At 39.0% G+C, this 66,057-nt stretch overlaps 4 protein-coding genes across 10 annotated transcripts; 3 read left to right on the forward strand and 1 right to left on the reverse strand.

Annotated features, from left to right (window-relative positions):
- Positions 1–349: 349 nt before the first annotated feature.
- Positions 350–6,905, reverse strand: RMI1 (RecQ mediated genome instability 1). Of its 3 annotated transcripts, none has more exons than XM_014252270.2 (2): positions 6,405–6,905; positions 350–3,388 (listed from the first exon to the last, which is right to left on the reverse strand). In XM_014252270.2, the coding sequence occupies exon 2, from the start codon at positions 3,358–3,360 to the stop codon at positions 1,477–1,479; it is 1,884 nt and encodes a 627-aa protein (XP_014107745.2). In that variant the 5' UTR covers positions 3,361–3,388; positions 6,405–6,905; the 3' UTR covers positions 350–1,476. The 3 variants fall into 3 exon arrangements, with proteins under 3 accessions (XP_014107745.2, XP_087910202.1, XP_005522688.2); XM_088054076.1 differs by lacking the exon at positions 6,405–6,905 and adding an exon at positions 5,845–5,974; XM_005522631.3 differs by lacking the exon at positions 6,405–6,905 and adding an exon at positions 5,751–5,881.
- On the forward strand, positions 5,903–27,088 carry HNRNPK (heterogeneous nuclear ribonucleoprotein K). 5 transcript variants are annotated; one of them, XM_088054078.1, is made up of 16 exons: positions 5,903–6,027; positions 8,452–8,530; positions 8,636–8,714; positions 9,590–9,700; positions 11,064–11,120; positions 12,626–12,669; positions 13,552–13,624; positions 14,114–14,227; positions 15,187–15,315; positions 15,783–16,084; positions 16,442–16,496; positions 20,250–20,300; positions 24,335–24,356; positions 24,434–24,516; positions 24,967–25,136; positions 25,893–27,088. In XM_088054078.1, exons 3-16 carry the CDS (start codon positions 8,667–8,669, stop codon positions 25,924–25,926), a joined length of 1,293 nt encoding a protein of 430 aa, XP_087910204.1. In that variant the 5' UTR covers positions 5,903–6,027; positions 8,452–8,530; positions 8,636–8,666; the 3' UTR covers positions 25,927–27,088. The 5 variants fall into 5 exon arrangements, with proteins under 5 accessions (XP_087910204.1, XP_005522689.1, XP_005522690.1 ...); XM_005522632.3 differs by lacking the exon at positions 5,903–6,027 and adding an exon at positions 6,194–6,296 and having other exon boundaries at positions 8,636–8,715; positions 9,603–9,700; XM_005522633.3 differs by lacking the exon at positions 5,903–6,027 and adding an exon at positions 6,194–6,296 and having other exon boundaries at positions 8,636–8,715; positions 9,603–9,700; positions 25,954–27,088.
- Positions 27,089–27,879: 791 nt separating this feature from the next.
- QNG1 (Q-nucleotide N-glycosylase 1) lies at positions 27,880–35,142 on the forward strand. Its single transcript, XM_005522634.3, has 4 exons — positions 27,880–28,300; positions 29,295–29,554; positions 33,027–33,222; positions 34,446–35,142. The coding sequence occupies exons 1-4, from the start codon at positions 27,964–27,966 to the stop codon at positions 34,676–34,678; spliced, it is 1,026 nt and encodes a 341-aa protein (XP_005522691.1). The 5' UTR covers positions 27,880–27,963; the 3' UTR covers positions 34,679–35,142.
- Positions 35,143–35,974: 832 nt separating this feature from the next.
- On the forward strand, positions 35,975–64,512 carry KIF27 (kinesin family member 27). The gene is made up of 18 exons (XM_005522745.3): positions 35,975–36,094; positions 37,485–37,879; positions 39,596–39,796; positions 41,156–42,093; positions 48,959–49,102; positions 52,024–52,230; positions 52,763–52,929; positions 53,308–53,441; positions 53,987–54,142; positions 55,195–55,400; positions 56,321–56,518; positions 56,876–56,986; positions 58,050–58,226; positions 58,862–59,077; positions 60,155–60,361; positions 62,589–62,787; positions 63,235–63,399; positions 63,992–64,512. Coding segments are annotated over exons 2-18 (3,738 nt in total). The 5' UTR covers positions 35,975–36,094; positions 37,485–37,569; the 3' UTR covers positions 63,994–64,512.
- The last annotated feature ends 1,545 nt before the right edge of the window (positions 64,513–66,057 follow it).

Consider the following 66,057-nt stretch of genomic DNA (forward strand, 5'->3'; position numbering starts at 1 on the left):
TAAAAACAAAGCCTAAACCCCCTCACACCTCAAGCATAAAAACCCTCAAGATGTCCCAAACACCACCTTCCTCCACTTTCACCTTACTTGGCAAATTACCTCTAGTTTTCCTTGGAGTCTTCAAGCATGGTTCTTAATTTGGGATTGAGCAGTAATATATACTGACCATCTGTCACAGCAAATCTCAATGGCCCAACAGACATTGGTTCAGAGAAAGAAAAGTCTTTGAAAAAACATACTGACACATCAATTAAAAAAAAATCCCTCTCCTAGCCACCAATTTTACATTCTTTGCAAACACTACCAACACTGGGCAAACTGCTCCTGTCACTGGTTCCTCTGCCAGAATATTAATTCTTCTAAATTCACTGGGAAACAACCCAACTCAAACCAATCAACCAAAGTAAAAAACAAACAAAAAACCCCAAAACCAAGCAAAAACCCAAAGCAAACCAAAAAACAAAACCAAAAACTAAGCAAAGGGGAAAGGATGGGAAGAAAAAAAAAGAACAAAAAGCTTAATCAAACTCTATATACTCAACAAAATATATGTTTTTCTTTCAAAGTGACTAAACAGCATCCACCAAAATTTAAATGAAAACTTTATTATTTTAGAAGCAGAAATTTAAAAAAAGTCAATCAAAATTAAGACCAACATTAAACATACTATACAACATATACACAGCAGAAGTATTTGACTACTCTGCAGAAAGGTTAGTCAAGTAACCATAAGAGTTCATGAATGAGTTTGCCTTTAGTTTCAAAGCTATTAGTAATTATTAACATTAGCATGACAAAAAAAAAATAAAATCCCGATATGTTACAATTTTATTCTAATAAAAACTTAAAAACACTTGGCTTTCTTTTAAATTATTTTTAAAAATAAAGAAGCTTTTTAATTTTCTTTTGTATAGGATTGGATTTTCTTTCCCTCACATTTTGTATAGGATTGGATTTTCTTTCCCTGAGTATTTAGAAGTCAATCTTTCATTTCTCTATACTTTAGGTTCTTGCACAGTGAATATAGATTTGAGTCTCCAGATTGGCATAGTCAGAAGAGACTGTATTTGAACAATAATTTGTTATTTAAATTTATTCAACTGATTTTCTCCAAGAAAAAACTCAGAGTCTCCTGTACCTTTCTTTTAAAAATCAGGTAAGTACCTGAAAAAGTAAAGTAACAAGATGGTTTGTTCATTGTTACACATTTCCTGACAAATTCTGCTACTCAGGATTACCAGTCTAGAACACACAGGATTTTGCAGAATGAAAAAATCAAAACACAAATATTTGAAATCTTATTGCAATACTATTACCATTAGAAACAAAACGCTCAGCTTTGCTCCAACAAGTAATTTCCTTGTCACACTTTTACATTATAATTCCTGATAAGACACATCACTTAACTTTCAAGAGTTCTTCAAGGGAAATCTGACTTAAACATTCCCTAATATACAGTCTGCAAGTTTGCACACGTTATTTATTCAAACGTTTCTTCAATTGTTCTAGATGCCTAGCATCAGCTTCCTGGAGAATTAATACAGTAGCTTTAGACTGAAATGGATTAAACTCAATAGTCATCAAACAACAGAGATCTATCAGCTGTTTTTGACATTTCTCTAAACCATCCTTAAGTTTTAGACGTAAAGCTGGATCCTTTTTCAGCTTATTCATTTCAGGCACTGAAAAGCCAATCAAACTTGTTAGAATATCATCAGCAAAATCTACTTCAAGATAAGCGGAGCCATCAGAAATTTTTGCCTTTATACCCCAGGACCCATTGCTTTTTGTAAGGCTTCCAGTGAGAGTGACAATAAAACATTTAACTTTCAGAACTGTAACAGTTTCTGGTTTTTTTGCAAGGAGAACGGAAATATATGTGAAAGGTGGAGAATCTAAATCTAAATGTGCCTCTACTTCCTTGCAAGGAAAAATCTGTAAATCATGATCCTGCTGATCTCCTTCTGGATCCATTTTTAGGGAAAACATAGGATCATCATTTAATACCCTGCTGTCAGAAGTGTGTTGGTGTTTGTATCTGCTCTCATCTAGGTCTGTATAATTCTGCCCTTCCTTAGGAGGATTTTCCAAAGAAAAATCAGATGAACTGCAGGTCTGACGTAAGCCCTTGTGCTGCAAAAAGTTACTTATGCTATTTCCATCTTCATCAAGTATCATTCTTCTCACATTCTTTTCCTTGCTGATAGCTTCCCTGGGCTTATCTCTTCCATTCACATGGTCTTCTTCACCAGTGCCATTTAAAGACGAAGGGCAGGAACTTCTAGATGTATGTGGAAGTCTGTCAGTAATTAAACCTATGTTTCTGTTCATGTCTACTGGTGGCACTTCTTCCATCTCTCTTTGCATTTCTTCTTCCAGAAGAAAGTCATCTTCTAAAGGAAAATCATTTAAAAAGGCATCAGCATATTCTACAGGAGGCAAAACTTGTTCATCTGAGTGAGGCAAAGGACTTCCAGGTTTTTGTAGCAAAACATTTCCATTGTGCGCAGACAGTGAATCTGAGGCTGTATTAAAATTGTTGCTTCTACTACAGTATCCACTTTCTAAAGATGTTCTGTTGTTTAAAGTAAATTCATTATTTTCATCAAGGCTGGCTAAAAGCTCTTCATCTGAAGGGCCAAGAGTTTGTTCTAATTCATCCACGGGCCTTGCAAAAATCTGTTCATGTCCAGCTTGTCCAACAGAATTAGGGTTTTCAGCTTCTCCAATTAATCTAGCAAGGACCCTTTCCTGACAGTAATCCTCAAGAAGAGCGTCAACTTCACCCCCCAACAGTTTCACATTTTCTGGCTTAAGCAGAAGAACACCAAGACGATATGCAATAGTGCCCTGTACTGTGATTTTTGTTCCAGGAGGAAGATTACTGCACAGAACGGGCACCGGTTGATACTCCATGCCCTGAATTTGATGTATGCCATCAGTTAGTTGCAGCATCAGCATTCGAGTAGGCTTTGCTTCCCAGGGCTTCTGGAATGCCTGAGAACTGCCTGTTACTTCTTCATTTACAGTGCTTTTCCCTCTTAGCTTCTGCAACTGAGAATATGCTGGCTGGCTAACATCCACCAGTGAATCAATCTGTATGGAGTAGCAGCCTGATAACTCTCCCTTGGGAGTATCTAAGATGCAGTTAGGCAAAACTGGATATTCCAAGTCTCTCAGATCGGTAAGAAGCCATTGTTCAAATACCTGCTTATTAATCTGATCTTGACTTAAATTACTACCACTGTTTTCTTCCTGGATCCAATTAATACATGCTGCCAGCCATGTTAAAGGAACTTTAATGTGCCATGTGGATGAAAGCCAGGTTTCCACTCTTGCTACAATGCTAGATGTAGACATTTTCTTTCACGGTAAGAGACTGAATTCCCTAAAATTGAATTCAAAAAGACATACTTAATTTTTTGACAAAAACTGAAATTATTACACATTTCATTCTCATTTTACATAAAAAAATTAAAAATACTTCTACAGACAATAAAATTACAGGCATTTCTAACATTTAACGTTTCAATTGGCATAAAAGGTATGTGCAAAATGAAAGTATGGAGACTTACACAAGCAACCATGCTTTTTTTCTGTTGATTTAATTAGAAAATTATAACTGAAACCCTTTTCATATCAATTGTAAGTGAATGGACAAAAAAAACCCCCAAACCAAAACGGAAGTAGGTTTTAAAATATATTTCCTCTTTTTTTATGGTTTTCTTTCTGTTAACAGACAGTTTACTTTGAAATTGACCTGAGATGGTACTCTCCCACTTTATCAGCACTGTTAGGAACAGAAGTAAGAGGATCTATAGAACCAAGCTGCGGTCTAGCAACACTTACATCAGAGGGGTGACTTTCTGTCTGTGACTGAAAGCTTTGTACCTGACAACAGGAACCTGGCTTGAATCAATGTTATCTAGACACCCAGGGCAGAACTTGGCTGCAATAGCACCAAATCTTGGCAAGTTATCATTTCAAGTATATCAGTGGGTAATAAACTCTAACTTCTTGTTAGTTTAGGAAGTAGCTCTGCACAGAGTAGAACAGAAGTATTTCAGTTGGAAGGGACTTCGAATGATCATCTAGTTCAACCACCTGACCAATTCAGGGCTGACCAAAAGTAAAAGCACATTACAAAGGATATTGTCCAGATACATCTTAAACACTAACAAGTTTAGGGCATCAACAACATCTACAGGAAGCCTTTTTCAGTATTTGATCATTCTCTTAGAATTAGAATCACTCAGGTTGGAAAAGACTTCCAAGATGCAACTTTTGACTTAACACCAACCAGCATGTCAACTAGATCATGGCACCAAGTACCATGTCCAATCACTTCTTGAACAATTCCAGGGATGGTGGCTCCATTATCTCCCTGGGCAAACTGTTCACTGCTTAAACATCCTTTCCATGAAAAAATTCTGATGTCCAACCTGAACCTCCCTTGGAAAACCTTGATGTCAGACTCAGAGACTGACCCCCACCTTGCAACAATTTCCTTTCAAGGAGATTTGGAGAGCAATAATATGCCCCCTGAGCCTCCTGTACTTCTGCCCTGCTCCCTCAACCACACCTAACACCACTAACTCTCTACGCCTTTCACCAGCTTTGTTGTCCTTCGTAAAGAAATTATTCCTTATTGTCAAGTCTGATCCTCCCTTGATACAGCTTTGAACCATTCCCACATACTCTGTTGCTGGATGTCAGGAAAAGGCCAGCATTCCCTCTCCAGGTCCTCACTAAGGAAGCTGTACCGAGCAATGAGGTCACCCCTGAGCCTCCTTCTCTCCAAACCAGACAAACCCAGAGCCCTCAGCCGCTCCTCACAGGATGTGCCTTCCAGCCCTTCCACCAGCTCTGTTGTCCTCCTCTGGACCATTCAGGGCCCTTCCCATCCTTCTCAGGCTGTGGGGCCCAGCACTGCACACAGGACTCAGGGTGAGGCCGCAGCAGGGCTGAATCCAGCAGGATGATCCCAGCCACAGCTGGTGATGCTGTGTCTGATGCGGCCCGGGATGGGGTTTGCCCTCCTGGCTGCCCGGGCACACACTGCTGATTCACCCTGAGCTGCTGCAGACCAGCACCCCCAGATCCCTTTCTGCAGGGCTGCTCTACACACACTCCTCTCCCAGCCGATACTTGTGCCCAGCTTTACTGCATCCCAGGGGCAGAATCTGTATTTGTTCTCATTAAAGTTTCATGCCACTGATAGTTACCCAGTGCTCCAGTCTATTCGGATCCCCCTGGAAGGCTCTTGTGTCTTGAAAGACTCAGCAGCCCCTCCCAATCTGGTATCGCTAGCACACCGGCTAAGATTGCATTTAACTCCTGTATCCATGTCACTACTACATTGAAAAGATATTAAGATGCCTGACTGTGTATGGATCACGTTCAATCCCTTAGAAAGGGCGACCGAGGGGTTCAGTCTCACTACAGAACACAAAGAAAACGAAACCTACAGTAAGAATGTTTAAGAAACACCAGGTGTAGATTTCACTGTGTTTCTTGGGGCTTTTTTGCCATTAAAGCCTTCAGAGCGAACAAAAGAGCCTCCAAGCTCTCCCCAAAAGATCCACCGCTTGGAAGATACCGCGTAGTTACTTAAGCCAGTAAAGCGTCAGCTTTAAACACGGAGGTGAAAGGGATGAGGGAGGGAAGCAGACGCGGGGGGACGAGGAAGATCTGAATGAGGACAGGCCGCATCTCGCAGCCCCCTGGAGGGGCCGAAAGCTCCAACTCACCAGGCTGGCGAGGGGTCCTAGCGGAGCGGCCCCGGCCCTGAGAAACGGGGCAGCGCCCGAGCCCACGCTCCCCAAAACCGCCGCGCGCACCCACCAGCCAATGGGAGGCGCCCGTCGAACCATCGCGAGAGCCTCGCCATAGCCGGCGCCGGGCTGCACGCACAAGGCGGGGTTTTAGTGGCCGCCATTTTCTCGCCTCTCGGCTGCAGCTGCTCCCGCTTTCCTGGGCCGCCTCCTCGCTGCCCGCGCCGTTCCCCGCGCGGCTCCCGCAGCCCAGGTAGGGAAGGCTGGCCGGCCACGGCACGGGCCTAACGGCGCCAACCTTTCCCCGGGCCCGTCTCGTCCCTTCCCTCACGGAGGGCGGTGCAGATCGCGGCGCCGCCTCATTTCCTGATGGGCAGCGGCCTCACCCAACGAGGCGGCGGCGGCGCCGCGCGGGGGGCGGTGGCGGGGCCAATCGCGGGTGGCGCTGGTGGATGTGCGCGTTAGAGGCCGGGGCTGATCCCCTTTCTCTACCGTACACGGCGGGGCCGGCGGTGGGCGCAGGTACGCGCAGCCCGCGGCGGCGTGCAGCCGGGGCCGGCGAGTAGGGGAAGGGGGCGGGAGAAGGACACAGGCCAGTCCAGGCCTGGGCCGGTAGAACCGCCGCTGTACCTCGCTCGGCGGCGCTGCGTGACACAGCGGTGCGAGAGGGCCTGTGTCGTGGGGCCTCAACCGCCGAGGGCTGCTGTGGGCACCAGGGTTCCGTGGGGTTCCGAGGGTTGGCGGTAGAACAGGGAAATCTCTGCGTGGAGGACACCGGTGTGCCGCCGCCTTGGCTATTGCTGAGGGCCTTTAGATGGCCACTGGCCCCATTGCCCCGCGGGGACAGTGCGAGTTCCGCAGCGTCAGCGGCTGCGCTCTAAGGGCGGGGGCGCGGTAGCTGCCTTCCCGCGCCCGCCCGTGGTAACTGCTTAGGGCGAGCTTCTGTTGAGGATTATGGCGGGCGCAGAGAGGGCGCTCCGGGCCGCGGCCTGCGCGGAAGCAGATGCAGAGACCGATCGGGAGGCGGACACTCTGTATCGCAGCCGCGCTGCTTTCGGGGGCGGGCGGATTGCCCGTGGCTCTAGGGCTGACCTGCTCCGCCCGCTGCACTGGGCTTCGAGCCGCCGGGCACCTCCTTTGTGTCCGCCCGGGCAGAGCCGGGTAACGCTTCCCACGGCCGCGTGGTGGTGGCGGCCCTTCCGCTCCCGGCTCCGCCTCGCAGCGGGCGGGCGGGCGCCATTTCAGAGGGCGCCATTTCTTTTGCTCCGCAGGGGTTCCGCAGCGCCGCCGCTTTCGCCCCTGTCCCCGCCGCGCTGGGCGGGCGTCTGGAGACGCAAGGAGGGAGGGGGAAAGAGGCAGGCGAGAAGTGCCTCTGTGCCCTGGAGGCGCTCTGGCGTTCCTTAGCTGTGGTCGCTGGTCCCACCTCTCTTGTCCGCTGTGACCCTTCGGTGTTCATAAGGAACCTGGCTTCACTAGTAGTGTGAATGTCCTCGATTTACCTAGCTGAGCGAGGTTACTGAACACGTGGCGTATGGGGAGCTTTGGCTAGGGGAGACTAAGCCCTGAATTTTAACTGATAATAGTTCGCTCCTCGCTGCCTGAAAATTCTTGGGATAGTAGGAAATAGATTAATCGGTATCTGAAAGGGCTATTACACTTTGTCGGTGTCTTCCTTACTGCCCATCCGCGTAACAGCGCAGTTTTGGCAATGCCTACCTGAGATCCCGCTATTGCTAAACTTGTGCATGCCCGTTAGCCCACTTCAAGTGCCTGGAAATACCGGCATGTGTTGGGAAGGCAGAGCCCGTTATTAGTCCTCCAAGCAGGGCAGCAATTACATAGCTGTCTGAGAGTACGTTTAATGAGTTTGAATCAGCTTCTTTACCACCCCCATTCCCCTTCCCCCGATTATGGCTACAGGAATGAGTGCCTGCTGTTTGTTGAGGCAGTGGAAGTTAATGCAATGCAAGGGGAAATACGTGATTGTTTGGTTGAATTTGTAAATCACATTTTTAATGATACTAAGTTGAAAATTTGTTTATTATATCTACACTTCTCCCTAATGTGACTTAGTAGCTGAAAGCAAGTCACAATTTATTTCAGAAAATTATACTGAATTACAGTTGCTTTTGGGGGTGTATGCGTGCAGTGGGTTGTGTGTAACTACAGAGGGTGGTATTTTTTAAAAGGTTATTTTAGTGTAATTTGAAGTTGTAATTTTTATTTTACTCAATTTTTTTTATTTTTGCATCAATTATAATTGAGAGGAATGCATGCTCAAATGTGTGTTAGTACATGGGTAGAGAATTTGTAGTACAAGTGTTGACAATTACCTTAACAGGACTATTTATTAAGTGTAGGTAGTGTTGACCTAGATAGCAAGACCAGATTCTGGTGTAGTGGCCTTTAGAAAGTGACACCAAGGCACATATCATGAGATTATGTGGTTACTTAAAACTAGAGTGTATCCAAAACCTGTAATTCAGACATTAGGTTTATGTAAGTCTATAGATTTGGCCTTTATCTTCTCTTAGTGATGTGTTTGGCTTGCCTATGCTTTTTCTTTTATAAAGAGAAAATTTGCAGCAATTGCTTAGGTCAAACTGTTTTCTGGCTGTAGCAAGAAGCAGGCTTACAATGTGGGGAGACTCACAACTGATATATGCTGTTTTCATAGGCTCTTGAAGCAATAGGCTGTTGGATTTTGATCCCGCCCAGAATACTTGAGTTTTGGTCAGCAAGGATATATAATAGCGGTAAGTTCTAGCAGCAGGCATATGTTTTTGTTACTTTTTTCACTTTAGCATAAGGTACAATTTGTCTTTTGACAAAAAAAATGTACCTTCCTTGTTTTTCAACAGGTTTTGCTTGTCCACATAAGAAGAAAAGGCAATGGAGACTGAACAACAGGAGGAGACCTTTACCAACACAGAGACAAATGGTAAATTTTTTAAAGGACTATTCCATTTTAGAAAGACCTTCTTAAAAACTTTAGGATTTCAAAGAATTTTGTAATCATTTAACTTTACTGTATGTTTGCATGAGCAATATTTTTGAGTTCTGCATTAGATATGTTCAGTTTTGATTACTGTGTCATTGCACATACTTTTAAAGCATAAACATAATCTTTCTGTTGGCATGTTTCAGACTTGAGAACTGAAAATTATGACCAAATATTGAAAAATATTTCATAGCTGTATGGAAAATGTGAATATGTATGTATGGTATAGGACACATCTGTTAATTGCATTTTGTTCATTGCAGTTGTTACATGCAAGAGTATGAATATGTGAAATACTGCTGAAGAGCTTAATAGAAAATTTCTTGGGAATAGTTACCACGGAAATTTGGGCATTTGCTGTTGTTGATTCATGCTAGTTTTTCCCAAACAGCATCTAAAGTGTAACTTTACTATTATTTCACCAGTATTTCAGTGTTGGACAAACTATATTTGAGCTTTATGCCAGAAATGTTTTCCCCAGTTGTAAATTATAAATAGATACTAAGTGGGTGGTGCTGCACTCCTTTAGATTAAGTGTCATTAATTTCTTTTTTGAAATTATTATTGCTTGTGTGCAACATTCTCCTTTAAGCCATAGTTCACAGATTTTTAAATGCGTTTTCAGTTGCTAATCAGTCAGAAGGCTGTTGAAGTGAAGATATGTTTCTGTGCTGTGGATGTTCAGAATAGATGTCTGTAATTAGTTTTGTGCTAATAGGAAAGAATGTATTAGTAGTACGAGCATAAATTTGGCACATGTTCCACTTTATTATGACTTAGAAAGTTAAATAAATGTTTATGTTTCCCCCCTATGGACCTCTCTACAGGCAAACGTCCTGCAGAAGATATGGAGGAAGAGCAGGCCTTCAAAAGATCTCGGAACACTGATGAGATGGTTGAATTGCGCATCTTGCTTCAGAGCAAAGTATGCCCTTTTTTTTTTTAAGTGTTTTTTTGTATTGCATAGCTCAAGATGGTGGTGATAAAGTGCATGTTGGGTTATAAGTGCAGAGTGATTATGTGCTTTTTTTAAAATGAGATAACAGAGTAATTTTCAGTATGTAGGAATAGTAGTTGTAGATGTATTGCAATGAAATTGTCCTCGGGGTTCTCTTAAAAGGCTAAGTCCCTAAGGATCAATACAGGGTTTATTAAAAAGATATACTTGCTAAGAAGTAGAGCAATAAAGATTCTAAGATACTTTTACATTTGAGTGGAAGGTAGCTATATTAATTGAGGGGAATGACTGTATGTGAGTCTTTGGAAAAGAAGGTATTTTGAGGATTATAAATTTGTTATTTTAGATTAAATATGTGAGATGAGAATTTAGGATTTTAGTAACTCTCCCAAATAGATCTACTAAGCTTGTTCAACTATATCAACAGGAAGAAGTGTGGGAGTAGTGCTTCAGGGATTGCAGTGGTTTTGTTGACAGGTGTAAATAGTTGAAGTTGTGGTATATGAATTACCTCTGGTGTTTCCAGTTGCTGCAGTTGGTTTCTGAAGTATCTCAGTCTTCTGTGCTGGTGGGAAATAATGTTGCCTTAACTCTGTGTGGCATTTCTGACCAATAGCCAAGTTACATGGAGTACCATGAAACATTCTGCATGCTGTTAGCATAATGTACATGTGTAATAAATTCAATACTTTTCATAGAATCCTTCAAAGAACCTGGTAAAAATGAAATTTTGCAATTACTATTTTTTACTGTTTGCCAGTTTATTCCTGTTGACGCTGGTGGCTTGAATAGTTAGTGGCTGTTAGCATTAATTGCAGCCTTTTTCAGTTTATCTTGCTCTGAGAAATTAGTTGCTTTACAGATGTACAAAGCAGTATTACCACTTGAAATTATCAAATGTTTGGAGCACGAAAGTGGAATTTATACACATACCCTGTAAGGACAAAAAAAGCTGATCAGAGAATTCAGAGAATTGAGGAAATAATTGACCTACATTACATTCATTTAGTTATTTTTTTTAACAGACCTAGTCTATGAGAAGTTCAACATGGGCAAAATTGCCTAGAAACTTCTCTTTAGAATTGAAATACTAGTGGCAAAGCTGAGTTGTCTTTCTCTCTCTGTGTGTTCATGGTTTTAAGAGCTTTTGGTAATTTTTTTTATGTGGACAAACGTCCAGTTGGTTTCAGTTTGGTTTGAACCCTTCCAAAGTAGTGCCTGTCCCCACCTCTTGGGCCAGCAAAAATAGATCTACTGTTTATAGTCTTGAGTTCAAAAACTTAGGCTGTGTTGTGTTGTCATAATGTAACTTCTGAAAACTATTTTCCAGAATGCAGGAGCAGTGATTGGAAAAGGTGGCAAAAATATTAAAGCACTTCGTACAGACGTGAGTATATATGAGTTTGAACTAATTTACCACCACTTCTTTCAGAGCACTACATCGAAAACTTGATTGCGTGCATTTCTAGGAATTGGAGCAATTCAACTCTATAGACATCCAAGTTACGAGCCATTTGTATTGATTGTCAGAGTAGATAACAGTTCTTCAATTTCTATTTCGATTAAAACCCAGCTTGACACATGGGAGGAGAGGTTTATGTTAAATCTCTTCACTTTTTAATAGGATTCTGCTAAATTACACACTTGAAGTGAGTTACCATCCTAATTAAAAATATTGACAAAGCTTAAACCCCTTAATAGTACCATTCCCCATATGTGTGCATCAATTATAGTACTGCTGAAACCCTTGCAGGTGGCTGGCTTAACCCAGTGATAGAGGAATTCTTTAACTTCCTTTAAAAAAGCAAAACAAAATCATCCATCTGTTCCTTAACAGCTTGCACATGAAGCACAATAGCATTAATATTAAGGTTTCTTGCTTTAAATATGAGTATAAAACTCTAAAGGAACATTCTGTTCTGTTATTTGGAAGCATTTTTAAATCATCATGACTAAATGCCTGTTCACATTTTACAGGGGGTTGACTTTGGTGATTAGACACATGCTCAGCATTAATGTTGTATATTTATAAAACTTGGCAACGCTTCTTGAATTCCATTTGTTTACACTCCTGTACTTAACATCAGCTACAATTTCAACGATTTTTCCGATCAAGACTCTGATCAGCACAAGATTTGGCAATATATCATGACAAATCAGTTCCGACTAAGTTCATAATCTACCGCAACTGGAGTTGAGATTTTAGTTGAATGGTCAGGAATCATACATATGCTCACTAACTTTGGCAGCTAGTTGTTCCTCTTTTTTAGGGTTTTTTTAGTCGGGTTTTTTTTTGTTTGGTTTTTTTGGTTTTTTGTTTGGTTTTTTTGAATAAATCCGTATGTCACCTAAGTCCAGATAATTTAAATTCGTCTGGAACATGAACTCTCCCTATATGCCCAAGATTCTAGTATGATAGGTCTCGACAGGTGTTGCGTCTACCCTCATGAGCCAGCCTGCTACTGAAACATCATTTATTAAAAGTAAAAAGTAGTTTAGTCAGATCAAGTGACTCATTTTTAAAGTCCATACTGTTAGGCCACAGTCGGTGTAGCAATCAGTTATTGTGTTAGTCTTCAGAACAACTTAAGCTTGTTTCATTAATTGAGAGTAATGAGTATAGTTTGTATTAAATTAAAATTTATTGCTTTTCCCCCTTTTCCCTCTCCTTGTTTTTTTGGCCATATATCTCCGTTGCCCATGTACTGGATCGACTTGCCCCTGCGTTGCCCACCATGACGTTGGCCCATCCGCCCCTGAACGCCCATGTGAAAACCCTGGTTGGCTATGCCCAAAAATGTGCTCGTTGCCAAACGGGTACCATACTTGACAACTTCCGATTGAATACCCATGCCCAATGCCAACATCCACGAACGCCAATGACCAATGCAGTACAATGCCAGTGTTTCAGTCCCAGACAGCAGTGGCCCCGAGCGGTATGTCCCAACAGTTTATGCCTCACTGCCTGAATAGAAAGAGAGAAATGTATTTTATTACCTGCCTTTGATATAATTAAATAGTATCCCCTTATAGACGGTGTATTGTTTTTTTTCAAGTTTTCTGTCTTATTTTCCCCATTAAGTCTTTTTGTCACTGAACTTTTACGTGAGTTGCCCACCCAAACAATCCACTAATTTTATTTCAATGGAAGGAGCACAGCTTCAAGTGTTGCATATTTGCTGCATTGTAAATCAAATTGGTTCGAAATAGTCTTCGCTCTGTCTTTGTGGCCCACCTTGCTCCCCTCAACATTGCCTGTTCATAATTATTTCTTATGAAATGCTAATTCCGGTTCGCTTTCCTTCACTTCTCATTTGTTTTGTCTTTTTTTGTCTTGCATTTGTATTTGTTTTCTTGGAGAGCCCATTAGTAGTCTGAGTTCCATAACCTTATTCCAGATACAACGTTCACCACTTGCATATCCTCACTTTTAATATGAGAAGGTGTGCCAGTTCTACAAATGTAATAGTGAGGGTATCCTAATTAGTGGTGGCGGGGAACATGAATATTCACTTCTACTTTTCAGTTCTGCGTCAATTTCTTGCCCACTTAATTTGAGCCCTTCCAAAAGCCTATTCTGTCTTTCTCTCTCTGCAAGACCTGCCTAATCTTAAATTTCTCATGCATATATACTGGGCATAAACAAAGATGCATGTGTTGTAAATTGAGCAAACAGGTTTACTTTAAATGGGGAATATTTGAGAACTCTTCTTTGTAGTAAATCTTGTTAAAATTTTGTGTGTAATGATAAAAAGCATTTACTTCTGCTTTCTCTTTTCTACCTTCTCCATATCGTCTGTCATCGTGGTTTCCAACAGCATCTTGAGTATAAGTGCAGATATAGAGACAATTGGAGAAATCTTGAAGAAGATTATCCCTACTTTAGAAGAGGTATTTATCTTGAAATTTTCCTTTGTTTAGAATGAAAAGATTAGCTTTTCAATGAGATGGTTCTAGAGTATTTGCTACTTTTTAAATACAGGAAATTAGAAAAGTAAAAAATGCCAAAAGGCTTTTAAAGAAAGATTACATGTTGGCATCTTTTGCATAGAGGGTAGAGGCTGTCATTGTTTATTAAATTAACAACAGCCTTCCTGTTTTCCAAATAATAAGTTGTACTTTTTGGTAACTTCTTAAATGTTTATAGGAAGTGGCACAGTGTCATTTAATAAGTAATGTAAAAAAATAGGGAAAAATGATTCTTTGTGGTGAGGTGAGGTGTTTAAATTGTTGTGGTTGTATCAAAAGAAATACCAGATTACAATTCAGCAATAAATTAAGTTGTCCCATTGTGTTTGAAGAAAAAGTTTAAAACCCCAAATACTTTGAATTTTTGTGATTAATCTTTATTGCTTCTCCCTATATGCATCTTATTTGCAGTATCAACACTACAAAGGCAGCGACTTCGACTGCGAACTTCGACTTCTTATTCACCAAAGTTTGGCAGGAGGCATTATTGGTGTCAAGGGTGCTAAAATTAAAGAACTCAGAGAGGTACTTGCTTTCTGTTTTTCTGAGATTTGATTTTTTTTCAATAAGCAATGTTTTCTGATCATAAGGGGCATATGTACATATCTGCTGTTCAGTAATTCCTTCTGAACATGTTGCATACAGGCTTTTGATGTTGTGAGATGGAGCTGGGAGTTGCAACTTTCTTGCAGACCCTGAGAAGTAATGTTGGTGGCAGAGCCATGACTTGGTTAAACATTATTTGTGGTACTGTTTTTAAATAAAGGATTTTTACTTCATTTTATTACAATTGTGTTCATTTCTCCTTTTAAAACAAGCTGTTGCATAGTGTAGAACTATTTGTGTGGTTGGACACACAGAACAGTCTAGAATGAAAGCATCTCCACAGTAGACGTATTGTGAAAGTGCTTCATGTTTGGTTTTGTATTTTTTAATCCCAACCCCTGGAAGACACTTTTTGTTTGTTTTTTTTTTTAAGTGAAAGAGTAAGATTTAAAAAACTTAACAGTCTCTATGAACTGAAAAGACATGGTTGAGTTTCTTGGTGTTGTGTTAAAGGCCGTTTCAGGTCAGTTCAGGTATAAACCAGTACGTGTTTGTATGGATTAAGAAAGGCAAGATAACTAGACATAATCCTAGCAACATTGCTGTCTTAGCATCCAAAGAATGTTGGTTTGAAAGCTAATACAGCCTGTAAGCTCACAATGTTTATGTGATCCTTTTTCTAATACTTAATGAAGCATCGTAGATGAGTCATAACTGAAATAAGAGAAGACTTTTTTTTTTCATCTTCCTACAAAACTTAGAGCAGCAAGATCTTCAGAATATGTAATCTTCTAATTTTGTGTGATAACTCAGAAGCAAGCATGCAGATTTAAGTGGGTGGGAACTTAAAATGTTTTTAAAATAGATTGAAAAGACAATGGTCTTATAAAGTTGTTCAAAATACATTTGATAATCTTGGATTATTTTTTCTTCTGCAGAACACTCAGACCACCATTAAGCTCTTTCAGGAGTGTTGTCCTCATTCAACTGACAGAGTGGTGCTTATTGGTGGAAAACCGGATAGAGTTGTTGAGTGCATCAAGATTATCTTGGATCTTATCTCTGAGGTAATGTTTATTAAATTTATTTTATTCTTTCATTGGCTTTCATGAATGTTTTAGACATTAACTGGATGAAAGATGGTGTCTTTCAGTTTCTAGTTTAAATTCAGTACCTCCTACTTTCTTAACAGGGAAGTGACAGACAGTTACGAACTTTGGGAACTGTTTCTATTGTGTAGAATTGGGGTACACCTTATGAGGGAGGAAAGCAGTTTTTGGTACTAGAGGGCCACTTATGCTTTGCATGTCATTAGAATGGGAAATTCGAAGAGGAAGGAAAACAAAATGTCTCTGCCACATCTAAGTAGTTTTAGTGTCATAGTTAAGTTCATAGGAAGCACATCATCTCCTCTATCGGCAGCATTGTGAAATCAAGAACATGTCCCAAATGCATAAATGTGCTAGTTTAATTAAGTATGCCAGTTGTAATAGAACTATCTGATTTGGGAAATTTTTTTGTCTGTTTATATTAGTCTCCAATTAAAGGACGGGCCCAGCCTTATGATCCCAATTTCTATGATGAAACATATGACTATGGTGGCTTCACAATGATGTTTGATGATAGAAGGGGACGGCCAGTGGGCTTTCCAATGCGTGGAAGAGGAGGTTTTGATCGAATGCCCCGTGGTGGACGACCTATGCCTCCCTCGAGAAGAGATTATGATGACATGAGCCCTCGCAGAGGACCTCCACCACCTCCACCAGGTCGTGGTGGTAGAGGTGGCAGCAGAGCTCGTAATCTTCCTCTTCCTCCTCCACCACCTCCTCGTGGCGGGTGAGTTGTTGCATAAATGCATTATACAAAAGCCCATGTTGTATATCTGAGTCATATGCATGTATTCAGTGATTTTTCCATGCTTCCATGTTGGTAGCGGGTATGCAGGATTGAGCCTGTATTAGACGAGTATTTTGAAATATACTGCAATTTAATTAACCTGCTCTGTTGTAGTAAGTTGCCAGGACTATATTCAGTAGTTCTTCTGTTAGGAACTTAAGTTATTCAGTACTTGGGTAGAGCAGTTTGATACTAAGTTACATGTTAACCATGAATGGGAAAATTCAGATTAGAATAAACCAGCTAGCTCATAACACACATTCCACAATTAACATGCTGCTGCCTTTTTCATTTTAGAGATCTGATGTCCTATGACCGAAGGGGCAGACCGGGAGACCGTTACGATGGCATGGTATGAGTTTAAAACTTGCTCTGTTGTGTCCCTAAGCATAGTTAGTGTGCTGACGTCCTGTTCTGAACCACACTCATATTCATGTGAGGCATAGACAGTTCTGACAGTGAAGCCAAAATGTTTTGTACATACAAGTGGTCCTCCTGTGGATAAATATTTGACATGTCAATGGTACTCTTGTTTTCTTCCTTTTTCTCTGTGATCAAAAAGATTCATAGAGTTTGACTGCTCAGCCCTTTATCTTGCCTTGCACTGGCCATCTTTCAGATTTTTTTAATCAGTGTGACAGAAATAGCAATTGGTAGATTTTTTTAGATGGAGAAAGCATGTCAGAACAATGTTCTCTGATGAGTTACACAAGCATTCTTAACACTATAAGTTGGAAAACACAGGCCTTGAAATGGTAATACAAATTATGGCACAGTTTCTGAGAAGATCTCTAGTTGATGGAAGGTGATGGCTCTTGAAATCAATTCTTCTGTATTTTGTAGTTTCTCTGCAGAAAATCCACTCAATTCTAAATGTTCTGGAGGTAGACCACCTCCAAAGGTGGTGAAGGTAGAACCACTGCTTAGTTGAATCCTACATGTATTCTTTCTGGGAGGGTGAAAGAAATGTCATAGTGTGTGGAAGCTTAAAACAAAGGGTATAAATAGTCTTGTATGTTACATTCTGAGGAGCCATGCCCCAACAGCCAAACTGCTGTTGTGAGACAAGATTACTCTTTCCTCAGTAGAAAATCCATGAGGTTGTCCTCGGATAGTTACTTTCTTAGTAGCTGGTCCAGTGCTGTCTTTTGAATTCAGTGTGAGAATAACGTTGATAACATGCTGATGGTTTTGGTTTCCCTATATAGTATTTATCCTCAGTCACGCACTTAGTCAGTGTCTCATTCCCTGACAGTGAGTAGGGAGCTGGGAGAGGATCGTAATCAGTACAAGTGACCTGAACTGGCCAAAGAGATATTCCACACCATAGAACATCATACCTAGTATATAAACTGGGGGAGTTACCCAGTAGGGGGGGTCCATAAGAGTTTGAGGATGGGGCCGGACAGTGGTCAGCAAAGTGGTGAGCAGTTGTATCGTGTACCCTTGATTTAATTACCAGTTTCTGTTGTTCTGGGGTGTGGTGGTGGTTGTTTCATTTTTTGTTGGCTTTCTTTGTTTTGTTTTTAAACTTTCAGTTATTTAACTGTTCTTACCTCAAGCTATAAGTTTTACTTCCAATTCTCATCCCAGTTCGCTGGGCTTTAGGTGGGGGGGGGGTGTGAGCAAGCAGCTGTGTAGTTCTTAGTTGCAGGCTGGTCTTAAAGCACCACAGAGGTGGATCTCTATAGTAACCATCGTCTTTTCTCCTCTGGCTCTGTGTGGTACTTTATTTAGGATGACAGATGATGCATTATTTTTTTCTTCTAAAGTAATGTAAAAGAAATGAAAAAGAGCTATGAAATGGGCTGTCTTAATGGGCTTCACATGTCCTCCCTGTGAATAAGAGTTACTGGAACTATAAATTACAAGAATGTCATGTGCTTATTAGAAGTAATAAAAGTAAAAATTTGCTGTTAATAAAAAAAAACACTGTTTCCCATGCTACTCTGCATGCTAAGAAGCTGGAAGAATGGAGAAGTACACCTCCAAGATTCCTTATCTGTGTTTACATGTTTTCAGACCCTAGGTTTTGTTTTCTTCTATTTGCAGCTTATAAAGCCTGTGCTAGAGTACATAAACTGAGAAGCCTGCCCTTCTTTGGGTATTTGGTTGAGCACAGTCTTACTTAGCTTGACTCTTGCACAGTGATGTGTTCTATTTTTATTCCAGTCCAGCTAGAATAGAAAATCCATTTTGACTTAGGTTTAGCCTGTCATGTTGACCTTCACTTTATTGACATGGGCTTCTACATGCAAGTGGAGTAATTTCCTTTAGTTTGGTTTTTCTTTTGGAAGAAAAAACAATTTCATTTCCTTTCCGTAGTAAAGCTGCGCATGACTTTGGCTCCTTTGTGACCAAGTATTATAACCTGGTTAAAGTGAGGACTATCTCCCAACAAAGATAGTATTTAATTTCTAGTTTTAGTTCATCATGATCCTAGTATCCTAAATTGTGCAAGCAGGAAGAAAACCTTCACACTGAGTGTGACATCACAGCTTCAAGTGTCATGCCAAAAGGTAAAGTCTTCCTGTGCTACCCTTTGTTTCAAATAGAAACTGTTGCATAGGTAGAAGTTTAAACTAAACCAATATTACTGTGATACGTGTAATGAAGGAGAAAGCTGCTCTTAGAGAGTACAAGTGCTCTTTTCACATGGCTTCTGTCCTACATAGGTGTAATAAAAGGCAACAATTGATGAGCATCTCAAAAATCTTGGAAAAATTGAATGTACAGAAAGAAATTTTTTTTGCCAGTTCTCCTTTTCATTAAAGGCAGAAAGACTGAACAGTTGACGGCCAGCCTTTAAGATCAGATGTTGAACTGTGGTTTTTCCTGAGTTCCAGAAATATGATATTATTGACAGCCTTGTAAATGCTGAAGTGAAAAAAAACCATTTTGACTTTAAAAGATGGGTAAATTCCTCTTGGCTCTACAGAGTTAATCACTTAAGATGATACTTTCCTGTTAAATAACCTGGCTTAAAGTTCCAGTAGAAATATGTACTGCTGTTTAAATGCTCTTTTGACTTACAGTATGTTCTGAAGCTTTTTCTCCAAAGTACAGACTTGTTTATCTGCATATAGACATACATATTTCAGTGTGTAACTACTCCAGATCAGATCCTCTAGAACATAAGGATTGTTGTGATCTGAAAAATCCTGAGTTTTCTGTATTTTTAACACACTCATTCTCAGGAGCATGTATAAAAAGTAGTAAGGAAGAATGTATGGCAACTATGGTATTTATTCCTGCAGGTGCTGGAAGGAAGTAACAAAATTTCACTTTCCAGGTCACTCTTATAAACCAGAAAAACATACTACAGAAGAATTTGATATCAGTTAGGACTGCATGCGGGATTTTTTATTAGACGTAAAAAGCTAAGCTCTTTGCCTTATCCAGCCCATCTGTTGTTTGATTTCTGTTCCAGTTCTGAGGAATGACTAGCACAAACTAGTTTGCAGCATAGAAAATACTATGTATGCTAAGGCACCCTGTTTAAAAAACTCATTTTGCACAAATAAACATCAGTTGCTGAAATTGTAAAATTCTGAAAGGAAGAAATGCCATATATCATATGTTTTAGAAACATGATTAAGTTTCTAATATCATTAGGCAGCAGTAGATTGTTAGTCTATTTACTGGCTAGATGAGGTATGTGAACAGTAGAACATAAGAAGCAGTGTCCTTCCTGTTCAACCTGCAGTTGGTGTGCCGTTACTTGTTTCAGTGTTACTGAACTGTCTTTTTCTAGCAGATGGCAGAAATAAAAGATAAAGTATTTTTACATGTAAAAATGTATAAAGGTTTTCTAAAAGAAAAAAGGTTTATGTTTTGCATTGCCATTAGTTTCTGAGCTTCTTAGAGGGAAAATCTGCTAATACCACAGAAAGAGAAGGAAAACGTGAGTTTCCCATTAAGACTTGCCCCAAAGTAATATTAAATGCCAGTGAGTCTTGAAAGTGATCTAAATCACATAATTTTAAATCTTTGTTAATAGTATGAAAGTTTCTTTGTACCACTGTGCATTCTATTTGGTTGTGACATTCTCTAAAAGTCTGTATGACCTGGACTTCCTTTCTTTCTCTTATGTTGTGTCTGGAAGATGATGCAGTGTCATGTGGATGCCTGTGATGATATGCAGCCACCAGAGCTGGTGAGTATTTTCAGCCTGTCTTTTGAAAACTGCTATATTGAATGAGTTTAAGTGATAAAGCAAATTTTTTAGAAAATCTTGAGTGCAGTACATGACAACGTCAACCTGTTAAAAATTATAGACATTCTTCTGACTCCAAATTTAGTGGCAGATTTAATGGCATGTCCCTTAAAGGCAAGTAATGTTAGTAGAAAGGTGGAACTATGCAGCAGCTTGGTAAAAATGGAAGAGCTTTTCTGTAGCTCTTCTGCCTCTTTTACAGACTATTTTCATTTTGTTAAATGTTTTCTTTCTTCATAACGGATGCACTGTAGATGCATGCATTTACAATTTATATTTTGTGTTACTTTCCTAATGTGGGATTTTTTTCAAACAGCTTCTCACTTTCATTTGTGAATAAGCTATCTTTAACTATCAATCTATTTGAAAATACATTATTTGATCAGATAGGTTTTGGGATGTTATCACAGAATCATAGAATGGTTTTAGTTGTAAGTAACCTTAAAGATTATATCTATCTGCCATGGGTAGAGAACCTTGAACTAGACCAGGATGCTCAGAGTTCCATTGAACCTGGCTTGGCACACTTCGAGTAATTTGGCATCCGCAGCTTTTCTGGGCAACCTGTTCCACTGCCTCACCACTTTCACAGTGAAGAATTTCTTTCTAATCTAATAGCTAAAGTAAACCAACCGTCTTTCAATTTAAAGCTGTTGCCCCTTGTCCTTCCTCTCCATGCCTGTGTGAAAACTCCTCCCCAGCCTTCTTGTAAGCTGCCTTCTGGATCTGGAAGGCCACATTATGGTCATTCTGGAGCCTTTTCCAAGCTGAACAATCCCAGCTCTCTAACTTTCTTACGTAAAGGAGATGTGCTGCATCCTTTTAATAATCTTCATGGTCCTTCTCCAGACTTAATCCAGTAGGTCCATGCCCTTAATGTTGGGGGCCCCAGAGCTGGATGCAGTACTCATGTTGGGGTCTCAAAGGAGTAGACTAACAGGGAGAATCACCTCCCTTGACTTTCCAGTGCAGCATGGGACATGGTTGCCACTCTGGGATTCCAGTGTTCATTGCTTGGTCATGTCCTACCTCTCACCCACCAGCACCCCCAAGTTATTCGTGGCAAGGCTGCTCTCTAATCTGTTCATCCCCCAGCTGGTGTTGATACTGGGGATTGCACCAGCTCAGGTGCAGCACCTTGCTCTTGGTCTTGGTTAAATTGAGTGAAGTTTCCCATGGGCTTACATCCTGAGCTTGTCCAGGTTCTTCTGGATAGCATCCAGTCCTTCATGGAGTCTGAGACACAGAGTGTGTCCTGATAAACACAAGAAACAAGATCCTAACAGGCTTTGGAGTTTTTGCCCTGACCCGGAGGACTGTGGTAAGTGGGACTCCCTGTGAGGGAATATCCCCAAGGAGCTCAGCTCAGAGGAGACTGAGAAATCTAGGAGTGAAAAAAAAAAGTACAAAAGAAGCGCAGCAGAATCAAGAGAGAGAAAAAAGAAATTAAAAAGATTTTTTTTAAAAAAGTTACACTTCCAGTCTGTCAACAGCACCATTCAGCTTGCAAATTTGCTGCAGCTGCACCTAATCAGTTTGTGTCATTGATGAAGACATTGAATAGCACTGGTGCCAATGAAGGCCAGACCCTGAGGGACATTTCTTCATATCCATTGAAACTCTGAGGCATTGACACTGCCCTCTAGATACAACTATTCCTATTCAACAAACACTCTACCTATGGAATCCATCCCTCTCCAGTTTGGACGGAAGAATGTGGAGACTATGTCAAAGCCTTTATGGAAGTCCAGGTATATGGTACCTGTAGCCCTTCTCTTATTCACTGATGTAGTCACTCCATTTTAGAAATTACGGAGTAGCATTAAGTGTTGGCAATGTCTTGAAGATGGCACAATGCTACCAAATTAATACTTTTAATTAATTCACATGAAAAGTCAGTTCTTGGGTTATATACACAGCAGCTGCTGTCAAATTCTATAGTTTTGTAGTGTGGAGAGGAAGATGTGATTAAGGAAAGTTTTTTTCCTTATAAGAAATCAGTCCAGAAAGGAATCCTATGGCAAAGACCAACAGCAGTATGTCATTCTGTGCAGTATGTTATATGATCAGGTTTTCAGTTAAGCCTTAAGCAGAGTCCTTCATTGTCTTGTATTTTGGACTCCACTGTGAGCTCTATTATGTTTGTCTTATTGGTTAATAATGTGATTAGACAATACACGTTGCTTAGAGACGGAGGATAAGCTCAATGCTTAAATCTGAATAGCTTCCATTTTGATGTAAGAAGAAAGATGGCAAGAAATCTTTTTGGGAAAGTTGTTACATTGTAACTTCTGTGGGTCAGTAATTGTGAGTGGTTGAACTTGACTGGCTGCCAGGGGCCCACTCAGCTGCTCTCAGGCCCCTTCCTTAGTAGAGTGAGGGGAGAAAGGAAGACAGAAAAGTGCGTGGCTCATGATGAAGACAGGCACATCCCTTGCTGATTAACATCATAGGCAAAACAGATTTAGCTTGGGGTAGGTTTACTGCCACTTTGAGTATCATAGTGAGAAACATAAAAACACCTTTATCCATCTTCCACTTCTTCATACTCAAGTTTCAGTCCTTCATTCCTTACGCTTCTACTTTGCCATGAATGGTGCAGAGGTGAGAGGGACTTGGAGCTTCTAAGTCAGTTCATCATACTTGCCACTGCTCCTTCTTCCCTGCACTGTTCCCCTGCTCCAGTATAGGGTCCCTTCCATGGGATGATACAGCTGTTCATGAACTGCTCAAATGATCTGTTTCCAGTGGACCACAGTTCTTAAAACTGTTCCAGTGTGGGTCCCCATCATGAGGGGTCAGTCCTTCAAGAACAGACTCATTTGTTGTTGGTCCCCTCAAAGGCTACAGGTGTCTGCCTGTGCAGCTTCCTTCAGGGCATATCTACCTGCTCTCAGCGTAGCATCACTCAATGGGCTACAGTGTAGCAATCTGCTCCAGTGTGGTTCTCTCTATGAGCGGCAGGGCAGTCTCCATTCCAGCGTGTGAAGTAGTTTTTTTGTCCTTGCTCACTCTTGCAGTCAGTGTACATTGGAAATTTTTTACACTTTCCTTAAATATTATCACTGAGATGTCACCAGCTTGGCTGATGGTCTCAGCCTTAGGCAGCCTCTGGACTGCTATCATGGACCCCAAGAGACTCTTCAGAAGTTGAAGTTGAGAGAACCATGTGTATTTATTCTCTGTTTCTGTAGGAAAGTATAAATATGGGGTCTTACACACTTAGAACACGTAAGATGAAATGAGAACTTGATAACAAATGAAAGCTTACATATCCTAAAAATGAAAGGGCCAGGCATTGCAGTGATTTGCATTTGGTATATGGTGGTTTAAATGTAACAGAAGTAACTCATGTTGTGATTGTTTATTCAGAGGTGTAAAAGGTTGTAGCATAGTCAGAATCAACAGTGTAGATGTAGTCATGGATCACTGACGGGGTAGACTTCTTGCTCCAGAACTGGAGACTGGAGTCTCTCTTGAGCTGTATTGGTAGTATTAATAAGGCTCTACTCTTGATGTTGTAATTCTAATGTTTAGTACAGAGGTCACAAGTAAATCAGGATCAACAGCTGTCTACAAGAAGCTGAGATAGTGAAATCACCTTGGTAAACCAGCACAGCTGAATCCTTTGTCATTTCATGTGTTATTCTTGGAGATATTGATAGGGTAGGATAAGAATCACAGAATATCTGGAATTGGATGTGACCTACGAGAATCATCTCATCCAACTTGTGGTCCTGCACAAGGTGACCCCTGGTGTAAATAGACAGAGGTTAATAAGCCACTCGTTTTTTTCTGGTCTTCCCTCTTTTCCTCAGGGTGCCCTTGATGTTACAAGACTGTTGTATTTATATCAAGTTGAGGGTTTTGATGTTTGATCGAATGGGCTCAAAGTTAACAATAGAATGCTTAAGATAAAAATGTGTTAATGTAGTATGGCTGTTCATGTTAATGTTTTTTTCTTTCTCTTACAGTTTGAAGGCGGCTCTGGTTATGGTAAGTGTTTATATAGAACCTTTGTGTGTAGTTCATTATGTAGTTACTAAAGGGCTTGATGCATACACTTAAATCAGATTATTCTTACGCAGGGGGGCGTGGTTCATATGGAGATCTTGGTGGACCCATCATCACAACACAAGTAACGATTCCCAAAGATGTAAGTAAAGTTGATTTGCTTTCAACTCATACTTTCTCTTAAAAAAAGTCATAGTCACTTTTCATACTGTTTAAGTAAATCAGAAGTTCTTAAAGTGCTTGATAAATACTTTTAATACAAAACAAGTGTTTCTAAATCACCAACAGTATATTGTTTGACTGGTCTCTGTCTTCAGAGACATATGAAATAATTTTACTTGTGGTTAATATTCAATAATAGAGATGGTCCTTGTAACTTCTGTTTTGCAAATGAGAGCTGGTTCTCACAGTTTTTATCTCACCTGTGTTTACACAATTAATACTGCAGGGTGTATTTTTAGCATATAAAGAAATAAGCTCCCATTGCAACACTTAAAACTGAATTTACAAAATCTACTCATGCTGTTGTAATTTTCTAACTTTTCGGAAAGACTGTTTATCAGGAAATGAATGTTCTTGCTTCCTTCCCTAGCTGGCAGGATCTATTATTGGAAAGGGAGGCCAGAGAATCAAACAAATACGTCATGAGTCAGGAGCTTCGATCAAAATTGATGAACCACTAGAAGGCTCGGAAGATCGGATAATCACTATTACGGGAACACAGGACCAGATACAAAATGCACAGTATTTGCTGCAGAACAGGCAAGTTAAAGTTATATATTGTCCCTACTGTCAAATTAACATGTATATGATCAAACTGCTCTTTTCTGTGAATCAGTTTTATAAGAAGGCAGGTTTTTAGCAACTATTTGAACCTAACTTCTCTAGTGGTAGTTCTGCCTTGATTCTCTTCTGTTCTCCATTCTAATTAAAATGAAGACGCCCTCAAAACTAATCTTGCTGGAAGACATCTTAACCAAGCAGTCCTCTCCTTTCTCTGGTGAAAACTGCTGCAAAAAAAACTACTTGTAATAAATTACATAGAGCCTGTAGAAAGTATAGAAGATTTCAGTGGATGTTGGCCTAGTTCTGTGTGGAAGACTAGTGATTTTGTTGTTTTTAGATAACTAAATTGACAACAAATCACAGTCTGCCATATGGCACAGACCATGCCTCTACAGGACAAGTTGAAATCGATTTGGGGCTGTTATGCAGCATTTCACACCTTGCTGACAGTACTTTGCCTTCTCTGCCAAATATTAACAGCTACAGATAGCATTTGCTGTATTAACATTCTGGCTACTAGAGCAGATTTTAATGTCTTAACTGGAATGTTTGGCTTATTACTAATATTTAACTATGCCTGAAATACACTAATATAATTGTTAGCCATTGACATCTTAAAATTATGTACTTTTAAATGTGTTAGGAATTTGTAATTTAAAATGCTTTATGAATGTTGATGCAAGATGTATGGTCCATCATTCTAATACATGCTTTTTTCTTTTTCTTTTATAGTGTGAAGCAGTATGCAGATGTTGAAGGATTCTAATGCAAGATTATTTTTTCTTTTTTATAGTGTGAAGCAGTATTCTGGAAAGTTTTTCTAAGACTAGTGAAGAACTGAAGGAGTCCTGCACCCTTTTTTTTTTTATCTGCTTCTGTTTAAAAAGCCAACATTCCTCTGCTTCATAGGTGTTCTGCATTTGAGGTGTAGTGGAATCTTTGCTGTACACCAGATGTAATGATTTAGTTCCTTACAAATACATGGGGGGTGAAGGGCGCACGAGACTAACATTGAAATTTTGAAGTGGCAGAGAGAGTGAATTCTATTTTTGTTCATTGTTGGTGGTAAATTGTACTGTTTTTCTGTAATTGTTGTGAACACCCTGCTTTATGTACACTGTATCTTACTTGGAAGGGGGAGAATATGGTAGGCCACATGTCCCTGGAGTTTCTTGAGAGCAGTGTGCAGAATGTAATGCTTTTTTGTAAGAAACATTTTAGGATTTTTAAATAAATTTAGTGAACCTATTCTTGGTGGTTATTTTTCTTCAGGTCTCCATAAGGTCTTAACTAAAAAGGATACACCTAGTTTGTTTTCTTTTTCCCCATATAAATTGAAGTTGCTGTTAAGCTTGCTCTTAAGTTTCCATGATACATAGATGGAGTTATGTTGGGTTTTTTGACAAATTAAAAAGATCGTGTGAAAACAATGACTGCCTTGCTGTTTGGATGGAAAAAAAAGGTGATAATACTCACACAAATGCTGTGTAAAACTTGACGTTTTTGCAAGTGTTTGGCCCTCTTTGCAATACATATATTATTGGTGACAGTATATAAATAAAATACTTTAAAACTTTGTGATGTCACTGAGTAAACAGTGGTAAAGTACACCTGGTTTTAGACAGCTTGCTTAATGCAGAGTTGCTCTGCCATTACTGAATAAATTATCCCTGTTTCCCGAGCTTTTGTTTGTATGGGGTAGGAATTGCGAATTGGCAAATTGACAGTATAACTATGTAACTTGTTTTTCATTGTATGCAAAACTTCAACTTGTTTCCCAAATGTATGTTGAGTTCCGTAAGAATTATTTGTGAGAAATTAAAAAAATATAAAGCCTCTGGATATCTCATGTAATACCTTGGCATTTGTATTTATAGTTAAAAGTTTTAATTTCACTTCCTGAATAAAAACAGATTAAAAAGTGTGAAGGTGTGTGACACGTACAGATATGGTCGGTCCATATTAAGTGAGGATTCTTGTGGGATTTTTTTGGTTGGTTTGTTGTGTTTTCTCCCCTCCATAATTTGTGGCACAGGAGCTTGGCCTCTTTAGTCCAGCTACTCTTCAAAATGGCACGGTAAAGGCAAAGAGCCTGGAACATTATGCGTAAGACTGGCTCCCTTGGCAGAGTGACAGTGAATTCTGTAGAAAGAAATGCAGTCACTCTTTAGTTGGGTGAGAAGGCATCTGGGGTACCTGAACTAGAGAAGTCTGCAACTGAGGCTAAGGTGTTGGACAAAATGCAAGTAAACTAAAACGTGCTGAATTCCTCTGCTTTCAACTTGAGTATGTATGCAAAAGAGGTTGTGGACAGTCTTCGTTTGGTTCTTTTTTTGATTGGGAAAAAGAACAATACGTACATTTTTGTTCGTTCTTTTGCCAGATTGGGGTTTTTTTTTCGTCCCTCTCTCAATGATGGCAGTCTTCTGGAAAACTTCGCTGCCAAGAAGCTGGGTCTGCGCACTGCTCCAGCCTGGCAGGATTTAAGGGGACGAGTCAATATGAATGTGCCGGCCCAGGCGCCGCCCTGGCTGGGGTCTGTGCTCGTCCCCGAGCATCTCCCGCACCCCGTCTCCCCCCGCGCCTGCGCGCAGCGACAGCACCACGGGGCGGGGAGCGGGGCTGGGCTGGGCTGGGCTGGGCGATGAGAGCGGGGAGGGGAGCGGGGCTGGGCGGGGAGTGGGGCTGGGCTGGGCGGGGAGCGGGGCTGGGCGTGGTGGAGCCTGGGCTTCTCCCCGTGCGCGCCCGGCGGGAAGCGCGGCAGAGAGGCTGGCCTCGGCAGCGTGCGTGTTTCCTGCCAAGCATGGAGGTATTCCCGTCCCCCCTGGAGTCCGCCAAGTTCATAGCCGAGCACAGCAAAGATGTCTCCGTGGACGAGGAAGGGGTGCGGCGCGTGGCGGAGAGCCTGTTCGATAAAGCCTCGGCGGCGGACTTCGGGCTGGCGGGGTGGAAGAGCCTCCACGAGCTGAACCCGCGGACCGCCGACAAGGAGGCTGTAGATTGGGTGTTCCTGGTGGACACCCTCAACTTCTCCTTCTGGTCCGAGCAGGAGGAGCGCAAGTACCTTGTGAAGTACAAGGACAAAACCTACAGCGGCTACTGGTCGCTGTGCGCCGCCGTCAACAGAGCCCTGGACGACGGTCAGTGAGCGCCGGGGACGCGGGGCCGGGCCGGGGCTGCGGGCGAGGGACGTCGGAAGCCGAGCGTCGCGTATAAAATGAAGGCGGCGCCTCGGAAATGGGACACGCTCTTGGGAGCTGCTGCTCGCTGTGTTAGTAGTTCCGTATGTGGAGGCGTCCCTTAGAGGTTGGGGAAGGGAACTGCAAGTGCTTTCGAAATGCACTCGTACTGAAACAATCTAACTCGTGGCTGTTATCTCCTCCATTCGAAAGACTTTAAGGATTGCCAGTAGTCAGTGCGTTACTTGGGTTATTTCACGTGTATTCTTAAGATAAGTTGCATATTTCCATGGCAAATGAAAAAATGAGGCGTAAGGTGAGAATCCTCTGGACTAATCCAATACCAGAGCGTCTAAAGTAAGTCTGGAAAACCATATGCTTCTCAAACCAGTATTTTAAATCAGTATTTTAAAGTTTCATACTTAAACCCAGTACTTTAGCACTCCTTTCTGTTCTCAAAAAAAAAAACCCCAGCTGTTAGTAGGTATAAATTAAAGTTTTAACCAATTTTTTTGTATAGTAACTTGTAAATTAAGGGGGTATTAGTAGTAAGACGCTTTTTGTGAATGCACAGCATGACTGGGATCAATGGGAAAACAGGCCTATTCTGACTAAACTAGTTATATATTGACTATATTTGCCAGTGTGCTATGTAAACATCAGAATTAAAATAAGAAGACTAAACAGTTGGGGAAAATTACATACAAAAAGTAACAACGGTTCCATGGTTGTATGTTGGAAATTAGCTGTAGAAGAAAACATTGTGTGCACTCACAAATTTAGTTGTGAGCAGCTCTGTAGGCAGGTTATCGCTGAAAACAAAGGTGGGTTTAAGAATTGATGGGCTTCTTAGAAGATCTTCCTATAGAAGTGCTTTCTTTTAGCAGACCACTGCATTAGGTCTATATGTTATGTTATGTGGTAGCCTAAATATCTTATTTTCACTTTTCTGTAGGAATACCTATCACCAGTGCATCCTATTTTGCCACCATGACGCTTGACCAAGTTAGGCATGTATTTCGTTCTGACACAGAAGTGCCTTTGCCTTTGATTGAAGAAAGACATCGGGTGCTGAACGAAAGTGGGATAGTTCTGTTAGAGAAGTTTGGAGGGTCTTTCCTCACCTGTGTTAAAATGAGTGAGAAGAGTGCTCAGAAATTGCTACATCTTGTACTGGAGAATTTTCCTTCTTACAGAGATGAAGCTGTGTTTGAGGTAGGCTAATTCTAAAGCTCTGAAAAAAAATCCTGCTATTAGTAGGATACATCATAGTCCACAACTAGTCAGGACAAGAGTCACTTTCTTTTTCCCACCAGAAGAGTACCTTTTTTTCATATGCTGTCTCTTCATCACTTTACTGTAATTTATTTTGGTATACTCTCTGTTCCAAATTAGATCACACCTCCTTTGTACTCCTTAAAAATGCATTGTATTTGAGATAATTCCTGCCTGAAAAATGGGAATCCTTTTTCTTTTTTGTTTTCCTTGAATTGCTGACAACCTTACTCCCACCATCTTCTTTTTCTTTTACCTTGAGGCTCTCTGCAGCTGATGAAGGAAGTGAAAATCTAGAATTAATACACAGCTACTGTGACTCCACCCTCTAAAGACTGTTGATTCAACAGGCATTACTCAAATAACTACAGATTAGAAGTAACCCACACTTTCACAAATGTTGACAGTATACTGAAGCTTTTACTGAAAGAAACTTATGGGAATTAAACAGTGATCAACTGGTATTTTTTGTCTCCCTCTTTTCACCTGTACAGGCATGATTTTCATTTAGCACTTGTGACTTCCACAGTAGCTCGTGTGCTCAGTTGCATGTGAGAAGTACTCAGCTGTTACATCATTAAATCCAAAAGACTTTCTGTTAGTGACACTACAGGCTATACTATTAGTCTGTGCAGTCTTTTCAATTTCTAGGAATACCAGTCACTGAAGCTTTGAACCTACTGCATTTATTGCCCTTCAGCAGGAGGTGTCATTTTATTTTCCTTTGTCTCCTGCTGTGAAGCAAAATAAATACTCATAAAAAATCAGAGGTTCTTTTGAATTAATCTTTGAAGCTACTGGTTTCATTTATTTGGGTTTTGTCTACATATTAAGTAATATTTTGACAATTTTTTACGATAAAAGAGGGGATATTTTCTAAGTGATATTTTCTTATCTTTATAGTGACTGTACTCATTGACATTGTATCTTTCATGAGATGATGATGAGTGCTTAATAAAGCAAGCCTCCTTAAAAGCAGCAGCAGACTACAGGATGAAAAGGTCTTCCAAAAATGATCCCAGATTGTAAGCACTGACTTAGTAATAAAGCCTGTTGCATGAATAAGGAAGCTTTTTTTCAGCTTTCACTAAGCAAGATGTCTATTTTGAAGGTAGTGACATGGATCAAATTATTTTTATGGCAGCAGGTTGAACTCTCATGAGTAAGACTTCCGAAGGGTTAGGAGGGAACTGGAAAGATGGTGAAATATCAAACAGCAAACCAGTGCTTTTCAGTAACTCTCCAAAGGAGAAATAGATATAAGCCCTACATTAGAATCATACTATCACAGACTGCTACAGCTGACTTTCTAGGGAAACGTCTAAAATTAGCATAATTATTTGACTGTATGTTTTTCTGAATACATGTACAAAATACTTTTAATAATTACACACATATTCACCGAAATTGCCAGTGTTAGTTTTTCTGAAAAAGAAAATGCAAACCAAGACCAAAATATCAACTTTTTTTTTTGTCCTTGGTGGATAATTCATATTTAGATGTGCTGCTTTTGATTTCCAACAGCAGTTTAAGTTATAGTCTGTACTTTACTCATGTATCACAGTTTTTGTGTTCTGACAGAGACTTAGTGGAGTTCTTTTTGATCGTCCCATACGTTGCATGTATTCTTCTTTTACTTACCATCTATCACCTGAGACTGAGGTTGTAAAATTCTCTTGATCCTATTCTATGCTTTTTTTTTTAATGGCTGTGCTATTACATTTTGGTCTTTGCCAACACAATACTCCTCCTTTCTTTTAATGTCAGTAGGTCATAATTAGACATATTCCTTAATATTACCACATTATACTGCAGAGAAGATGCAAATGTTTCCTGTATTTGGTACTATTTTCTGAAAAGACAGGTGTCACAGAAAAAAAAGAGAAGAGTAGTTGTATTGCCATGTTGAAAAAAGCTCAGTTTTTTGATAAATTGTGCTATTTTTACAGTCTTTCACAGACAGAATCAGAGACTGGGTAAGGGTTTAAGGGACTATACCGTAAGTGTGTCCAACCTCCTTGCTCAAGCAGGGTCAATCCTGAGCACATGGCACACGATTGCATCCAGACAGCTCTTGAGTATGTTCCATGAGGGAGACTCCACAACCTCTCTAGACAATCTGTGCCAAGTGCAGTCACTTGCAGAGTAAAAAAGCTCTTAAGTTCTTTCTCTTTGACATGTAGTATCATCCACCTAGTGCCTTCCTTGTTTTCTGATAAGTAGTGGGAAAATATACTCGAAATGCTTCATAGTCTTTTGTATATTGAGATTTTTGTATAAATTTAGTAAGTTCTGCGCAACATAAAAGTTAATAATTGAAACAATGAAATTATAAATTAATCTTCTCAGTGATGAGTTCCAGACAATATTTTCCTTCCTAATTAAACTGCAGCATGAAATGAAAAGTTGTATTCTAATTTTGCCTTCCTCTGCTCTTGTGAAATGGTGTGGTGGTATAGACAATCAGTTCTTTACTGCTGGAAAATTCTTCATGTTATGGAATGACACCCTTGCTGTTGGGACAGTAGGAGCTATGATAAAATTTGGTCTGTTAATTCTTGTTACCACTTCTTGTGTGATGATGTTTAAGCTGGTGTTTTGTTATTTACCATACAAAATCACGTATGTTCTCTAGAAGTAAGTTCATGCATCTTTATCAATGTGGTAGATAAAAAATCAATTTACAGAATGTGGTACAGGGAATGCAGGAATTTTGAGGATGTTTGCAGAAGTCATTCTTTGAAATGTAGTTGAACTTCTTAGTGCTTTTGGAGAATATCATTCAAGAGCAAAAGATGTAATTTGCTGTCGGGAATAGTATCTTGGAAGTAAACGAAGAGGAACATTCATTAAAGTTTTCACCAGAATCCTATTTCTTTAACAGTACAGATAAATGGATTAATAAAACGTTTTAATTGTCTAGTACAATACATGTGTGTTATGCTTTTCTTGTAAAATTAAAGGTTGGATGTACTGTAGAGTTTCTGAAAATTAATGTTGCTGGACATTCAACTACAGTGTTTGCCAAGTGGCAGTAAACAACTATGAATGTGTTTTGAGATCCAGGCATGTACTACACAGTTTTTATTTGCTGCAGTAACTTACATTATGTTATTCTTTCATTTCAGTTTATTTATGAGCATTCCACATAATCCATGTTTGTAGTTTGATATTGTTTAGATTTTAAGATATTTAAGACTGTTGTGGTTTTATTCTTAATAATACTTCTAAAATAAATTGTAAAAAAAAATTATTCAAATGTAAATTTTATTTAGATTTCTTTAAAAAAATTAAAATAAATTATTTTATTCTCCATTAACTAATGTTTGCTTAACAATATGATATGCTTAATGTGTTATTTGCTATATTTATGGATCAGGGACTAAAATAATCCATAAATTCCTTTTTTCAGAAAAAGAAGGTGTCTTTCTACAAACGGGCACAAATACTTGTGGCTGACACATGGAGTGTTTTAGAAGGCAAAGGAGATGGCTCTTTTGATGATATTTCCAGTCTGACAATATTTGCTGACTACAGAATTCCACAAGTTCTTGTTCACTTAAAAGCAATGAAGTATTCTGAAGAATTAATGAAGAAACTACGTGAAGGTTTGTTCTGTCCTTGCTATAAGTAATCTTACTACCTGATATTGTAGACTAAGGCTATTTCTGAAATGTAGTATGTTGTCCATTTAACGGTTATGTGTCAGTTTTTTTCCTTCAGGGAGCAAGGATTTCTTACATAGTGAACAGGAAGGAACTTTATCTGTGATCTTGAGTGAGATCTTAAGGTTACTTTTTTATAAAGACCTAACTCTTTTGTGGATTAAACATGGATAAGGTAGGGATTAAAGAGACTCAAAGATAATTTGAGTTTCTGAAAAGCTGCTGTTGCAAAACCACTTTTCAGTATGAGAATAGTTAGGATTTTTGAGGTTTACATAAAAGAAACTGATTTTGTCATTAATTCAAATATGATGTAAAAGCATGGGAATTCCTCTTTATTTGTACTGAACTGCTAGTTAATAAGCAAAGTCATATTATAAGCATCCATTAAAAAAATACTGCTTTATATGAAGTTAATTGCATATGACTAGGATCTCACTTTTTAAGCATGGTTTCATCTTTCCAATACTTACTAACCATGAATTTTAGTGAATAAATCTCGTTTGCACTGTAAAATGACTGTATTTAGATGTAGAACTGCTATTACGCAATTTCAGAAATACTCAGGAAGACAGATTAATGCAGTTGCACATGAATTTTATAAGAATGGTCATACGTATATTTATGTTTTAATGCATATCTATATATTAAATAGACATTTTATCTTAGACATTTTATCCTTCCATGAATCCTAATGAGAACATTCCCATTTAAATAATTCCACTGTTTCTCTTTACATTCAGTTCTTTTGGGAGGCCGTTTATTTTTAAAATCTTAGACTTCAGTCATCCTGGCAGAATATTTACTATGAAGTATAATAATTATGCACTAAAAAGTATACTATAATAAAAGACTTAACTTTTTTTTGTCTACAAGCAAAAAAATGATCATATGATTTGCAGTACACCCTGCTGCTAAAGCAGTTCCTTAGAATACAGGATGTTGTTCGAATAGAATGGGAGGGAAGCTTCTAAGTGCGATATGGTAAAATTAAAATAATCATTAGAAAATGTATAGCAACATTGTTAACAGTTACAGGGTAAGCCATGAGACCTGGAATCCTAGAACAGAGTAAATGTGAAGGGGAAGAAGAATTAGAAAATTTAGGCAGTCTTTGGCCTTCTGTCTATTGCATGTAAATGGATTGCTGTCCCTTGTTTCCGCAGGAACACTTTTCCAGTCTGGAGACAAAGAAGAGATAGAGATCCGTGGCTGTTCTATTTGGTGTTGTGCATTGATTTGTAAGCACCTGCAGGAGCTCTATCAGAAGAAGGGTCAGGACATGCATGAAAAGATCAATGCGGTTTTACTCGATTATTATCTTTGGGACTATGCCCGGGATCACAGGGAAGACATGAAAGATATCCCATTCCACCGAGTACGGTGTATATATTACTAAGTCCAGTCTGATAGCTCTTTTATTGTTGCCTTATCTTTTGAACTGCAGATTTGCTTTTCATATGGTGATTTGTCATGTGCTAATCTGGAACTGTTAAATCAAGTGCTTGTTTTCTTGTGATTGATTAACAATGTGCCTTTTTTTTCCCACATTGATTTATTACCTTTTAGTTTAATTTTTTGCTTCCACAGACTGGAATTAATAATGTAAACCTTGCAGGCAACCTTTGTTAAGGCAGGGTTTGTTACTCCTGCTCTTTGACCTTTGTATTGGTGTATGTGGCTGTCTGTGCGCACAGCCAGATGTACGTGCAGATCCTGTGGTATATCTTGCTCTTTGGCCTCTCCCTGTTTCTGCCTGTACCACCTGCATGAAGGTGGCAGGTGCTTGGCAGATGCTTTACTGCTCAGAGATGGAAGTATAACCCGTCCATTTGTCCAATAAACACTGTGGTGACAATGCGCCTTGGGGGTGTATCTGTGTTTTTACTCTTACGGGTGAGATGGAAGGGATCTCAGTCCACACAGGGAGGGAGGTAGAAAGGGAAGAATCATGGAATTGCTTGATCTTGAGATCATCGAGTCCAACCTGTGACCAAACACGACTCTGTCTACTACACCACGGCACTGAGTGCTACCTATGACCCAACATCACTTTGTCACCCAGACCATGGCCGTGAGTGCCATATCCAGTGTTTCCTTAAACACCTCCAGAGACTGTGACTCCACCACCTTCCTGGGCAGCCTGTTCCAATATTTAATCACCCTTTCTGTGAAGAAATTTTTCCTGATGTCCAGCCTGAACCATCCCTATCACAGCTTGAGGCAATTTCCTTTTGTCCTGGCACCTGTTGCCTGTGAGAAGAGGCCGAAAGCCATCTTGTTACTCATTCCTTTCAGGCAGCTGTACAGAGCAGTAAGGTTCCCCTGAGCCCGCTCCAGGCTAAACGCCCCCAGTTCCCTCAGCCACTCCTAAGGGCACTGAAGTGCTCCGGACTCTTTCCCAGCTCCCCTGCGCTTCTCCGGCCACGCTCCAGCGCCTCACTGCCCTTCCCGGACGGAGGGGCCGAGAAGGCGGGCAGGGCGCGAAGGAGGGCCGGGAGCCCGCCAGCCGGGGCCGCCCGCGCTCGTCCCGCCGCCGGGGGCGCTGTGCGCGCGGGACGGCGGCCCGGCATGGCGGCCGTTGCCTAGCGAGGGCCCAAACAGCGCGCGCCGCCCGCCCCCGCCGCCGGGCCTCGCTCCGGGCCGGGTCCGCGGCACCCTGCGGCACAGCGGGGCACGAAGCGCCGGCCTCCGCGGCCCTAGCGGTTCCCGACACTCACGCGTGATACCATCCCGGCTGCTGCTCAGGTTCGGAGACGTTGCAAACACGGAAGATTTGCTGGTCTGCCCTCACAACATCCCTGCAAGCTAAAAGGTTGGCAGTATGTTTGCCTCTGCCTTACGGCAGCCGCGGGCGTCGACACAGAAGTGTCTCTCTAGCCTTGACGTATTGGGAATATTTTATATTTCCAAGTTCTTTTACAAAACAGATTCTTAGGAAACAGGGCTTCCCTCCCACAGCCGGAACACGGTTTGTTAGTTTGTTTATTAATATAACTTTGAAAAGACAGTAGGAAATGTTGGCATTTCAAAGAAGCACTTGCTAGGGGGTGAAAAAAGTGCACCCAAGTAACTAAACTCAGTTATCAATCAAAATGTGCTTTGAATCACAATGTGTTTTTAACAGTATGTTTATGCATCTGTTGCTGATTGCCGTGTCCCTGATGATACCAGTCTTGGCCCATTCTCGTGCTTAGCTTACTTCTTCTTTGCTCAGTCAATAAATTGGGGCTTTTCTTTTTTCAAACTTCGGCTGTGGATAGCCAAGTCCTCAAGCTAAAAGGAATAAAATGAAATGCAAAAGTTCTTCTCTTTGCAGCTGTGAGACAACACTTTTAAGCAATTAGTTTTCAACAGACTTGAATTTTGGGAGCTTAGCTGATTTCTGCCAGTTCAGTAATACAGCTTTCTTGAAGACAATGCGTGTGAGAGCAGGAAGTTCAGCAAACTTTACCTTGCATGATGAAGATTCTTAGAACTGGCAACAACAGAAAAGATTTGCGTGTGATCCCATGCAAGTTTTTGAATTCTGCTGAAAAATAGCTGTAAAGAAACGGAATTCCTGAATATTTACAAATGTGTTAGTGTGCAATGCTTACACTGGAAGAATGAATATGCACCAAGCAGTATAAGGAACTATGTCTGCTAAAACTATAATTACTAAAATATAATTACATATGTGCTTAAAGTTTCAGATTGAAATCAGAGGAATGCTTTACATGTAGTAAATAGATACATTTAAAACCATACTTCTTTGTGGTGTTTGAGTTAGAAGTGTTTGGTGCTTGATAAGTGGAAGAGAGTATTGAAACATGTAATGAAACATGTAGAAAAAGGTTTTATTTGACTGATTTGTGTTGCCTGTGCAATATCAATGCAGGAACAGGAAAATGTGAGGATCCATTGCAAGCCTTTCCTTACAATGTTACAGTATTTATTAATAAGCTCTTACAATATCATTGCTTTGTATGACTGTGTTATATTCATACAGGAAATCAGGTAACCTTCTGACTTTAGTCTGCTAGCTTGGAAGTTAATGCATGCAAAATTAATTTATAAATTGATTATATAGTTAGTAATAGAGCTGCATTTATATCAAGTGCTTTTCAAGATTTTAATGGTGCTTACATGTTCCTTACAAAATCTCAACTTTCCACTTCAGGAGATTCATTCATTCATATAACATGGAAAACCTTTTTTCTTAGTTGCAGACAGATGTGAATGAGGTGAACAGAGCAGTGGTAACAGATTTCTTCTTGACTGTGTGACTGCTGAACGAGAAGCACAAGGATGGAGTCTGGCATGGAGGAGATCCCAGTTAAAGTTGCAGTCCGAGTTAGACCTCTGCTTTCCAAAGAAATACTTCATAACCACCAAGTCTGTGTCAGATTAGTTCCAAACGCTAAACAAATTATCATTGGAAAGGACCATGTCTTCACTTTTGATTTTGTATTTGGCAAAAATTCAACCCAAGAAGAAGTTTATGCTGTTTGCATTAAGCCTCTTCTAGTGTCTCTGACTGAAGGATACAATGCTACAGTGTTTGCATATGGACAGACTGGTTCTGGGAAGACTTACACCATTGGTGGTGACCACATTGGTAGGTTATAGAAAGGTTTTTGGTTTGGGGGATCCTAGTTAATTGTTAAAGGGTGCATTTGTGGAAGCTAAATATTTATTACATAGCAAATGATGCTGCAGAATTAAAAAAAAACAAAACAGACCTGCAGTAAAAAACCCCAAAACTTCCAAATTTTGTGGTAATTAAAATTCTACAACCTTCTCCATAAATTAGACTATATCAAAAATACCTAAGAAAAATACAATTTGTTAAGTGTTCTTTCCCATTCCACATTTTAACATGAAACTTATAGTAGAACTCATTTTCTGAAATGTAGTGGTTTTGAATATCTTTGTTACATTTATCTTACCTTGAAAATGTCTTCGTTAGGCATTTAATTGTTTGGTTGCTCATTCTGTGTTGGATTTGTTTGCTTTTTTGGGGCTTTTGAGAGAAATTTCCGTGGCATCAAAGAGATTTATGATTTAATTCTTCCAAATGGATATAAATAGAGTATTGCAAATATCTTGGTAGAATCTTCCTTTTATTTAGAATCATAGGATCACAGAACTGTTTAGGTTGGAAAAGACCCATAAGATCATGAAGTCCAGCCATTAACCACTGCATTTCCACAACTAAGCCATTTCCATTGGTTGACCACCAGTGGAAAGATTGCTCCTAATATCCAATCTATACCTCCCCAGGTGCAACCTGAAGTAATTTCTTCTTGTCCTGTCACTTTTTACCTGGGAGAGGAGACTGACACCCCATGGTTACACCCTCCTGTCAGATGGTAGTAGAGAGCAATATGGTCTATCCTGAGTCTGCTTTTCTCCAGCGTGAACAGCCCCAGCTCCCTCAGCTGCTCCTCACAGGAATTGTGCTCCAGACCCTACCTCAGTTCTGTTGCCTTTCTCTGGACACACACGTAGTTGAACCTCATATCATTGGCCTCTTCTAGTTATTGTTGTAGCTTCACTTCTGTTCCCTTCACTAGTAGTTATTTAATGTTCCTGTAAGTACCACTGCTAGCTAAATTGTTTTGGTAGTGGATGTCATAGTCTAAGGCTGATCATAGCTCTGCAATTCTAATTGTAAAACTTTTGGTTTAATGAATACACTTACTAAAATTAATTAATAATAAAATAATAGTTAGACGTGAAGAACCCATTAGTTTTTGGGTAAAAAAGACTCTTAGCATTGTCTCATAGGCAAACAGCTTCCATAGTCTTGGATGAAGAACACAGATTAATAATAGAAACACTGTCCTATGCTGAATATTTAAAAAAAGGTAGAGTTTGGCACCAATGTTCCATGTTTATAAAAAAAATAGGAAATTACTGTTAATGTTGGTCATAAATCTTGTCTCACTATGTTACTGATGATTTTTTTTATATAAGTAGAATTTATAGTTTCTCAAACCCTTGAAATGTCATTGCTAACCATATTAAGAAGGGATAGAAGAAATCTGTACTCTGAGGAGTATATTTTTAAAACAGCATCCATATTTTTCACAACTTTCATGACAATAAAATTATGTACTTTAGAACTTAAATTTGAATCCTAGCACTGGATGCAAACAAAAATTCTGACACACACACAAAAAAATTACAAAAATCCTTGTGAACAATGATCTCTTCAGATTCCTTAGTGTGTTGCATACTAAATATCACAGGCTGCTCTCAAATTTCAGTCTTTGTAATTTATGTGACAGAAAGACTGCAAGTCTCTGTGACATTTGTGCTTCTATTTTAGCATCAGTTGCAATGGATGAAAGGGGCATAATCCCACGGGCTATTCAGGAATTATTTAATCATATTTCTGAACATCGTAATATCAACTTCTGTGTGAGGGTATCCTATATAGAAATTTACAAGGAAGAACTTCGAGATTTGTTGGATTTGGAGACCTCTGTAAAAGAGCTACATATCCGAGAAGATGAGAAGGGAAATACAGGTAGGATTCTAGCTCTTAAATTTGTTGGTTTGGGTTTCAGTTTGTGTCCAAATTGTTCTTGCTTTCTCTTGAAAGTGCTTATTCATTACTAACGAATAAAAGGGAAAAAAAAAAAAAAGTTAAAGTTTCAGAATATAAGCTCAGTTTAGCTGTTTGGAAGCAGTTTGGGGTTTAGATGCCTGTGAGCAATACAGATGTTCTATTATATGGATGGAAATGGCAACAAATGGTAAATACACAATTATTGTTTCTGAAAGTTCTGTCTAGAAACAAAATAGTGTGTGATTATTCACTTGAATAAATATTTTAAGATTAAACCATTGCTACTTCCTTCAAAATTACAATTGTTAAGTCAATTATACTGTAAATGTCTGCTCTCCTTTTACAGTGAAAAGAGTGGAAGAGACCACTTCATTAAGAGGAGGGGGAGTAGATATTTTTAGAGGCTTCGAGATTAACAATTGCCCTATAGGTATCCTGTTCCCCTCATTAAAATGCTAGAAGAATCCACATCAGAGATATTTTATTTGAAAGTATTTAATCTGTTTTAGGTTTGGATTTGTTTTTTTCTTTATATTCTAATTGTTGTGTTTACTCTAGTATTAATATACTCTTATATTAAGCTGTCCTGGTTTTTTTGTCTGTAGCTGGGAGAAAGCACTAGTTTAGTACAAATTTTGCAGACAGTGTCATTGCTTCAAAAGGATACCACAATATATTTTAAATTATTTCTTTTCTTCAGTATAGTTAGTGTCAGCTTCTAGAATTCAGAATTGTGCTAGGACATTTTCCATCTTTCATGAAAAGCAAAATACGATAAAATATATTATTAGTAAGAGTACTTGGTAGTAGTACACTTATACTTTATTAGTGTGCTAACAGCTACTGGTCCCCAAAGGGCCAACTACCTGCACTATTCAGAATAGAAATTATTTTCTTAATATGGGCTGGGAATAATTTTAACTAAAAACTTTATAGTTTTTAGTATTTTTTTTTAATTTTGCCAAAATATCCTTTGAGCTGACTTTGCTTACACTTCTGCTAGCTAGCACTACATTGTAAATTGTAAAAGTAATGTGCAGTGTGTGATGTGTAAATGAATTATGTCTTGTGTCTAAGATATTATTTGTTATGGCACAATACACCCCTACATTAAATATCTGCAGGTTTCAGATGTATTGTACCTCATGCTTTTCACATATTGTATCTCCTATTTCTATAGCTATATGCTATGACCTCATAATAACACAGGCTTGTGTGTTTCTCTAATACATGTTTATAGTTGTTGCTGTAAACTTTTGCTGAAGAGCTTAGAATTAATTAAATTATTATTTCTTTCACCTGGTTTGGTGTTTGAAGTGATTGTTGGTGCTAAGGAATTCCAAGTAGAATGTGCAGATGAAGTGATAAGCCTGCTGGGAAGTGGCAATGCAGCTCGTCACACAGGCACAACACAGAAGAATGAGCACTCCAGTCGATCTCATGCCATTTTTACCATCAGTATTTGTCAGAAGCAGTCTGCAGAGTATCAGAAAAATACTGATGCTGCACAGGATCCAATTGCTTCAAAGTTTCATTTTGTGGATTTGGCAGGATCAGAGAGGGTAGCAAAGACTGGAAATACTGGTGAACGCTTCAAAGAATCAGTTCAGATCAATAGTGGTCTCCTGGCCTTGGGAAATGTCATCAGTGCCCTTGGAGACCCAAAGAGGAAAAACGTACATATTCCATACAGGGATGCTAAAATCACTCGTATTCTGAAAGACTCCCTTGGAGGAAATGCCAAGACTGTTATGATAACATGTATAAGTCCATCTTCACTGGACTTGGATGAATCTTTAAATTCCCTCAAATATGCAAACAGAGCAAAAAACATTAGAAATAAACCAGTAGTAAATTACAACCCAGAAAAAGACCGAATTGATGAAATGGAACTTGAAATCAGATTGCTTCGGGAAGCTTTACAGAGCCAGCAGGTCAGTAATCAGCATGTACATGACTTAAACGAAGAAAAAGCCCGTATCAGTTCACTTGAGGAGCAGCTCACCCGCCTTCAGGTTCAATATTTCAGTTACAGAAATTGTGTAGATGAAGCCTTCCCCTTTCTGGTTGACTTGAATGATGATGTTAGCTTAAGAAGAAGTCAGCGGGACAGGCTGCAGAGCTGGATCACTATGGTACAGAAAGTAAGGAAGGAAGCTTTCACCGTCCAGGAAACTGAGACAGGGACTGAGACCAGCCCAGTACCACATCACATCACAATTCTTCAGCTGAAGAGGGAACTAAAGAAATGCCAGGTATTTAATTATAAGCTGTTTATTTAAATGACTAAGTGAAAAAGCAGTCTGCCAAAATTTGAACTCCATTTTGAAAGATGGATAAAATTGTCACTTGTACTTAATTTGGCAACTAAATTTAATTTACAATTTTATATCATTTCATTTGGCTAATCTCTGGGACATAGATTTATTTTAATGGATGTTTGAATACACAATCAGTGACCACAGATATAAGTGAAGTAACATTATATTTTCTCTAGTCAGTTTTAAGATGACTCTTGAGGCTGAGCTGTTTTGTCTAATAGATTTTTGGGTTTAGCTATTCTAGTATGCTAGGTCTGGCTGAGATTGAGTTAGTTTTCTGTATAGTATCTCTGAGGATGCTGTGTTTTAGATTTGTGACCAATACAATGGCAATAACACAGTAATGTTTTTGCTCTTGCTGAACAGTGTTTTATACAGTGACAGGCCTTCTGTTTTTCTGCCTGTGACACCCCGTAAATAGATTAGAAGGTGCATGAATAGTTGGAGACACAAACATGCAACAAAGCAGATGACAGAACTAATCAAAGAGAGAATTCATACCATATAATGTGATGGTCAGCAATAAAAATTGGAGTGGGTTTAGGGAGATAAGCTGTATTTTGTCCAGAATGGGTTTAGCATTAGTCAGCCTTGGAAGGTGGTGGGCGATAGCTTTTGCATCATCTGTTTTATTTTCTTTCTCTCTTCCACTTCATCATCACTTACTGATCAGTTTCTATCTTGCCCCACAAATTTTCTTGCTTTCACTTTCCCTTTGTTTTTCCTCTGTTCTCCTAGGAGATGGGAATAGGGGGAAGTGAAAAGACAGCTCTGTGTGCTTCACTGGCTACTACCCATAACAGTCTAATTTGGAACCTAACCTATGGCTCAAGGCTTTCAAGATAATAACAGATTTGACTATAGTGTGCTAGATTAAACTTGTAGCTGTTAGTACCTGTTTAGTTAAGATGTTGAATGATAGTTGCAGGTCATGAGGCTGCATATTTGCTTTGGGTGCTGACTTGTATGTGTCCTTGAATATTTAGATGCTTGACTCCTTTCTAGCTGTACAACAGCCTCCAAGAATCATTAATGACTATTTTCAGATTTTGCTGTTTTGTTTGCTTTTTATCACTTTGTTTTCCTTTGCTTAAGAGAGGTATGACAAAACCACTGGCCATCAGCCTTACCTGGTACTTGGGTCTTAACACTGTGGATGTCCCACAGTACTCCAAAAACTGCCTCATGGATAGAACCGTATATAGTATAGATATATATGTATATACACTATATATATGGGGGGGGGTGTATATACACTATATATATACACACACTATATATATATATATTTATATACACAAACTATATATACACTATATATACTATACTTTTCCCCTCTTCTTCTCTGAGAGACATTTTGTGGAGAGAGGGGAAAAAGTGGCACTTATCCCAGCCTCTCCTCCAGAACAGTTTTTTATAGCCTTGATGTAGTGGCTTCTGAGCTCCTTCAGTATCCATTTGTAATCATACTGTTCATACTGATACATTGGGATCCCAACTTTGATCATTGTTCATAAAGTTAAACAGCTATTTGGGGTTGCCACACACAAAAACGCTCTAAGGTGATTGATGCCTGAGGTGTCAGTATGTATGGGAGTAGTTGGGCAGGAGCACAGGGCCATTGCTGCCTCTGACAGCTTGTGATTTTATGTCTGAACAGGCTCATTAAACCATCAAACTAATATATCATTTGAAGGAGTGAAGGTAAAACACAGTGACTTCTATAGCTGTGTTGGATGTGCCCTGTGCCTATAAAGTCAGTGTCCAGTGCCCTTAGAAATGCAAGAGATTATGGTCTAAAAGCCCACAGTCTTGTGGTAAGTCTTGTGAGACTGAGGTCTCTTGGTCTGAGACCACAAGGACACTAAACCAGAGACTGAACCCTCAACTGTAACAGCTGATCTTGCAGTAAAGAAGAAACAGTGGAAGCAGAGATCAAGTTGATAAGAGACTTCTCTTATTCTTATAAAAAGAGAAGACACAGCTCCTGCTCAGAGGAGGAGAGAGGAAGAATCAGAACAGGCAGCCTGTTCCACAGCAGGATAGGAAAGGAAAGAGACAGAAATCGTAAGAAGTGGAAGCTACCTGGTCCTTATCCATGACCTAGCTGCAAGATAACGTGTTAAGATTTTGCCTGACAAGATGAGCTAATTGCTACCTGATTTCTCCAGAACTGGAATAGTAGGGCTAACTGTCTGTAACTAAAAGGTAGTGAAACACCTAGGGATTCTCTGCTAGAGATTGTGGGTTTGACAGAGGGGATTGGAAGAGAGTCAGCCACCTCCAGGTTCCAAAGGTGACTCCTATTGATCATGAAGTACTCTCTTAAAGAAGAAATTGTCATCCAGTGAGGCATGTGGACTGCCACAGAGGAATATATTTAATGTTTGAGGGAATTAGAGGTGATGGAGGTGGTCTTCAGTGACATGGACAATAATCAGGCCTCAAAAGATCCAAACAATATACAGTACATGTGATCTGAGTGGCAGAACACACAGATATCATATGACAGCAACCAGGGAGGGGAGGAGAGGGGAGGAAGGAGGGAACAGAGAGGACAGGGAGCGTGACAGCCAGATTAAGTAGAAACATACCACCCGTCCATGGATCTTGATATCTTGTTGATCCTTTCCATCTGGTGGTCTTGATGGTGAGGGTCCTCTGCCAAAAGCATAGTATCCAATGGGTAAATATACATTTGGGGCAGGTGGGAACATCCTCCCTGGTGGGGGGTTATGTTTGATACTGTTCCTTCAAAGACTTTGGATCAGTTGCATCATTTTTCATCATGTACAGTCCTGTGGGGACTGTAAAGCGTCTGGGGAACCCTTCAGGGGGGCTTTAATAGGCCATGACACTCAGCTACCCCTCACATGAATGTCCTGTAGATGTGACATTCTTGGGGTGTGAGGCCCTCACACCCCAAGCTGAGGTAGTCTGCACAGCAGAGGATGGGTGTTCACTGCCTCTGACCAGAGGTTTTCACATGCATCCGAAACCCACCTCCCCGACTCTTGGTGGGGGGCAGTTTATGCAAACCTGCCAACAGATTAGCCTGGGGCCATGGCCTTCACCCTGAAGCTGCTGGGCTTGGCTCTTCTGTGAATGCTCTCCCAGCCTTATCCATTACTTCCCAGGCCTAAGATGCTTCGACCAATAGTGTCTCTTTTCTTATCTCAAATAGCCTTAGTTGGTTTAACTCACAGTTCAGGGTTTCAGTCAGGAGGCCATTCACTGTGGGTTTTGGTGGTGCAGCTTCATTGCACAGTTTTGCAGTAACAGGCAAAAATCGTTATGACAATGTTTGAGCCATGAATTAAAACATTTCAGTCTCTGACATATTGGAAGGACTGTGCTGGTCTGTTCTAGGATCATACAACAATTCTTTTACCATAGCCTGGGCTCCTGTCCTGAGTGGTTACTGTAACCAGACAGAACCCACATCATGGCCTAAATAAACTCAGTGGACATTTTATGCGTATTTTACAGGAGTGGCCTATAGACTAAAGGAATGATATCTGTGTATAAGTCAAAGGATGAAAAGGAAAGGTGGGATGGTTAATGAGGTTGCATTGGATAGTGTAGGGCTTGACCATGATGTAAGTGGTATGGAGTATTAAACAGAGGTACTACGTCTGACCGGGATGGAGTTAATTTTTTTTATGAATGCTTGCAGGGTGCCACGTTTTAAATTTTTGACTAGTACAATGCTGATAAAACATCAGTGTTTCAGGTCTTGCTGTGGAATGTTTGCACAGCATCAAGGGACCAACTCTCTTTCTGTCTGTGAACATTCACTAGTGAATATAGATAGTGCACCCAGGGGCAGGAGGAGTACAACCAGGCAGATGACCCAAGTCATCCAAAGAGGTGTTTCACATCATATAATGTACCCAGAAACTGAAAGGGGGAGGAGGGGGATGTAGTTATGTAGTTACATTGTTTTGTTCAGGAGCTAATGGGCATCAGTCTATCCTTTGGAGGCAGAGAGTTGTGAGAAACAATGCTCATTTTTGAAAATTTCAAAGGTTTATTAAACTGACTGAATAAAGAAAAGTTACAGCACTGGGAGCATGGAACTAACACACCATGTGCTCACCCACAAAAAGGCTGCCCTGCCTTTTATACCTCTGGGGGTTGCCTCAGGCAGTCCTGGCCCTGCCCAGAGGCTGCCAATCAACTCTTCTTCACTGTCCATTGGTGGAGACTGCTCTCCTGTAACTTGATTGGCGGACAGGTGTTGCCATGCCGCACCCCCTGGCAACAAGCCTGCCCCGCCCCCAACTGCCTTGTTCAAGGGCACAGAGCTCGCCTTCCTGCCACATGTCCGGACCACCAAGGCCGTCCCTTGGCAACCATCCAGGGGGAAAGGGGCCTATGGAGAGAACACAGGACATCTAAACAACAAACCACAATAGCATAACTATACATCAGTAAAACTTCTTTTAACATACACACAATATTTATCGCTTAATTTTGAGAGCTAACCATCACATTACCCATCTATAACAGAGTGATTGGTTTTGCATTAATTCACTGCTTTTGTATTACTTGTGTTGTTTTCTCTGTTCTTTCACTTCACTTAACAATTTTTTTCTTGACCCACAAGTTTTCTTTCTTTCACTTTTCCTTGGGATTGGGGACTTGGAAGTAAGGGAGTGTACTTAGCTGGGGGAAAAAGAAGAGAAAGAGGGGAAGAGAGAAAGAAAGAGAGAAAGAGAACTTTCTTGTCTTTTGGAAGTGTGTACTTAGTTGCATACCCTTAGCAGCTGTCCTGTGAACCCAAAAATTGTTTTGAGTCCTGCAAATATATTACTCTGTCAGAAGTATTATGGATATAATTACAATACAGATATTTTCAAAGATACCAGTGAATTTAGATAACCCAGTGATTAAGTTTTGCAACTTTTGTCTAATACTAATTAGGTATGTAGTATGCTAGTCGGTCTATTACGAAGTTAGCCTCATCTCTTATCTCTTATCTCTTAGCAAATTCCTAAACTGTATTTCTGCAGCTATGGTCTCACAAAACCTCCTGTATTTCCTTTTCCAGTCCCATGCCTTTAACTAACTGAGTTTCTAAACTATTTGCAGATTTCTTTGTCTAGCAACTTTCTAACATTTGCTTTTGTGTTAAACATCAACTTTTGCTTTTTGGTGACATCATACTTCTTTATGGTTTTCCAAATGAGGTGAAAGTTCCAAACAAAATCTGGGAGTCTTAGCATGCAGATATCCCATGAAGATCCTGTCGTATTGGTAGTGCTGATTAGCTGTTTCTCTCACAGTAGATAAATAGTCCTAGAGATGATCTATGGGGAGAAGAGCTCTCAGCCTTCTGAGAGCATGTCTCCTAAGAGAACTGAGACATGAGCAAATAAATAATTCTTTTTTGGAACATCCCCAAATACATTTAGGAAGTACATATATTGGATGTGCCGAGTTAAAATGTTGACTGTGAACATCAGAAGAAAAGAAATGCAGATTACTGTACAGTGAAAATAATCTCAAATCAAAATTAATTTTATGACTTAACTGTATGCTAATTGGAAACTGAGTGAAGTTCTGATGCCAGATGAACACCTCAGAAAAACAAATTTGAGTTTGTCATGTGTGGAAGGAGGCAGTGCTCCAATAAGTTAGAATTTTGTAACATCAACCCATTTTTAGTTTGCATCCAAACTGGCAAACCTGTAAATTGGAGGCAGTGCTCCAATAAGTTAGAATTTTGTAACATCAACCCATTTTTAGTTTGCAGCCAAACTGGTAAACCTGTAAATTGTTATCAGGCAATTGCATAAGCAAATTTTGTCTTTTCTTTGTTCTCAAGCAATCTAAATCACAGCTTTTTTTTCTGCCGTCTTGATTTTCTTATATGGCTTGTTTTAAACCTCTTGTTTCCCAGGTTCAACACAGTGTAAAAGCTGAGCTTAAACTTAGCTTAAACTCACTTCTCCAGGTGAATATGCCATGCACAGCGAGGAAGAGATAGTTAGAGAAAGGCTAAAATAAATGAGACACTACAGACTCTAGAGCAGGGTTTGTATATGGACTGATTTAATAACTAGTAGTGCACCTATTCTTGTCTGTACATACAGATTTCTTTGCTAACAGTTATTATTGCCTGGATAATGCTGTCTTACTGGCATAGTGGCTTGGTTGTAGCTAACACCCAAACTCATTCATATGTCCACCACCAGGACTGTTGGAGAAAAAAATAGGAAGACCAGGAATGAGAAGGTTTGTGAATTGATGCAATGTTTTACTACTTTGTATTTGACTTCTGCTGGCTTTCTGGAAGAGTGACAATACTTGGAAGTCTCCATCAATTAGTATCAGTTCATTCACAAGAACATATGAAGAAGTATTCTTGAGATTTCTTTAAACTGTTACACAAGTTGCAGATTGAGGACAGCTGTTCTTATTGTTTTCATTTGAGAAGTGTATTAATCACAAGAAGCTGTGATCTTGTAGCTACATGTAACAGCATACTATAGAGAATAATTGAATTTAATATATACTTCAAGAAATCAGGTTTGGTTGTGAGTACATGATCTCCTTTGGAAGAATGAGACTTGTCAGAACAAAATCAATAGATGAAACAGATGTGAAGAAATAGCTGCTAGAAACTGCAGACAACAGATAACCACTTAGACAATTTGCTATACATACATCGAGACTTTGCAGTTCTGGCCATGTCTTTTAACAACAAATGAGATTTTATTTTTATTCCTATTCCATTTGTAGGAATAATAATAATGTCCCTTTCGCCCAGCTGAACTTTTCTTTTATTATCTAGCAGATACTAGTTACGGATGAAGAACTATTTAGCCAGAAGAATCATGAACTGCAGATACTGCGGAATCAGATAAAGACATTACTACAAGAAAAGGAAGAACAACAGGAATTTTTAAAGGAAGCTCAAGAAACACAAAGATTACAGGTATTCTTCCACTGGTATACATTTATCTGTATTGAACTTCTACCATGTGAATGAATTCAACAGGTCTCTCAGAATTCTTTTTACTTAACTGCCAGTAAATATTAGGGTAGTGTAGCAGCAGGTGTAGGTGGTTGGGCGACGCTACCTTCCCAAAAGTGCCTCCAGAGGAGACAGCATCTGGGCAGCCCACACACACACACACACTCTGACATGCCACAGATAGCAATCACTGACAGAGAGGCAGGAAGGGTCTCTATTGGAGTTCCAGTGGGGTTTATTCCAACCACGCACCAAAGGGGTCCAGGAACAAAGACAGGGAGCAATTGAGGGTCCAGGAATGTATGTGGGTTTGAGGGGGTGGATCCAATGGTCAGGGTCCAATAGGAGCAGGGGAAAGTGGTGCAGAGGTGGGGTCAGGGAGAGGGAGAGACAATGGTGTTACAGGGGCAGATGATTGCACCAAACTGGGGCCAACAGGGGAACAGAGAAGGGAGAACTTTCTAGGGAAGGGACATGCAAGGTAAAAAGGGGAGGGACAGCCAACAGGCTAACTGGGTATATGAAGTGGGGTACAACAAAATGGAGGTGCAAAGCATTATGGGAAAAGCCCTTCTTATTAACTTTAAAATGGGGGAAAACCTTACCTCCTTCCACACCATGATAGCTTTTGGCTCTGGAGCCTCCACAGGACATTTTGTTTTAATTGAGCTGTTTCAGAATGAGTTGGGTTCATCTAGTGGATGTGTCACAGTAATGTGATTCCTGGAGATTGTATATGAGTTTAGCTGTTCCAGAAGCCTCCTGCATAACTTGAAGTGAACCATTCATGCTCTCCATGCTTCCTGAACCCTCTCCCCAGATTTGTATCTGACTTTGTGGGTCCAAGCCAATTTTAACATGTATCATTAGATTTTTTATTTTTTTTTTTCTATTAAATTGTAACTCAGACCTGAAATCTCTCTCAAGGTCATTGTGTGGGTTTCATTTTTCCCACTGGTTTACTTTCAAATCAGCACACTTAGTTTAGTCATATTAGCCTGTCTAGGCATCTAGTGAGAAGTGGATCACATAATTAGGAGCTCATGCTTGCTTTATATGAGTGTTTGCAGAGAAATAAAATGCAGATTAAACAAACATTTTCGAATAAAACTTATGGCCTGAGTCTTATTAATTAAACATATATATGTGCCTCCTCTTCCACTTTGAACAGTGCCACTTTAAAGATTACTTGTATTAATAAACAAAAACATGTACACAATCTCAGGATCACTTACTGCTTTTTCTTCCACCCAGCCTCAGCTTTGTAGATAATGCCAGTTTGAAGACCTTATCTGCTTCTCCTACAGCATTTTCCACATTGTTCAAAAGTACTTACGTTATCCAAACTGACTCATCCATAAGGCCAAGATTATATCCATTTTCAACTCACTCTATTGTTTTTTATTCTTTATGAAGTATGGTTAAAATCTACCCCACAAACAACAAGGAAGTTGAGTAATAGCTCACGATACATTCTGCATTCTTCTACTTTGAGTAACGTGTTTTTCATCATTCTTTATGTTGTTGTCTTAGACTGAAAGTTCCTTCCAAACACAAATATACAATGCCTTACAAGTTGACATTATGTTGGAACATACTATTCCTATGTCACCAAAAATAGAATATATGTATGAATATCATATTTGTTATCATTTTGGAAGAAGTAACAGCCGACTGATCCACCTTGAAGCTATTTGTCCCTGATACAATTGCACATACAACTCCACAGTGTAACACCCTTACATGAAATACGTACGTGTATAAACTGCACATGCATGTGTTAAATTGCATATGCCAGTGAATACAATGTAAAATATTTGACAGAAGCACTTGCCTTTCATTATTCTACCCGCTTTGTATCTTTTTAAATAGAAGTGGCAGTTTAGTGAACTAAATGCCAAAATGGTGCCTGAAAGCTCTCAAGCTTCCTTCTTGTCTCTGATACTGAAATAACCTTTTATCTAGGCTGTGACAGCTACCTAGTATCCTCCAAAATTTATATAAGCAGACACTGCATTGTGTCACAGTTGACACAGTTGACACTATGTCAGTGTTACAGTGTAGGCTAAAAAGAGCATTTAGCCAGAAGTGTCAGAAAACAAAGAAAGTGACAGAAGAAAGAAAAAGATCATGACTAGTTTTCTTTTCCTTTACTTACCTTTCATGCACTGACTCTCCTCAAGACATCAGCAAAGGAAAAAGGAGAAAAAGTATAATAAGGAGAAGAGCACTAGCTATCCATGTTTATGCTTTTCTCTTTTAAAAATTAATATAATAACTTATCTGACATCCACATGTCAGGCAATACCAGCAGAATATTGACTATTCTATTGGCAGTCTTCTTGATCTTGAAATGTCATGTACATACTACCCACCATAATTTCCTTAGCAAGCTCAAGATCTACAGAAGGAAAGTGGCAAGCATCCTCCAGAAGGAGCTGGCACTACAGAATCGTTTGTGTAGAAAAACTCACCTCCTCACAGGGTTTGGCTCTTCTCCCTTACCTCATTTAACACCCAGCTTGTAGCCTGATGACTCATCATTAACAGTTTGTCAGAAATGGGTAGAATACTCTATTTGGTTACACCCCCTATTGGCACTCTTTCTGTAATCAAGGACACTGGAGTAGGTCTTTCTGAACAAAAATGCATCTAAACGTTATTGGACTGGGGAGTGGGGGGGTGTGAGGGTGGGGTGGGGGGTGCTGAGACTGATGGTATGTCATAGAATTCTCAGTTTGTTTCAGAATTTGTCTGTGCCCTGCAGAATAACTTAGGGTCGATGAGTGATTTACAAGATTCATGACCTTTGTGAAGAATTAGAAGTCATGAATATCATACAGAGCTCAGTTTTGCTTTTGCTTTATTTTTTTTTCCATGAGACTGAGAAAATGGTGGAACAGCAAATACTCATTGATCAGCTAAAATTGAAATTAGAGAAGTTTACAGATGTGAAAGCTTTAGATTTCCCACGTGCTTATAAAGATGGACCAGCTGTCATGGCATTTGCTAGGAGGCCCTACAGTGTTCCAGTCACAAAAAACCTGCTACGCCCACTTCCCCTGACTTCAGGGACAGAGATACAAAAGGTAAGGTCTACTCAAATTTTCCCCCTTCTGCTTTGTAATGATTATAGGCCAGTGATTAGACATGAGATAATAACATATGGTGGCTTTCTCAGATACTGCTGCTTAACTTCCCACTGAAGACTCTGAAAAATTAGTTTTGTAACGTTTGTTTATATCACAGTTATCCAAAATATTTAGGCTTAAAATTCCCACCTACAAGTGCTATGGCTCTCATGTTTTCATCACCCAGCTGGTTTTCTGGGGGTTTTGCAGGTTCAAGTTTGAAACATTATAAAAAATGAATTATTATTCTTACCAATATATTAAGTACATGGGATAATGAATTTGTAACAATGCCCTCTTTCATGTTTCACAACTCCCCTAGGCTCTTGCAAAACCTTTTGTTACAAAGGTATTCACAGTTACTATAGAAAACCTGTGTAATTTTGCTTACAAGCTCAAGTGGTGAAATATTTTTTAAAATATGACTAACAAATTGCTAAATTGTTGCAAGTATTTTTACCCATCACTATTTTCATGTGCTTTTTGACAGGGGTATACCAGCCCCCCTGTCTTGTCCCTGGCCCAGATAATGGCAGAATTCCATGTTCGCAGACAGATTATGCTGAGCAAGTTAGAAGAGCAAGATAAAGTCCTTCACCACCACCTCTCTGATCAGAGTGATGAAGACACAGGCAGCGAAGAGAAAACCTTATATAAGTAATTTTTTGTTGTTTAACTTTTGTTGCAGAAAAAATTATAGCAAAGGTAGTATTACTGCCTAATCCTTCCATGATATGGTATCATCTTTAATGATACTTACTATAAACCTGTGGGACCAACTGGGCATACTGCAAAATAAGTTTAATATATGTAGGTTTAGCAAAGATTGCATAATCCTTGCTTGGGGGTCAGAATCTACCTTGAAGATTGGGGATTGGATGGTGGTGTGTGTGGAAGTGGTGTGGATGAGAAAGAAGGCATAAATTTGTAAGTTTGAGATTCTTCTCTGTTAAGATCATCTACTTTGCATGATGCTTAAAGAAAAAAAAAATCCCTATGCATTTGTAGAGTAGTATGTTTATCGTTCTTTTATAGGCATTCCATGAACCAAACATGGACACAAAATCACACTTCTTTCTGCTTCCTTCCTGATGTAAGTGACGTGAAATGTCAAGTAGAAAAGTCTGGTTTGTCCAATAAATCTGCGCTACAAACTGACACAACCACAGGTACAATGGAAGTCATTAAAGCAAATCTTACTACAGTATCAGAATATGCAATAATGTCTTTAGCACATGTTTAGCATAGTTTTCCCAGCAAAACATGTGTATTTGTTACAAATATTTTTTTGGTTATAATTCAATGTAGGTTTTCCAATTTCTGTTTTTCTTTACCATTCTGAAATTGATGTTAGTAACCTCTAAGTAATACCTACTAGCTGGAAAGCCATTCACTTATGAAAAAGCTAGTCAGACATAAATCTTTAGTACTGCTTCATTGAAAGAAAATGGATTCTGTTATCTTACCAGAAATATTGAAGTGTTTTCTGGAATATTTTTCAGACTTAGAGTCTTGAAATGCAAGTGCATATCATTCTTTTTTTTCCTGTTTAGATACATGTCAGGGAAAAATACCCTGCTTTCTTCTCTCCTTTTGATTCTTGTACTTCATATGAAAGAACAGCACACAGTCAATATTGCAGAACATTATCTTTTGAATACAACATCTATTCCAGATTTTATAACTCTATTTTGTTGGTTTTTTTTTTTTCAAGGTGAAGAGATTGACAGTCTCCAGAAAATCCATGTTTTTAACATGCAGAAGTTAAAGAATTCAGAGTTGAGACTCGCTGAGGCTGAGCAAAAAATAAGAGAACTTTCACTTAATATCAAAAGGAAAGAGGAACTTATTAAGGAATTAGTAAGAACAGGTAACTGGCTACTGTAGGGATACTGGATATTGGATACTACATCTACTACTACTACTACTACTAATTCCTTACATTGTAGGGAATGAAGATGTTCAGAAACAAAAGAGAATGCACAGAAAACCTGAAGTCCTATATGTCTTAGTATTCACATGACTATCTTAGGCAAGAATACTTTTAATAGCCTAAAAATCCATAAATTTTGCTGATTACTTGCTCTGATCACACTGAAAACTTTTATTACTCTATGACATGAAGATTATTTGTTAAATATTTTTTGTGCTTTGCAGATTATTGCTTTTATCCAACAGCAGTGTAATTTTTAATGTGTGGCCAGTGCTACTGATCACTTTGTAGACAGGTATTTGTGACATAATGTCTGGGATAGGAGAAAAGATACATCATTGTATCTTCTCTATTCTTTTAACAGTAGAGAAATGGCAGTCAGAAGTGGATGAAGGGAATAGTCAGTGTCCCTCATAGCCTATATCCCTGACACAGCTGTCCTGACCGAAATTAGCATTGTGATGACAGGAAGGATCTCTTTCCTCAGTCTCTCCAATCACACTTTCCTCCTTTGTTTTCTTCTCTTGAGGTGGTCTGAAAAAGATTCTGTGCCATCCCAGATTGCCCAAACAGGACAAGTCACAGAGTAGAAACACAATCCAAAATTATTTACTAATTATTAAGCTGAAAGTTGAGTAATAAATAAATGGCATATTATTCTGGGGAAAAAAAAAACAAAACAAAATTATGAAATATAGGATAGCAAATTTATCAAAATCTACAGTAGGCAGAAGAATTTAACTCTGACACTCAGATGGTACTTTATTTGGTGGCATGAGGTGACTCATGAAACGTTCAGGCTTAGGACTCTCTTTATCTCCATTTCAGAGTTAGAAGGGAACTGCAGATTCCTTTAGTGTTGGAAAATATATCAGAAATTACTGACTTAGCCAAAGCAAAGTAAGTAATGTTTCAACTCCAAAAGTGAGTATTATATTTCAACTGATTATCATGTTCATTTTAAACTCTTTGTATATGCTGTCTTTAAGGTAAGGATGCTCAGTCTGTAAGCAGGCAGTATTCTTTGAAGATGAGTAAACTGGAGAAAGAAATTGAGCAGGCCAAAAGAGAACTGGCTGAAACACAAAAGCAGCTTCAGGAGCTGGACAGTAAAGAGCTGAAAGACATTCCTGAGAAAGTTACGTTACATAAAGAGTACCAGAAGAAGATGGAGGCAGCTAAGGTGAAAGTGCAGGTATTTCTGATCTGATTTTTAAGATTTGCAAATCTCTGTCTGAACCTTAACGCTCTGCTTGTAAAATTCTTACCTGTTTTACAGACTGGAAGCTGGTTTGATTGAAGTAGCTAGTGAGAAACTTAATACTATTATACTCAAACCACTGGTTAACATCTACTTGGTTAGATACATAAAATATCTTCTTGGTATGTAAGAAACTAAGAAAGTATTGGGAGATATGAGATGTCCATACATCATTGTATATAGTCCAGTAGAAGAACTTATCCAAGAGAGGGTATTACAAATGTATTACCTGCCATAAATAAAATTGATGCTTTATGAAAATAGTATATAAATCCTAGTTCTAAGCAAATCCCTGTGATACTTTGCAAGACCAGGCCCAACACAGATATGTTTGTTTGACACTGACCTTCTATTTTTAAGTTCTGCTACATCTAAGTCAGCATTCTGTATAGGGCCAGCTTAGGTCCTCTGTGCCTCTCAATCCTGGAATGGCAGGTTAGAAAGGTTCCATACAGAAAGAGGTGGTTTGCTTTCTGACTTGAGCTCAGGACCAGCATTCTGACACCAGCATTCTGGCACTATTGTGTCTCTGCAAATTTTCCAGAACTGTGGTTTCTGCTAGATTTTAGTACTTCCACTGCATTATCAAGCATGAACTGTACTTTTATTATTATTATTAGTGTTAGTATTAGTATTAATATTAATATTAGTATTAGTATTAGTATTAGTATGTTTAATTCTGCCTGTGCCAACTTTACCAGTTCAGAAACTGCAGCAATAACAAGTGATTGTTTGGGCAGAAGTTATTAAATCTTGCTGACCCTAAGAATTCAGTGAAATAAAAAATGAAACTGAGTCATATTTCAGTTACAAGTTTTCCTGCTTTTAATCTGAAATTTGACATGAACATTCAGACCTTGCAGAAGAAGCAGCAAGACACCAAGAATTTGGCTTCATTATCTAATCAAAGTGAGAGAGAAGCAAGAGAACTGGAGCAGAAAGTGGCTCAGATGAAGCATCAGCAATCCCAGATACAGAAGAGACTATTTGAGGAGAGTGAAAAGAAGAAACAACTGGAAGCAGAGCTTCAGCAGGATCAGCAACAAATTAAAGTAGGATTCTTCCTCTTTTCCTGTGACAAAGATTAGGATGAATAATTTTTGCCCCTCCTTCCCCAATAAATGACACTACCAGGCTTTCTCCTAATTTTCTATAATGACTTAATTTCTTGATAAATGCACCAAAGAAACTGTCTATAAACATTTTACCTTAATATCCTTTTGCCTTTCTCTTTCAATTTTTTTTTCATTTTATTACCTGATGTCCAGTTCCAATTTGCAATGTTATAAATAAATTATAAATAAAGTTATAAAGGGTCAGTATTTCAGATTATATTTTGTGGGGACTCTCACATGAAATTTATTTGACTGACTGATGTAAGAAAAATGGTGCTTTTTGTTTGTTCACAGGAACTTCAACTTAAGATGGAGCAACAACAGAAGATCCTTAAACTTAAGGATAAAGAAATAGCTGCTTTTAAAAAGAAAAATAACTTAGTGGGAACTCCACAGAAACTACAGGTAGTTAATCTATTCCAAATACGTGTGACCTCTGACATAAAAAAATCTTTCTTCATCCCTAGTCATCTATTTTTGTAAACTGTTTGGAAAAAAGAGTATTCCATCATAGTTTCATCTTCTTTTTAGCAAAAACTGGGAGTAGAACCTAGCAGCTCCTTTACTCTGCTCTTTTTGAATGAAAGAAAGGAGAGCCTTTAGTGTATTCCCTCCCCCCCACCCCCCCAATAATTTGTCAAAAATACTGATTCAGATACCTGTGAATTCAGCAAGTTTGGTTGTCTGGTAGGTTTGAGGGTGACCTTGATGTGCTGTATTTTCAGTGTTCTGTGGGTTGTTCAGGCGTTTATTTTGTTTTGGTTTATACTCTGACATAAATTGTATTGGTTTCTGGTTTTAGTTGTTGATAACAGGGTTAGAAGAGTATGTATCTTATGTAGCCACCTAGATTGTTTCAGATTTGGACTCTGGAATATGAATTACCCTAAGTCTTTAAAGGTGAAAAGAAATTTTAAAAGTTAAATAAAGAAAGCCTTTTAGCCTTAACAGGAATATATCCACTGATAAACTGTGGCTTCAGAATAAATTTGTAATGGACCATGCTTGCAGTATCAGAGCTGTCATTTACTGTCTTTTATTCTTTCATTATTTCTTGTCACTCAGTGTTTTTCCACAAAGAGCTGGTTTTGGGCAACTAAAATGCAATGAGGATGGGCTAGCTGAATTCTCTTGGTACCATCTAAACCTAGTTACTGTGCTTGGGTAGATGACATCTATTTATATAACTAGTTTTAAAATATATATTCTTTAGAAAAGATACTGCATCTGATACAAGTTTGTTTATATGAGATGCAGCAACGTAACATTGCTGAGGCCCATTTTAAGTCAGTCCAGTCTTTTGTATTATTCTGAGTAAGGATTCTGTTGCAGAATTAATACTGACATTAGAAATGTTAATGTCTTCCACAGTTTTATAAGTAATTCTGAAGAAAGGTAAAACATAATCATAACATTCTGACTTCAAGTGTCTTGGCTGATGCTCTCTGGATCTCTCTTGAAACTTTAGAAATTAGAAGAGCAGAAGAAGTGGCTGGATGAAGAAATGGAAAGAATTCTTCAACAGCACAAACAGTTAGCAGAACTAGAAGAAGATTTAAAGAAAAGAGAAGTCATTGTAGCAAAAAAAGAAGCATTATTGCAAGAGAAAAGCCACCTGGAAATCAAGAAACTGAGATCTAGCCAGGTGATTCAAGAAAACAATCACAAAACTCACCACAGTCATAAGGCTGACTGAAAGACTGGTGGTGGGGGTGGGCAGATAAGATAGCAGAGGAAGCTCAAGGGACCTCCTGTGTCTGTACCACTGTGATGTAGATAATATGTAGCTTGATCAATTGACATTTAAAATGTAATTAACATAGATAATAATTCACTTTTTCTTCCCCAAAATTGCAACAACAAAACAAAAATCAAAATAAAACGATTCTGAATTGTGGAATTCTGTTACTGTAGAACATTAAATTATATGATATTTATGATATATTATTTAGGAATATGACTAAGTCCTTCTGCAATCTAGAGAACACAGCAGGGAATATCTGCAATATTTGCTTTTCAGTACAGAGAGTGAAAACAAAGTATCATTGTTAAATATAATGGCTACTATCTTTAATTTTTATTATGTAGAAAACTGCATGTTAAGCTTTTTCTTTTTTTTTTTTTTTTTTAATGGTATCTGTCCGCTGAAAGTAAATGAGGTTCCATTGCAAGAAACAAACAATTTTTTTCATTTCAGAATATAACAGTGTCACCTACTGTTTTCTTACTGGAAAGGAATATCTCGTTTTTATATCTGTGATTGCTGTGGTTTTTTTTTAGGCTTTAAACAAAGATAGTATGAAATTGTCTACCCGCTTGAGTATGCTGGATCAGGAGCTGTGTGATAAAAGTATGCAGCTTCAGGGCAGCAGCACTGAAGACAAGTCAGACATTTTGGAAAAAATTCAGGCTCTCCAAATGGAAAGGGACCAGCTGCTCAGAAGGAGAAACAGTATGGAGGAGAAATTGAAAGATGGTAAAGTGTTGTCAACTGAAGTAAGTAAGAACCTCAGAGATAAATACTGGATTTAGATATTATTTGATAATAAAGAGTTCCAGTTGGAAACTAAAATGTCTCCAAATATCAGGTAAGCTAGAAATAAGGAGGAGAAGCTGGATACTTTTGTAAATAGCAATTTTAAAATACTGCTATGATAGCACCAATTATATACTGGTGAATGAAGTTTAAGATCAGAGGAACATAAGTCAGATAGTGCCTTGCCAAACTCTATTGGTCTAAGAGTCAAATAATGAGAAGTAAGGAAACTAGTAGTTCATCAGTTTATCACAGGCAGGTATTTTAATGTCAGGATACAAGCAATGTATTCACATAATGATGCCCCTTGATTTTTTTCATAGAATCTTGTGAAAAAGCAAACTTCACCTGAAGTACTTCATATTTTTACAGTGAAAATTAGTCATATTACATGTTATACATATTATATTACATATTATTATATATATAATATTACATATTATACATAATTATACATAATTACATATAGATGGCCCATTACTTGGAGTTGATCAGTATCATTATGTTGAAGATAAAATAAATTAATATAAAATACACAGATTACTTTCAGGTCTTGAGAAGCAATATGAGACTATGGCTGAGGTTGATAATATTCCAGTATGCCTCATTCATCAAAATCTGCAGTGCTTCAGGCCAGGCATTTCTGCCACTTCCCCACACAAGTCATGGTCACCAAACTCCCTACTGACTGATTGATAAATCCATTAATCCAACAGAAAACTAGTACATCAAAAAATAATAAAAAAAAATAATAGCAGAAGTCAAACTGTGGTGAGAATGAGGGAAGGATAAAAAGAGAAACATGACTTCTAGTGATGAGCCATTTGATCAACCTCTGTATTGTGGCAAGAGTGCAGGAAAAGTTCTAGATTTGCACTCTACCTCTTATTTTCTCCACTCCACTATCTGTCCTACAACTAGTTCATCTTACCATTAAGTTTAGGTTTGTTCTTGAGGATAAAGTTAAAGATATCTTGAAAGATTAATTCTGAGGCTTTTTTTTTTTTTTAAGATCTCACTCATGTGTTTCTCTGTAGGAAGAACATATTCTTCTCCAGCTCGAAGAAGGAATTGAAGCCCTTGTAGCTGCAATTGATTACAAGAATGAAAGTATTCATCATCGCCAGCACTTACTTAGGTCATCTTCTCAGAGTCTTTCACAGAACAAGCATAATGTAATAGGGAAACTAGTTTCCCTGTCTGCTGCTGAGCTCAGAGCTATCATCATCAGTTATTTCAACAAGGTTTGTTTTGGCTTATGAATAATATTTTATCCAATTTTCTACTGCTATTCCAGATATTGAGACAAAAAATAAAAATAAATTTAAGAAGCTTTTGGTAAATATATCTTCAGGTTACACAGATCTGCTATGGTTAATTTTATGTTAACTTAAATAGGATACTTGTGGGTTAACTTTGTATATCTTGATCTGATGTCATTAGCTAGGAAGGTGCTGAAAATCTGCAAATTACCTTGCCTCTTTCCAGTGCTCTGTTTTGCTAACTTACAGAGAAATAGCATGTTTGAACAGTGGTGTTGTCTTCAAATTCTTCCTGATTGCAGGCTTTCAGAAAGCTTCATAAAGCTATTCCTATTGTCTTTTTCCTAAATCCAGTTGTGTTGGTTTAACATGGCCTGGCTTTTAGTGGGGGCAGAAGTGGCTTATGATAGAGAAAGCTGCTCGTAGCTTCTACTATGTCCAGCAGAGCCAATCTCTGAGGGCTCTGACAATGGACATGCTGCTGGCCTAACTGGAGAAGATCATAATGCCTCTGTGACGAAATCTTTAAGAAGGAAAAAAAAGTGTGTAGTTCTTTTCTGAGGGCTTGGGGGCGTGCCGTGACCACCACGTGGCTGCTGTGGCCATGCGGCCGCTGCCACCTCGGCACGGCCAGTGGTGACCTGTGCCTGCCTGGCTGTTTCTAGCCAGCTGTGCTGCGGGCAGAAGGGCAGGGACAGCAGTAGTGGCTCCTCCTCTCAGGCGTCCTGCATGAAGAGAGGCGCTGAATGGTGCCTGCCACAGTGGCCAGCACTGCGCACACAGCGCTGGCAGGGACCATGTGGCCAACAACAAGGGACATGGGAAGCATTTCCCCAATAGAGAACCCAGACGAGATCGACCTTTTAGTGTTGCAAAACCCTATAAGAACTTTTTAACGGATAGAACTTGAGAACAAACAAACCTACAGACAATTTTCTTCTGAGTCAGAAAAAAGAGGTGAAGACACATGAGGAAAACATGGCAACACTAAGGTCAGTGAAAGGAAGGAGAAGTGCTCCAAACATCAGAGCTGAGATTCTTCTATGCTGAGATTCTTCTACACACCGTGGTGAGGACTTAAAATGCAATAACCTGTTTCACTGTAATTCATGAAGTGCATGGGGGGATGCAGAGGTCCCCTTGCAGCCTGTGAGAAAAAGTGCTCATGCTGGAGCGAGTGGATGCTGAAAAGCTGTAGTTTAGTGAGAAGCTTGAACAGAGAGAGAAGATAGAGAGCCGTTGTTTCCAAACTAGAACAGCTTATCCTTAGAAGACTACACCCCATGAACTAAAATCACCCATGCTATGCAGTTTTGGGAAGATTGCATTGTCCTTTAGAGGGACTCAAGTTACAGCAGGTCAGGCAGGACTTCTACTCCTGAAAATTAGAACCATGCTAGAATGCAGAGAACAGTGTCCCATGGCACAGCAAAAGAAAATCATCTTAAGTGAACTGAAGAAAGATTTCAAGTGAAAAAACTGAGGAAAGCTCTCACAACCTGCTGTCAGTGGAAGGAAGGAGGGCTGGAGGGGGGGTGGAAAAGGATGTTCAAAAGGTTTTCTTTTAGTTTTCATTATCCTTTTTTAATTATTAAAATAAGTTTTTCATTATACCATTTAAATTTGAGCCTGTTTTGCCCTTAAAGTGTTTCCTCCCAGTCCTTAACTCACAAGGCCTTTAGTTTTTCTTTCCTCCTCCTCTGCTAAACTATAGCAGGGGAAAATAAGTGAATAGTTTTTCATGAGTGCCTGGCTTTTAGCCAGTGTCAAACCATGACACCAGTACAAACTGATTTTGCATAAGCTGTCTGCAGTGTGTGCAGCTACATGCTTAGAAATCATATTGACATTTGGAAACATAAATATTAAATGCATTATGACAGGGTGTCTTTGTGACCTTGGATGAACCTTTGGTAATTTTGTAAAAAAGTTGTCTGTGGGATGCAAGTTGGAAGTTTTTCAGAATCTGGAAAGCAATGTTCTTTCACTTTAAATTTTGCACAGGATATTAAAAAAAAATCTACTAGTCCATGTGATCAAAATGTAACCAGTCCTGAAGTGACAACTTGTAGCAGTAGGAAGTCTATTTCCAGTATAAGCTTAATGGTAGAGATCCAGTGCTTTTGTATGTTTTAATCTGTTAGGCTGAAGGGTAAAAGAGCTTCTTAAAATGTTTTGACAAATGAAAAAAAGTGTGTTTCTTTCTAAGATTGTTGGCCTACGTGAGTCTGAACGAAAATTACAAGTGCAGATTGAAGAACAGGAAATGAAGTCCATACACCAGAAAAACATGATGCGTGAATTAGAATCTGCACTTGAACACATCAAGTTGCAGTGTGACAGGCAGCTGACTCACCAGCGCCAAGAACATGAGAAAAAAATACAGCTTATATTGAATCATTTCAAAGGTATTTTCTTCTTGGAGGGGAATTATACACCAAGTATTTTCTTCGGTCATTAATGGAAATACTGTATTCCATATGAAAAAAAAAAAAAAATAAGGTTCAGAGATATATATTTGGTTGTCACTAATTCTATCGCTATGTAAGATGTCAAGGAACAGACACATGGTGTCTGTATGAATGCAAAATTGGGTATTTTTTTAAAGAGGTCAGAATTGTTGTATTTTTATATTGAATATACTGATAATGAAGAGTCATAAGATATCGGTTCTGTTGATCTTCTAAATACTATTACAACTAAAAGGTGGGGTTGGCACAGCCTTTTTGATCTTATTTCATGTTAGTTAAAACACGCACATTGCAAGCAAACTGCCATCAAGATACTCTGTCTAGTTGGGCATCTTGATTTTTGACACAGATGCTTGGTTCTTAAACTAGTTTTATTTCTCCTAGAAAAAAATAGTGAAGGTATCGCAGAAACCCTGAAAGGGTATGAAGTAAAAATCCAGCAACTGGAAAAAGATTTATTTTTCTATAAGAAAACCAGCAGAGAGCTGAAGAAGAAATTGAAGGGTCTTCTTGGAGAGTCATCTGAACAATCATTGTCATCCACTAAATGTAAGCATATTATCTGATAATATTTATGCAATTGTCAGTAGACCATTTGAGGAGTGGTGAACACACAGAACTATGTCAAATAGCTGTAAAACATTGTATTTTTACTGAGTTAACTGTTCTTCAGGAATATATTCTACCTCTACCCCCATTTCAAATGAGAGATATTTGTTTATAGCTGTAGCAGTGGTGTGCCAGTGCTTTAAATTATTGTTCTGTTTTCTCTGGATTCTAACATAATTTCAGCATCTCCAGCCTTCAAACTGTTATGGTTAAGACAAAGGAGTTTTGCTGTCTGAAAATATCTGTATGCTGTTGTGACTAACACCTTTGTTATATGCTATGCATTTGTTTTTTTAAAAGTTTCTGGGAGATTGTCAATGAAGAATGCCACAGTTCCAGTTACTAACTTACTTTAGCTACTTACTTACTAAAGCCTAAAGAGAACATTTACACAACTGAAGGAGAAAAAAGAAGTGGTCTTTATTGTGACTCTGTGCTTTGACATAAAAAAACCTGCAACCAACTGAACAAACAAAAAACAACAACCAACTGTTAATATAAGTTTTTAATTGTTCCATGTCCTTCTTGCCAGAATCCAGATGTACAACAGAGCTATTCACATGGAGAAGAAAAGAAGGTTCAGTTTCATCACTGTTTCTGTTGTTTCACACCTCTCAGTGCCACCACAATACCTCACATGCACAGCATAGCCTTCTTGGCCTGTTGCTGTTTCTTTTTAAGGCTCAGCAAGACTGGTTCTTCCTTCCAACAGAGGCTTTCCACTCAGTGCCATGTCTTCCTACAGAGAGATGCTGATCACATACCTCTGCTCCCAGAGTGAATTAGGGTTCAGCCCTTCCCCTCTAGGCAAGATAATGAGCCTACACATTCATTACTATAAAATACACTATCAAATTGTGAACGTGAATATTCTAGAGACTGGATTATAAATGAGCATGGGAAAGATTATTCTGTATCTAATATAGAAAAAAGCAAGTAGTTTAGGATATGTGGGGAAGCACCTATCCTTGGCAAATTGTAAGAGTGGGAAGAAGGGATAAGACCCCTATGAATTTCCAACTTTTTCCAATGCATGTATTTGCAAGTTTTATAAAAAATACTCTGCATTTAGTTATTTTTCTTTTTAGTATATTATGAAACCTGTTGCTATACAATGCAATAAAACCATAATTTGTTACTGAGCTTTAGAAATAATAAAATCCCTATTTGTATATTGCAGTCAAATTTATTGAATGTCTTTTGTGTGTTGTACTAGCATAGTTCCTGTTTTTCAATATATGAATAATTTCATATTTGTCATGGTTCAGTGGTTTTTAGACTGCTAACTAGGATACATGACAAGTTAGAATGATGAGCCTTGTATTAACAGCACCTTCTTAGATGAAAGTAACAAGCAAGTACCTCCGATGTTTTTGTAGATGGTGAACTTTTTGAATAGAAAGGGCAAAATGTGAGGTGCTGATAACTTCTTATTATATTCATGCTGCAAGTTCTTGATACTGTAAAACCATGTTGCCTACCTATATCAGGTACTCAGAGAAGCTGTAACTTTTAGTTATTTTTCTGCTGGCAAATTTCATTTTAGATAACAGTGTTGGTGTTATTATCCAGTCAAGAGAAAGCAGAAGTTGACTTCTGAGGAATTCAAGTCAGAACAGCTGTTAATAAAGTTCATGTCTTTAGTAATTACAAGAAAAAGTAATTTTTGAAGTATCAGAGAACTCCCAGTCAGTCTGCTCAGTGTACTTTAAGCAATGAATAAAAATAGTAATCAAATAATTTAAAACAATTCTATACTGCTTTACTGGATTTTGTTACAGTGCCAATTCCTAGTGGATTTTTTGGGGGTTTTGCTTTAGGTACTATATAGACAATGGTAACACAGACTGAAAACAGGGAGAGAAGGCAATTTTCCTTAGCCACTGTGGTGAATACCAATACTGTGTAATTATTAGCAAACAAATATTTTCTTCCTGGTGATGAATCAGATTTCCAATTTCAGTTCTATGTAATAGGAGAAAATACAACAAAGTACAGGTCTCATTCTTGTTATATTACAGCTTTAAAATAACTTCTCTTAAAACTGAGGAAATACTGGATTTTTTTCTACTTCAATATTGGACTGAATGTACAGAAATATTGCCAACAATGTTTAGCTCTTAAATGCAAGAAAATCTGAATAGAATTTAAGAAAATAAATAGCTTGGAAATAGGTTTTGGATAACAATAAGTTTTGGATGCCCCATTCATGGAAGTGTTCAAGGTCAGGTTGAACGGGGCTTTGAGTACCTTGACCTAAGTGTGTAGTAGTGCATTTTGTTATTTGTCAATATTATGGATTGTTTTGCAGCTGTTTTGCTCCAGGTTACTCCCCCCAAATAAGAGTGGTTCCTTCCTAGCTGTCCCCACCTCTTCCCACTGTCACTTATCCCAAAACCCTTCCCCATGTTCCAAAATGTTCAGTGTCAGTCTCCCCTTGAACCAATTGTCTCCATTTCCCAATTGTCCATCAGTGTAACCCAACCCCTTATTCCAGGACCTTCCCTGTCAATCCAAACTGGCACCTACCCTTTGTTACTATAAAGTTCACTGTCAATCTCCCTGTGCCAGGGACTCCATTGGCTTGTTTGATCTGTA

The sequence above is a fragment of the Pseudopodoces humilis genome, chromosome 4 (genome assembly GCF_049639895.1).
Source record: "Pseudopodoces humilis isolate 2021_Gansu_Grassland_sample_001 chromosome 4, ASM4963989v1, whole genome shotgun sequence".
Taxonomy (NCBI): Eukaryota; Metazoa; Chordata; class Aves; order Passeriformes; family Paridae; genus Pseudopodoces; species Pseudopodoces humilis.

What these genes read in the sequence shown, in the direction of transcription:
- QNG1 (XM_005522634.3), top strand. Translation starts at nt 27,964, where the DNA reads ATGGAGGTATTCCCGTCCCCCCTGGAGTCCGCCAAGTTCATAGCCGAG. An exon ending in GAGATGAAGCTGTGTTTGAG is followed by an intron (nt 29,555 to 33,026) that starts GTAGGCTAATTC and finishes TCCTTTTTTCAG; the next exon opens with AAAAAGAAGGTGTCTTTCTA. An exon ending in AATGAAGAAACTACGTGAAG is followed by an intron (nt 33,223 to 34,445) that starts GTTTGTTCTGTC and finishes TTGTTTCCGCAG; the next exon opens with GAACACTTTTCCAGTCTGGA.
- HNRNPK (XM_088054078.1), top strand. Translation starts at nt 8,667, where the DNA reads ATGGAGACTGAACAACAGGAGGAGACCTTTACCAACACAGAGACAAAT. An exon ending in AAATTAAAGAACTCAGAGAG is followed by an intron (nt 14,228 to 15,186) that starts GTACTTGCTTTC and finishes TTTCTTCTGCAG; the next exon opens with AACACTCAGACCACCATTAA. An exon ending in TGAAGGCGGCTCTGGTTATG is followed by an intron (nt 24,357 to 24,433) that starts GTAAGTGTTTAT and finishes CACTTAAATCAG; the next exon opens with ATTATTCTTACGCAGGGGGG.
- KIF27 (XM_005522745.3), top strand. Translation starts at nt 37,570, where the DNA reads ATGGAGTCTGGCATGGAGGAGATCCCAGTTAAAGTTGCAGTCCGAGTT. An exon ending in ACAAACTGACACAACCACAG is followed by an intron (nt 53,442 to 53,986) that starts GTACAATGGAAG and finishes TTTTTTTTCAAG; the next exon opens with GTGAAGAGATTGACAGTCTC. An exon ending in TATATTGAATCATTTCAAAG is followed by an intron (nt 62,788 to 63,234) that starts GTATTTTCTTCT and finishes TATTTCTCCTAG; the next exon opens with AAAAAAATAGTGAAGGTATC.
- RMI1 (XM_014252270.2), bottom strand. Translation starts at nt 3,360, where the DNA reads ATGTCTACATCTAGCATTGTAGCAAGAGTGGAAACCTGGCTTTCATCC.